The following is a 72,089-nucleotide window of genomic DNA, read 5'->3' as shown; positions in this document are numbered from 1 at the left end:
TAGCGAACAGTGCAGACCATGATCAGACTGCACGGATGTGCAGGCTGATCTTGGTCTGCACTGGTCGCAAAGGCAGAATCATCCGCCGCCAGCAGGCTAAGGGTTAATATCATACTGGTTTGCGAAGATTCGTTGGATAGTGTAACGATTGCACTCAAACTAGGACATGAACAAATCAGCCGTTTGTGCTTTAAAATAAGGGTCAATTATATTGCAGCTATGTGCTCTTTTACCTAGTGATACAAAAGCAACTGTTTTATTTCTAATACTAGTGTGTAGTTTAAACGTTTCGTAAAACCTAATGTGTGTGCCTCTTTTGATGGTGTCGTTAGCTAGATAGCAATTCTATTTAATCTTGAACATTTGAACTGATTTGCTTAAAAATATTAAGGAAAGTTTTGTTGCTAACATTTATCATTAACACTCGCATGATCATTAATAAATAGAACTGGTACAAGTTTCGCTTGATTTCGAAGACATTTGACACAAATGTTCGCCAGCATCGAGCGGTCATAGCGCATGTTTTTTTATGGCTCGGCGTTTAATCAAAATGACATAAGTCTATAGTTGTTCGGTCCGCTCTGTAACTCTTGAATGCTTCAAAATTTTTACAATTTGCACAAAATCCACTTCAGACGGGTGGTGCATAGCGCATGCTGTCGATTGCTAGCTTCAAGTCAATGTACATTGGTTTATTTGGCAGATCCCTGTTTAGTCACTTAAAAATTTGTTTGAATACTTCCTTTTGATACTATAAAATAGCTTTTTGTACTTTTATAACTGTCGTAGGATAACCGAGACACTTTTCTGTGGACAACGGATGGACCTCAATTAGGTTAATTGACATATCTGTACGATAAAGACATTTGTAGACATTGATTTTTTTTCTTTTGAAATTCTACCTTTTGTTTTTCTGTCTTGAGCTTTTGAATTTTCTCCGTCCTCCATGATAAATTAAGTGTACACTTGCGGAAAAGGATTAAACTGAAACCAATTATGTTTGTAAAAGCGCATCTGAAGACAGGAATGTTTAAAGTTATGACAGAGCACAACATGATATACAAAAATACATGCTAGACTTTTATGTTCATAAACGTATTGAGTTATTATTGTTTTCATCAGTTGTGAAAAATATCGTTGAATAGTAAGAATACATTCAGTCAAGCGGAAGATCAAGAGAGTATAAAACCAGACAAATAACACATAATATCACGAGGAGCATGAGGAATGTCTTTGGTTTACCCACTGAGTATTTCTGAAATAGTAATATATGGACTCAATTACCCTAACCATAACATTTACATAAATATTGTTATAAAATGCCAAATTCATGTTTGTTATCTTCTTTACATTTTAAACGGGTAACACAAAATGGGCATCAAAGCTAGATTATTTGGCTAGACTGACATTGTATTCATTCAGCATCAACTTGCATCAGGTATGTCTATTATTTGTGCATATACGTATTTATTCCACAGATTATTTTTTAAATATCATACACAGATATATAGATATGATAACATTGGGAAATCGAAGACCACAGGAAATTCCCCGAACTATTCACTTTTCACCGATATTAATGTGAATATAATTGAATGTCAAATAAATTTACGTTAGGAAGCCCTTGGAAAGTTTGTGTGTTTTAATTTGCAGAATAAGATAGGACTTGGATTTTGAAATGCAATATTCCGTAGTTGTTGTAACTGAATCGTATATTTCAGTACATGTTAGAAGAACCATCCAAACAAATATCAATTTAGTGCCGGTATCATGATATACATACTTATTACACAAAGAGACAGAATGCGTTACCATGTCTGCGGTCTCTGTGAATTTATACACTTAAGTCTTATTTCAGCTCTAAATGTAAAACGTAACTAGAAATTATTGACTGGAAAAAATCGTTTTGTTTTCTTGAAACAAATTTTATGCAAAACTTCACAAATGTGTCTGACACTTTTAATTCATTTTGTGGTTTCTTGGATATTATGACACTGTCTGAACATTTCTCATCTTCCGTCTAATTCCATTTTATGTGCAAGTCATACGTGGAGGTTTGTCACCTCTCATAATTTATCGTTGATACTTTGCAACAAATGACGTAGATGTAATATGCATCGAACGCGGAGTCCACATGAAGAAAGAATTTCATTTTACTGATTGAGGAACCATGAAATGAAAAAGAAATGATAACATGGCTTAAAACGTGTCTATCCAGTTTTATATTATGACCAGGAAATATAATATATTCTAGTTAAATCCTATTTTAATAATGCATATTATAGTTCTCTCATACGTTTGACTTGGTTTAAATATTTGTTTATCTGTAGTTTCTACTTAAGACATTATTTTGATTACCTCATTTTATGGATCTTGACATAATATATATATGTATACGTTCATATGTAATATTGAAAGTAATGTTCTTTTATCCATTTGATTAATCGATTTTCTAAGACAGGTACTTTATCTGTTGTTAACATAAAACTAAATATATTGTGGAAATTTAAGAAAATGTTCAGAGTTTTGCATGGGGCACGTTTTATCGGTAAGGTCAAAATAAATTGAATTGTTCAAATATAAAAAAAATAATGATCGTAGAAGTGAATAAATCAAAATCGTTGATTAATATATAATACCTTGATCTTTTTCTCATTGGTCTGGAACTATTTTCTTGCTTTAAATGCTTATGTCTCGTTATCTGGCCCGACGATGTGGTGGAATCTCAATCCAGATATTTGTGATTGATGAAACGATGTTGAGTGTCTCCCACCAATTAAAAGGCCAGTTTTGGTTCTTCTCAGAAACTAGATCTGTGCGCGTGTCCGTGCTCTAAACTGGACAATTTAAAGAACAGGATGTCTATTGATATTAAGCTAGGTTAATCGGATATGTCTATATCAAATATGAATGTATGTATGTATGTATGTGTGTACACATGCACGCACGCATGCACACACGCAAAAACGCACGCACGCATGCATATATGTACAATGCATGTAAATTAATGAATGCATTAAACATGAAATATAAATTTGGTATAGTATAAAATATTAATATACACTAATGCAAAAAAAAATGTTATCAACCGAAAAGAATCAACTTATATCTTTCCAGCTTATCGTGAACTCGACATTTTGACTAGGCCTCTTGCAAACAAAATGCCATCTGATTATAGTTTACGTTTGTTATACAAAAATATGCATGACAAAGTGCTAGTAAGTTGACATTAAAACCCGTTTACTGATGTTGCTAGAACTCGTAGTTTATAATGTTTTTTTTTCCTTTAGAATTAAAGATATTCAATGTTTATATGCATAGTTGTTAATTTTTTTTATTATGACGAAAGATCCATGAAACATGTCCAAACGAACTGAGCGACAAAAGATTCGAATGACGATAACCAGTTGTTTACTTAGAGAATATTTAGAACAAAAAGGTGCTAAAAGTTTAAAGTTGTAATTCGATATGTATTTTGTAGCACAATATTGACATTTTAAATATACTTATTATTGTTTGTTATATTGATGTCTGATTACTTTGTTACTTGGACTAGAGTGACGAACACTGTCGCCAAAGCTTACAAATGTTAAAACTTTATATCTGAACTATAGAGAATTTGATCATACTCTCATTAGAAATAAAGGCCGAGATCGAAAGGTATAATAAATTCTGCTCAATGACGAATTAAAATTTCTTTTTTGATTGTTTTTTTTTCAAAAGGGCACCATCTTGTTTTTGAAAGATATTTGCAGCAGTTTATATACAGTTTATAAACGACTTTTTTTATCAGGAATTTGAAACCGTCACATCAAAATATATTTGCAATTTACACAGTTACCTTTTTCTAACTGAACCACTCAAAGATATTAGGAAGTTAGCTCGACCAAAGCGTTTGCGTAGGAGTTTAGTTTCCTTCCATTGAATCAAAGATTATTGCAGCTTGAAAGGAATGCAGATCGGCGGGGAAACGGGTGATCCATATTCGGAATGAAGCGACAATATTGCCGGTATTTCATTTAACGAAGGCTTAAAGTTTTCTTGTAAGGATAGGTATCCGGCATGCAACTTAACTCCGGAAACAACTTCACTTGTCAGTAAATTTAATTATATTTAACAGTTCCTAGAAATCAGGTACAAAACATAAGGTTAGTTTTTATCCTTTTGTTTTATAATGGTAAGGACCTTTAAAATAAAATTGAATTTGAATTACCAAATGGACAACATACATTAACGGCGTAATAATTTATAAACTGTTGCTTATTGTCTTCGGCGCACCTAATTATTTCAAATTTGAAAGGCAAAAGCCTACTATTCTCAATTTTGTCCGGCTTCATACTATATTTGTTACGCCCCGACCTTTCGCAAATACATATTTGTTCAAAGGGTTTTAGAGATGAAGACGATGCAATCTACAAGTGTCTGCATTATGTATAGGTTAGAGAATTGTTTTCCCATAGACTTTCATTATAACATTATGGCGTGCCTTCAATAAATCGAGACATGTATATCCAAGCACATTTGTTTTTCAAGAACTATCTTAGTTCCACCAAAAGATTGCACAAAAAACACATGAATAGTGATACTTTATTTAAGACATTTTCGTGTGAATGAGATGAACCCCTGTTTGAGCGTTGTCATGGCGGTAGAAATTTATTTGATGAAACTTCTTTTCAATACGCATAAAATGTAGCAAATTTTGTCATTAAGTATAATGAAATACTGTAAATGCAGTAAAAATATTCCATTTTGAATAAAATAATCACTTCTTGGTTTTGTTAACATGACTGACCAATCAGAACGCACAGACGCTACCTTATTCCCAGGTATACACTTACCTCATTCCGAGTAAGATTCCTGTACCTTTTTGAATTGGTGGTTTCTGACCTTCATGAAACCAAGAGGAATGCAAACAATGACTGATATATGTCTTTAACTAGACCATGCAAATTTGTTGTTCCCACTTATCTATTAAGCTATGGCTTCTTCTATGGGATTCTTTGTCAATTTTCTATTCCGCATGTGGAATTTATATTTTGATATATTGTGTCATAGACATTAGATCTGAGCACTTACTCCATATTTGCAAAACACTCAAATCGCAGACAAGTTTATTGTGCATCCATTAAAATGACAATATTGAATTCAAGGCGGAGAACATGAATCAACCTGTAACTGGTGCAGACAGGAAAAACGCAAAGAATAGATTTCATACAGGCTGATTGTTCATTCATTTAAATGACAATATTGAATTCAATATCACGAATGTGAAACAATCATCTCTTGGCAAAGACAGAAATTGAATAAAATAAACACTTTATTACAAACACATTGATTGATCGCAGTGTTAAATTCATAGACATGGTATACTATGTAAATCAATACGATTCTGGTACACTGTCAGACAGTAATTAATTAAAGTATAGACTACATTCCAAATATTGTGTCAGACAATTCTTTTGATGAATGCAAATATTTCAAAGTATCAACTTAATGAAATAACTCAGAATGTCAATTAATACTGGAAACTGAATATTTATAACAAGCCTGATATTATCTGTCCTTGTAAGCATTAGTTTCTCGACTATTATGGCAAAATGTTTATCTTCGGCTTATTTTCTGGTCACTAACGGATTTTGCAAACGTAAAAACTTATGAAAGTATATAAATTATGAAAGTACATCATCATGAAAACAAGTCATTTAAAGTATCTCATTTAAAGGTATGCAATTTGATTAATAAAAACCAACGTGCATTAAAGAGTAAACAATATTATATATAATATAGAAATCAAGTTTTGAGTCAAATCGTTTAGGTACGAATTAAAGCGCACCTTTATATTCAACATCAAAGTGAAATCAGATCAACTGTGATTCACAAAATCGGGTTGCCCTGGATGCAGGGAAACTATTATGTAGTTTAATGAAACTGATATGCATCTAACAGTAATCTTTCTACCATTTAGACAGTCTTTAATGAATATATCGATTTCTGTTTAAAAGAAATTAATGGTTAGATGAATATCAATCGCATTTTTTTTCTGAATTATTTTAGTTTAAATATAGATATTAACGTGATTTCTAAAGCATTCTGGCGGCACTGTAATCATCTCTAACAAAACATACAACAAAGCAAACCTTACATATTTTCATGAGAAAATGTCTTTAAGACTTTATAAGATCTTCAAATAAGGTATTTGTTTCATGTGTGCTGATAGATGTTCGGAAAACAGACACACACTAAACAAGCAATACATACTTATTGTCCCGCTATTTCAAAATTGACATGTTAAGCGATGTAATCTTAATAAGTACACTGCTGTTGACCTCTGACACTTAAACCCAAAATTAATAGTCTTTAATGATGTTATGCAAAGATATGTGTCTTTATCGTACAACTTGAGGGAAATGATATTTAAAACGATTTCAGAATACTGATAAAATCACTCAATTTCAATACAGTGGTGATATGCGCATCCACGCATTATACCAAAATCTTATCACAATCTGATCGTGGTTTAGCAATATTTTCACAGAAAAAGTATTAAACGCGATATTAAGGTCACCAATAACGAACAGCAACACGAAACCCCATTAAACACTCGCAATAAAGTGAATACACGTAACATTCCTTTAAATAACTTTTTAGCTTGAAAAATCAAACAGATTAGTTTTGTTTTTCCTTTCAATGATTAAAAAATGCACATGAGCGGAGACTTTTTTGTTCAATATAAAAGGCATACAAAGGTCTGGTAAATCAATTTAACCAAAATCAAGTGTATAAAGATTTAAAAGAGTTCCGTGTAGATTCTTAGTTTTAGTTATCTCTGTAATCTGCCAGTAATTAGAAAGTTTTTCGTTAGTTTTCAAATAAGTCATTGATGTAGTTAATGTAAAATATTATTTGTAAAAATAAAAGTATGATTGAAAGACGGAATACAATCGGTTTACATGTTACGATTGAATTAATACAACTTGCATTTTATTATATTATCAAGTTTAGCATGAAAAACAATTAAACGGGAATTACAACAAATGTACACCACAGCTGAATGATGTCCTTACTTAAAAGTATACAGCCCAAGCGATATTTCTCGCCCAAAGTGGTAAGGAGCCAGAGATTCGAAGTTAGAGACCTTAATGACCCCGCCAAGGAGGTCCGTGTAAAAGTATCGCAGTGGTATGAGTTTGAAGTTAAATGTATTGAAAGTTGAAATTATATAATCTGAATACAAATGGAGGCTTTCAAAGAAAATAAAATAAAGCTTTATCTTAAAGTACTACTTATGGTTGCTTAATCACCTTTTTCATGTAATGCTTGACAATACAAGATGTATGCGTTGACGCCGAATAATATAATGCAGACAAAATGTCTTTATTCAGATATCTTCTACACACAACCTTTAGTTATTTAAAAATAACATTTCCTAGTAAACGTTGCTATAAACAAATGAAGATATTTTCATAAAATAAAAATTAGAAAAACAACGAAGAAAGAAATCGCACACAGATAACTAGTATATCGTTTCGAAAGGCGTGGAAACATTTGGCATGCATCTCGGAACTTTTACTTACAAAAAGTAAAACATGGCATACAAATCAATGATCAGCTGTGAATGATTTGATAAATTCTAGAGCATGTAAACAAACTAACATATAACAACAAAATATATAATTGATTTAAAAAAATACCTTACGGATAAAGACGGTTTGAATTAATATCTATGATATGAGTTGCCTGTGTCTGACGAGACGATGATGATTTGCAAAAGTAACATAAAGTTCTATGTAGCTATAAAATACAATGTGAAACATTATCACACGTATTGTTTTATTAAAATGTAACATCCAAGTTGCACTTTCCTAGAAATTTTCTCATATTAATAAGTCTTTTGTGGTGCCATGTGGCTTTCGCGAAATGTATCCCTCTTATCGTTGTTCTATTACCCTGTTCTTTGCATGCATAGAATCCATTCAGTATGTATCTTGTAACTACTGTTGCGTATTTATTATAAATCCTACCACGATCCGATTCATTTTCTTATTAAACAAAGCAGATTGAAAACAGTGAGTTATTATAAAACAATTCATTTTTTTTCTGACGTAACAATTACTACGTCATAGCGTCAAATAGCATAGCGGCGCGCTGGAAAAGAAACGTTTTGGAAATGGGCAAACATTTAAAGATTGTCGTCCAGGATGAACTTACAAATTCTGGGTAACGTGTTTGAATCGAAATAATATATCTCATTTAGTAATTTGCTCTTGAATAAAATCATTGTTTGTCGTTCAGATGCGTATTCTTATATCACTCGGGCTGCGCCCTCGTAATATAATTCCTTCGCATTTGAACTCAAAACAATGATATATTCAGCGACAAATCACTAAATCAGATATATTGTTTCTTAAATACAACATGACCAGATTTTATTTATATCATTTTCACTGATTTCATATGAAGTTAATTATATATCTCGTGATATTTCTGTGAAATATAGAGGATGAGTACTGAAAAACCTGTCTATAAAGACCACCCTTGGGAGAGCCAAAATGAGGTCTTTATTGGGAGGTAGTTTTTATTCACAGGTTAAAATACACTGTAAATGTTAAAATGGGACACGAAAGATGGTGGTCTTTAGAGCCAGGTGGTTTCTTTTCAGAGGTGGTCTTTAACACAGGTTTGACTGTACTGATAAACAATAGTTTGATTTTTTATATTGTCCAGGCAGGTAATGAAACATTTCGTGTTTCTATTTAAAATAAATGAAGTCATTGTTTGTTCAGTTTAATAATTGAAGTTGTCATGATTATTTTTCGCTAAGTAGAACAAAGCAATAAAGAGACAACTCTTTCAATGATTTATATGCTTCACAAAAGACTCTACATACAAATTTAAGTTGTGAGTTATTCAGTCCTAGGAAAATAGAAACGAAAAACATGCTCTTTTGGTATAAAGTACGTATCCTATGATCTAAGATATAAGCCAGCATATAAGAGGAAAAGTTGAAACACTTTTATAAACTATTTGATTCTGGATTACTACTTTTATATTTAATTAACTGTATAATAATTGTGTCAGAATCGAGATTACCCTGATGGCAAACTTTTATTTCAGTGGTGAACAATTATCTATTTGAAAGGAATTTAATATCATAATTAACTATATGCTTCCATAGGGGGTAATTAAGGAGATGGTTGAGTGTCACATTTATCTTCATTTACATTTAACATTATTGTACTGAAACAATCTTGATCATATCAATTCCACAGTAAAAGCATTATTTATTTGTTAGTTGTGCGACTTTCCATTGAAGATTATAGAACCAGGATAACGTCTGTAGTCGTGAAGTCTGTTGATAAGGTAATTAGGGACATGTTGATGGCATAACAATCTTGCAAATCTAATATTACATGGCGATTTTATGAGATTTGCACATGGTAAAACATTCCAACCTTTGAGAAGCAATATTTGACAAATAACTAGTTTGATGTGCCTGCCTCTGGTTCGTATCAGCGAAACTTTTTGAATGATGTACCCAAACGTGAAATCTTGTATTATTTTGTTAATGTTATTTTTTTTTTTTTGCCCTCTGTTTCAAAGATACACACAATAGTATATTTATTTGTACAAAATAACTTAAAACAAAAGGATCGGCTACGAGTTGTTTCAACATCAGCATACGCTTTTTATAATTATTACTTCCTCTGCATCCAGATCAAGAAGTCTGCAAACTTAGTGGCTTTCTTCCTATAGAAGCGAAATTTTTATTATCTTTCTTTCTTAAAAATATCTATAGAGGAACATGATGATCCTATATCGTCACAGCCCTAACAGATATATTGATAACATTTCTTCCAAACTATTTTTGAAACTGTCCTGCAGATTCAAATGAAAGTTTTCTTTAAAATGTCCCATGCAGCTATGTTAGGTTAACTAGACCCCGTGACACAATCTTTTCAAGGGCCACTCAATGAACAGAAATTTAGCAGAAGATGACATTTGAAGACTTTTCTATTTTAAGCCCTGGTGTCCATGTTTTTAGCAAACCGTAATATTACGAGCAATTTTATCAATGGTTACCCAAAATACAATTCTATAAAGTAAGTTTAAAAACCGACCATCAGCCATGGAAAAGAAGACTTTTTAAAGCCATATCGAAAATTCAGTTTCCTATTTATATCCATTCACCTTCAACGGATCATATGTTGTGTACATGATCGAACGTCGATAGAGGTTGTTTGCGTAAATAAGTCACGATCTTGCTGAAGAACTCCTCATATAATTGCAGCGGTAAGTTTTTCAGGTGACAGGTATTTCCTTAATCGGTCTGCTCAAGAGCTTTTCAAGTCAACAACCATTAACACGATCCATTTGTATTTGACAGTTTCCAAACTGTCAAAATGCTTGATTTATCAAGAACTTATCGGAAAATTCAAAAGAACAAGCAGATGTTTCATATATTTGATAAGCATTAATAAAATTCAAGAAATATCTTAAACCAGAAACATTCATTCATAAAGCATAATTTACTTATGTCCATATATGTTAGAACTGCTCTATCCGAAATCGAATAATGCGCATACTTTCATTTTGTTTTACTATCCGAAACATATGCACACTACGATTTTTGGTAGTTAAGATAATATTATTTTTGACATAAACATCAAATGGCAATGTTTGAGTGGCTATCCGAATTCAGATAAGCCCAAAACATTTAACTATCTAAAATCGTACTGAAGAAGAACTTGAGTTTTGTCGTTACTATCCAAATTCAGATAAGCTTTAACAATATCCTATCTGAAATCGAATGAAGCAAAACTAAATGTTGGCGTTGCTATCCGAATTTAGATAAGCCCTAACAATTAGCAATAAAAAGACTTATGTTTTCGAGATTAATATAATTATACAGTAGTATGGATACTCTAATACTTTTAAATAAATTGCTCTCAGCAAATATCAAGTACTCAAGTTCACATGATCATTGACTGACATGAGTAAATAAACTTCAGTTACAGAAGTACGTTATCTCAAGACTTTACTGTTCTTTAAGTCAAATTACATGGTCTGACCGGTCAATATCCCAGCTTTGAAATAAATTAATATGTGATCATCAGCGGGTTTTACCAACTAATTGTAAATATAGAACTATTAGAACGTTGAAACCCGGTTCAATGTTTTCTCTTTGTAGATTTAATTTCAAATTATTAACATAGATATATATGGCTTATTTTGATCACTTATATATCATATAATGATTATAATTAAATACAATCATACAAAAAGATAATAAACACTCAAGAGAATAAAAATGTGTGTTGCTATAGAGCATCAAAGTAAACAGTTTTTGCCTATACCCACAAGAAATAAATTGATGGGACTATAATACTTACTTTTTATACATGCACAATGCATGATTTTTGAATTGCCAATCGATTTTCTACATACGACATATTGACTTTTTCTGCGTCCATTTATGTAAGAAAACACATTTTATAAGTGTAAAGGGTATTAAACATATGCCAATGGGGATAATAAGCCAGCTACTCGCTAGGTGGCGATGGTAAAATAAGGGGTAAACAATGCTGACCCAGATTCTTATCTCAAATGGATTCTTAGTGGACATCAAAATATTTTGGATGGAAAGTTATACAATTACAGAGAGAATTAATAAAAAGAAGGGCATCAGTCAAAGGCAGAAAGGAAGATTTGTTAACAAGGTATATTTTTATGTTGTTATAATTGAATAATTCTCAGACAAATAGTATTAATCCATTTAAACCTTGAGAAACCAGTACACAGAAGCAAATTATTATATCTTATATTAAATACACGTAGGCCATGGTGTGCATTGCAAGTTTTATTGGTGCTATCTTTATTGCATCTCATTATTTGTAGATTTAGTGTTGCTTATATAAAGCAATAATACTGGAGAGTAGCCCTTTGGTTAACATTTTACAGGTTAATGATTTATGCTAGCACTATATCTTGTTTGAGGAATTTATGGTGTCTTTCTTTTTCTTACTTTCAGACTTGAAGCATATGACAGAAATCAAGATTTCCGGAATGAACCTATTCTCCTACCAGAACCTCAGGATTCAGACTGGTCCACTGAAGGGTTTCATCAACTGCAAGCAGACCATAGGATCCACTTCCCTAAATTGGGAAGCAATATGAAAAAAACAGCAATTAAGAAATTTGAAAAGCATACAGAATATAGTGTCAACAACTGCGATTTATTTACATGTAGAGAAAGTCCATATCTGGCTGCAACACCCAGACAATAGTTGAGGTGAAATGTCCATATGCTGGGAAAGAGGCAATTATCCAACCTTGAAATTTTTTTCCATACTTGGATTATACGGACGAAAAAATGGAGCTAAAGAACTTCAAACTACTATTATCAGATACAGTGACAGATGTATATATATATTGCTTCTTCGTTGTGTATACATTCAAGGATATGTTTGTACAAAAAGTTGAACTAGATCATGAGTACTGTAACACACCATTTTACCAAAGCTAGAACTGTTCTACAAAATGTATCTGTGGAAATATATAGCTGAACATTTGTGAAATAACATTGATGATGATTAATGTAGACATTTGCAGTACAATATGATATTCAGTCTATGAAATGCTATTATGCATTTGATAAATAATTGTTTGTAGTTGAATTAAATATATAACAGTCCAGCATCAATAGTTCATATTTCTTGGTATTTCTGCACAAAACAATAATAGTTATGCAAGTTTACCAAAAATACAGTTACCGAAATTAGCTATGTTGAAGTACACAAAGTAATCCTTGATTAAGTTTTGTTTTTGGCAAGTTCAAGATCTTAATATTTGAAACAATATCGTGTTTACTGGGTTGCCACAGTCTTGTCTTTTTCCCAGGATCTGCTATTTTTACCGCTACTCTCCATAAATCCTTTAAATGTTGTTCTTTTGGAAAATGAATTCCTCCATAACCCTTACATAGTGGTACACAACAATACTGAACCATAATCAAATTCTTATTAGTTTCATCTATGAACTACTCAAAAATCCTTTAAATAAATGTATTTAAGTACTTATTTGACTATTTTCTAAAATTTTATTTTGTTCTGGGTCAAATACCAAGGAAATTGCAAATTAATTAGTGTTTAGGGTCAAATACCTAGGAAATTACAAATAAATTAGTGTTTATTATGCAGAATCTCGACTACATTCTATAGTAAATCTAAGGTCAGACAAGATAATGTTTACCCTTTATTTCACCAGCGCCCTCTGTGGAGATAACCAGAGGTAACTCTGTTCTTATTATCCCCATTGAAAAACATTAAAACAACATACATTTTTACAATACGTGGTCCAGCTGTTTAATGATAATATGGCCCAAATCGTCCTGAAATACTGACCTAGTTGCCAGTATATGACACGAGTTTTCAAGTTTTCAAGTGGTCCTGTTATATACATTTTAAACTATAAACAGAATGAACACATCTATGCTTACTTTGCATGATAAGATATTGTGGATTCGATATTGCAGTTAGGATTCTAATAGCGTTAATTTGTCATTCTTCAGTAATAATAATTGCTTTTCGGAACTCAGTCATAAAAAAATGATACAGGGAAGAATCAATAAAAAGGATCAAAATGCAAACACGCATTGTAATTATTTCGAAAAAAAGTAGGTTTCGATTATCAGAGTAGAGTAGCTCTAGGACAAATGTCTTTATATCTAAATCTAGTGAATGGATCCAGTCTATGCTCTCCATGATAGACTAGCTCCTACATGATCGAATGTAGGGAACTGAGCCAGCCTATATCCTATGTCTAATATTTTTAACATCATTCCTCTGTGTAAATCTCTAAAATAGACAGGTTTTGTCTCTATGAAATTAAATTAGACAAAAAAAAGAATAATACAGAAATATATTTATTATCAGTCTAGTAGCTAGTACATCTCCATGATGATGTAATACGAAACGATACTATATGGAAAGCAGGCTATTAGAAGATTTTACTTGCTCATTATTATTACATGCATTACTGAAAATCTGAACAATATTTTTAGAATAAATCAATAATGCATTTGAGTATTTGTATATTGCCTAGATTTAAATGAGATGGTAAAGAAAGAATATTTTATTTTGAGAAAATTTACTCCGAATATTAATATTATATGCAGATCTCACCTCTTGGTTGTCAAGATCATTTATTGCGCTGAAAAGGCGCTACTTTAAGGTTTCTGCCTGACTGACCTGAACGATGAAAAGACGGTTACTATTTTGGCAACGAACATTGTATAAAGTTGACTGACTAGATTGTACAATATTATATTAAGTGAACTACAGAAAAAATGAATTCGGGTAACCCGAGGTAACTTTAAAAGAAAAGCGTGTTTATAAGGGAAACACATCAATTTTGAAATGAAAAACAGTTCAGACAAAACACTAACAAAAATGCAAATATTGTGCCAAGAGAAACAATGCTGTTTTTGTTATTTGGCGTAGCACTGGCGAAAGGAAAGGATCTGAGACTATTTATCTCAGACCTTTAATAATTTCATAATACCATACACATTTAAACACAAATGATAACATGGAAAAGGAAATGTACAAACTTCCTGATCTATTTGAATATCTTACACATGAAAACAACAGTATATATATATATTTTTTTTAAATGATATATTTTATGCTGTAGACATTCAATTCAGTGAGCTTTTTATGCAGTGGTTATGTAATTCAGTGAGATCTTTCTAGTCAGTAATTATTCCAGTCGGTGATCTATTTCTATGCAGTAAGTTCTTTCTATGCTGTAGTAATTCAATTCAGTGATATCTAGATCTTTCTATGCGGTAGTTAGTCAAATCAGTGATATCTTTCTAGGCAGTCGTTATCTAATTCAGTGAGTTCCTTCTACGCAGTGATACATCAAATTCAGTGTGATCTTAATCTTTCTATGCGGCTTTTATTACATTCAGAGACATCTTTCTATGCAGTATATAGTTATTCAATTCTGTGAGCTCTTTCTATGCAGTAGTATATCTAATTCAGTGTGATCCAAATCATTCTATGCGGTAGTTATTCCATTCAATGATATATTTCTAGACAGTAGTTACTCAATTCAAAGAGCTCATTCTATGCAGAAGTTATTTTAATACAATTTCTATATGTAAGCTATCTCATGTGTTTCTCACGCAATACAAACATTAATATATGGTATACATAATACCGGTGTACCCCATCAATAATATCATATTGTATTGATATCTCGTTTCATTTCTATATTTTGTTGCTTATTATTGTTTTATAGAGAATAACAGGCTACTGTCTTTTGATATCAATGCTATCAGGTCGAGGTTGATATGGGTTGGAAAGAGTGAGATAACTGAACCCCATCCGCACATATCAGCCGAGACCTGATCCAGACTCCTGTCAGAGATACTTTAAAGTTTTTAAAAATCACTTAATTTACACTGATCCATGAATTTTAATTAACTGAACCGAGAATTATAATTTACACAAATACTTTTGCTGATTTAAATAAAATGTGCATGTCCTAAACTTGGCATTCATAAATCAAGAATAAGTATATCATACATTGTCAAGTGTATTGTGTGTATTGTAAACCTTTCCAAGAATCGATCCATGTAAATTTTGTATTGTCATCATGAACGTTTCACAATCACGTCATTCAGTGCTCGTGTCTGTGTGATAAAAGTAGAGACAACCATATTCAAGGAAATTTGTTTAGATTATTGAATCTGTTTAGAAAAAAAAGTTGTGCAACATCGAAACTGGACTTTGTAATAAAATTCAGTCTGGAAAGAACCTAATGTAAAAATGAGTCCGTCAATATATGAGGAGCTTAATTTTGATATCAGGTCAATGACTTGTTTTATGACTGTGACCTTGACCTCTGAGTTAGGGATAAGGATGTTGCATTACACCCTATGGGAAACATTTGTACCAAGTAATATTACAAAGTTATTGAAAGAAAAACCGTTGAATTGCAAGTGTGACATTGACCATGAAATAGGTTCTGTTTAATTAAGATGACAAGTCGTCTGATTATGGTAATATTGTTATCCCTTGATGGACGGCAGAGCTCTCGACCGGGCACGAAACCGATCTTGTTCATGACATGTTAGCATTTGACTGCCAAGTGTGACCTTGGCCATTTAAAGTTAGGAGTTTGAAAGATGTACATGACACATTGTCTTATTATTGAGTAATTAGTGCCAAGTAATATTGAAATCCCATGATGAATGAAATATGGACCCAAAGACGGACCTGAAAACGAAATGACGGTCGGAAAAGCGCAATCATATAGTCCCCTAAGCTGGTTTTGATCAGTCTGCGAGTAATTTCATCTTCAGTCTGCTAACTATCTTACTGTTGAGAAAAAATAAAATATCAGTTTCATGACATTAAATTTGAGGGCATAAAAATCACCCCACACTTAAGTGGCAGTGGCCAGTTTCGTACGTTGGTTAATGTATTTTACAGGCATTATATTTAAATGGACTTTTTGTTGTTCGTAGAACATATCGGGGCCAGGGAGAGTAAATTTGAAAATTCCACAAATATGTGCTGATACCAGTGCGGAGAAAAAGTGATAATAAATCTATTTTTGACCAATTCCAGGGAAGTGTTTAGCGAATATATTGCATATTCTTAGCACTTCCTCGTGTGATATTTTAGTTTAAACAATATTTTATTATTTAAGCAACATACACATAATATGTACAACATATTTTTACATGTCAAATACATGGATTGGAAAACAAGCTAATAGATTATGTAAATTCCTTTCCAAGTGTGACATTTTAAGCCTGATAAGTCCGTTGTTTCTATGATGATGATGATGATGATGATGATGGAAACGAGTTATTTACAAATGACTGACCTAAAACATATGTATATCGTATAAGTTCTTTCTTCTGCCGGCTTAATATACAGTATATATATTTTTGAAAAATGAAGTGGTATTAAATTTCTGCGTACTTCACTTCTGTGGAGTCTGTCTTCTCACGTTGATATTTCTGAGGTTCTGTATTCACCGATTTTTTCATTAATTTCAAACAGGATTATAATGACGGCTTGTATTTTCTGCGAATTTCAAATCTACACTCTTAGTGTCTTGCGCAGAAAATGCAGCAGATTAATTTTTCAAGCGCCTTGAGAATTGTTGCACGTTATTTTATATATACGAACATGCAAAACAGACACGAAAAAAAATAGCGGGAAGAAAACAATATTTTTAACGCATGTGACCAGACGAAAAGTAATGGCGGGAAGAAAAGTGCCTTTTGTATATCTTTTGCAAATTAAACCAGATAAAAATGTTTTCAATAGCATGAAAAAAATGTCTGTATTAGAGCGTCTAAACTTGCCCACCCTCACGCGCAAAATGAGCCAAAATTTACAATTTGTCTCTACGAGATAAAAAATGTAAAGTAAATCTGTTTTTATAGATTTCTAGCGTAATTTAATTTAATATATTCCGTCATTAGGAATGATTTCAGAACAGTTTGCATCATTTTGCAAAAATGAAATGTTCCATCACCCTATATGCATATTTCATGAGTCCACACACTCTAACGTCCACTGAATGATGAAATGCATGATGGTTAATATATAAAAATGATGCTTTTACATTACTAAATTGAAGAATTAAAAACAAAATATCGTATGTATATATATTAACTTTCATACCTTGGCGTGGCCTTATCGTAACAATTTTGCTGCTGTGTCGTCGATTAGCGTTTGAAGTCCCCAGAAATTTTAAAATATCAAACAAGCGATTGTAAACTATATAAAACGCGCAAAATATTTCACTTATGATTTTTCTATTTATGAACAAAAGCAAGTGTTACTGGTTTTTAACTTTTATATATCTTTCGCAAATTAAACTAGATGCAGTTGTTTTCAATAGCACGATAAAATGTCTATATGTTACAGTCTAAAGTTGCCCACCCCTCATGCATAAAATGAGCCACAAATTAAAATTTGTCGCTGTGAGACAAAAATGTAAATGTTTTAATAATTTTCTGGCGTAATTTAACGTATAATGATATATGGGCATTTTCGCATCATTTTGAGAAAATGAAATGTCCACACCCTCTAAATAATAAAAATGATGCTTTTACGGTACTAAAACATTGTAAATGGTGGTAAAATTAAAAAGACATGTCTCAATATTTGTTTTATGATTTTTTTCGCATTGGTATCAGTGTTATTTTTGGAATATTCAATCTTACTGCCCCTTGCCCAAATAAGTGATTTCTTTTTCCGCAAAATTTAAACTTTGATGGGTGATTTTAGATATCTCAGGAAAATTGGACAGGTCTGTCTCTTGGGAAAAATCTCCAAGCATTCATTCATTTTTCACAACATTTACTCATTCGTGGGAATCCTCTTTTCAAAAAGCATCATAGATAATCAATTGAAACATCTGACTCTTGTATATTCAAGTAACAATACAAAATCGGCCATTTCTACTTACGAAACCTGATTTTTAACCGCCTCGATAGCCTAGTGGTAGAGCGTCCGCTTCGAGTGCGGGAGGTCGTGGGTTCGATCCCCGGCCACGTCATACCAAAGACGTGAAAATGGTACCAGTAGCTCCCTTGCTTGGCGCTCAGCATTAAAAGGGAAACTGGCCTCTTCTCTCATACCCTCGTGGCGATGGATTCCATCAGGAATGAGGTGTCGAGAGTGATTAATATAAGTTGTAGAACTTCCTTCACAATCGGCCTAAAATAAATTCTGTATAAACTAAACCTGATTTTTATGTACATGCTTTAGTTTTTTCATGTCAGTTCGAAAGTAACAGAATGATTAATTTTCCTCATGAAAGGAAAGCTTTTTCTCTCTTCGGTCAGAACTGTCAATACCTGATGGGTTGGAAAATATATGAAACTGTTCGCTGCATAACACTTTGAGGTAGTTTGGCTTTAAACATGTTTCACATTAACTGTGGGTAATCAAATGCCGATTATGTCTTTTCAGAGCATTTCAGACAAGACTGATAAACCTTACAATCATTTCCCTAGGGAAAATCTTTAGAATTGACTGGCTTTTGACTCCTGTGCAACTACATAATATTGTTTATAAAATTAAGTTTTTAATATCTTTGTTTATTTTCAGTCTAGTGTCTAGTTAATTGCTTAAAAAATGTACTTTGCTCTGCTCTATTTTCATTGACGATACAATGATAGATGATTTATAGCACACTTGTTGCAGTTCCACTTTAAGATAAATATCAAAGTTTGATACCATATGTTCCGGTAGTTATTATCTTGATTTGAATTGTTTCAGTAAAAGAATAAGGAACAAACATCCAATTAGGATTAGCCAAGTTTAATACACGAAACAATGAAACGAAATAAGTGCCTAAATAAGTAAGAAGAAATCATTTTTTATTAAGGATACAATTCGAAATGATGATAGATTATAATTATACATTGTACACTGTCAGTGTTTATTTAGATCGATCCATCGGAATGTTTATTTACACACAGATATAAACATTATACCATGGGAATTCGTAGCACATAATATTTAGACTGAAGTCGGAAACATTTTCCTGAAACGATTATTTTTCGTGTTAAACCTTGTGCTTCCAGAGATAATAACCAAGGTTTTATTTACAAGATTGTTATCATTACTTCAAACCAACGGACACTAGTTTATGTTCCAAAAATGTAAACAAAATAAGAAAATCAACTGAAATTTATTTTGTAAATTAGGGCGCCAATATAAATTGAGTTGATAAGAAAGTGCTAACTACAATAAACGCACTGGAAAGCTATTTCGGATAAAATACATCGGTTTAAGCGGACATTATTTATGCAAAATTACAGATATCGTTATTTGTATCTGTTCTGGTCGTTTCTGAACATGGATATTTTTCGGAAGGTTTGTATCCCTACATGTATATGTAATTAGATACTTTTTCTAGTAAACTTAAAAGGAAAGTTTGTTTTCAGTAAAATAATTTAAAATGAAGTATGTATCACTTAGGTATTTAAATGTTCATTTTTTATTTGTTCTGATATGTTGTTCAAAAAGTGGGACTAATGAATATTAGCTTTCATTTAGTAAAATTCATTGCCAGGACGCTGTATTTGTTACTTTGTGATTTGTGAAAGGTGAACTGTTAAATTTCAGAGTTCGCATGATAGTTCCCACATTACTGGATTCAGATTCATTGGTAATGGAGGCCTTGTGTACTATGCAATACAAAGGTAAGAAATTACAGCTAGTGATCGTTTGATGCAAATAAGAATTGTACTAGTATAACAATTTCAAATAAAGAAAATATGGAGAAAAAAATGAATTAAAATATTTTGTACTTTAGCTCCATTTTTTCGGATCGACAAAAAAAATCCTAGTGCCTAAATTTACAACTAGATAGATTAACAATGTATGTAAAGGTCATACCAGAGAAAACAATATTGCCTTATTAGCTATATACAACACTTACAAACCGATTTTATTACTGTTATTAGAAGTTAACATAAAGTGATAAAATCAAATATATATTGTGTTTCATCTATAGTAAAAGTTACAGTGTATGGTTTTTAATCTAATTCAAAGTACTGTTAAATCAATGTATGCATGAACTTGGCAATATTATGTTTACATAGACTATAAGAGCGATTGTTGATATCTTCAAATTTGGTTGCGTTATCTATTACGCCTTATCTGAAATGTTAACAAAATATAATGTATTATGAATGTACAAATAATTTGAGATTATAGAAAAATCTTTTAAATGAAAAACAATGAAAACAAGAATATATAACATGATAGTGTTTTTGTCAATCTGCAAATTTCATTGTAAAAATCTAAGACAAACATCCGATAAATAGTATGTCTTTATTTTGGAAAAAAGACATCATAAACTCTTGGGGTTTTCCCACATCTTACTAACTTTTCACATACTTCTAGAATAATAATTCATTGAAGAATATCTCAATTTACATTCTTTTCAAACAATAGACATCTTTAAGTAAAGAACTTGGCGTCTAATTAAAACATCAAGCATACTTCCTGAAATATGGAAGAAACAAAGATGGCGTAGTTTGATAATATTGAAATCTTGATATATGTGTTTTGTTTAGAAATTAAATTAATTAAAACATACACATGCGGAAGCTTTTTATGTATTTGGTGCAATTCAATACAGCTGCCGATAACACAAGAGTCAATAAACTTCTGGAGCATGTAAAACAAATACCAGCATGACCAGATAGACAGAGTTGTCGAAATGATTACTCAACTGAATTCATTCATTTAAGATTTAAATGTATAGTCCAGTTTTTCTACTACAATACTACAAGATCTAAACACAAATACATGGTACAAAAGTATAGATGTTGTCTTCAAAACCAATTTTTTCCAGAATTTTATACAAAGGATATTTCCTGTATTGTAATCTCGTTATTGTTATTTCGTTCGAAAATCTTCATGATGAATACGTAGCTATACATGTATTTTTAATAATATGTTGATGTGAATATTCTGTTCTAATTGTATTATAATCATTGTTGCAGAAAACTACATTCATGTGTCAACATTTGCTGTTATTAACAGGGATATACACAGATCATTGTGGATTATAAATGAAAGTAAGTAAAATGTCTTCTTCCTTTACTTTATATTACAGATTATGTTGATTAACTTTTGTCCAGTAATAACTTGACATTCACAAATTTTATTAAAGTATGTAATAAATGATTAAAAAATGATGTTTTGTCATTTTATTCAAACGTCCATACATTTGTAATAATAAAATTTTAAAGCTGATTTTAAACAATAAACTGCTACGAAAATTTCTTTCACAATTCATACAAAAAATGTTTGCATTAACAGAATGAAAGTATGATAGGTGATAGGTGATAGAAAATCATGCAGTCATATATTAAAGAAAACCGGAATTCTGAAGCGTATAAATTGTCTATAAATATATATAAGGGCTAAGGTATGTATTTTGGAAGTTAATACCCATGAATTAATCAAAATAGCTGTATTATTCTTACCAACCGCGCATGATGAAACTGTGTTAAAGTAACTATTTTTCTTAAAATTTTAAAGAAATCATATTTAATATTATGTTTTTATTACTTTCAGGTTGGATCTTTAAAAGCGACCACGTTACCTAACTGGAATAGCGTTTGAAGGAGATGTATATTCGTATTGCTTTGAATATTACAAATATATGGACATTTGTTTTCGTAATGTGAAATGATAACGTATCTCGAAAATGTCAGGACAGAAACATTCAATAATTACATTCTAACCATATCAAGTTGTGTAAGATGTGCAAACAGTGACAAAAAATCATGATGGAATATATTGAAAATCTTGTAATCTTTCACAATTTGTAATTATTTCTATGATGACTAATGGCAATACATGCAAGCAACATGTATTTTGTCTGTTTACAGAAAGTTAAATTCAAAAGGAATTGTATTCTTTTTCACACAGTATCAGTTACCTTTGACATTCAGTTTTCTGAAACTTATCAGAATTTTACTCGTTATCTTGGCTTTTCTGTATATACTTATTCTTTATTAGATGACATATACATGTATAATTACATAACACAGTGCTTAACACAGTGCTTAAATTCTGATAGCAATAGCAAAACTCATCTTTTCATCAGATTTCAGAATGTCTAGAATTTTGAGTGCAATGTTATCACTCATTTTATTTATCTGATTTAAGATAGATACACACAATATCAACATAGGTCGCTTATCAGAATTCTGAAAGCCATAACAACGGTCAGATTTTCTTCTGTCAGATTTCAATTGTTTTGTAACGGCTTATCGGAATTCGGATAGCAACATTGACATACATTATTTATTTCCTCTGTTTATAATTCAGATAGTAAAGTCAATGTTCTTGTTTTCTACTGCCTGCTCTCAAATGGTGTTTATCTGAATTCGGATAGCAAACGCAACGCGCAGTTTCTCTACTGTTCGGCTCCAGATCGTTTTACGCTGTGGCTTAGGCGAATTCGGATAACAACGATAATACATACACAAGATCTATTTCATATATTCCTGATGATATGCAAAACTTATAGTTATTTCAATTCAGATAGCAAAGTCAATGCTAGGTTTTTTGAACTGCATGATTGCTTATCTGAATTTGGATAGCAAAAACGAAACACAATTTTTATTCTGTCCAACTTTAGATAGTCAGTATTTTATAGACTTGTCTGAATTCGGATAATAATACAAACTCACATATTTGGTCTAGTGTATTTACTTGTTCGTTTAATGATCAGGTACAAGGTCTCTTCCGTAAATTATCGTATTTGGTAAAGTGTATATTTGCTTAGGACAGCGTAGCATAATGAATATTGGATTTAATCTGATAGTATTTTGTATTTGTATAATTGATATAAAATGAATTGAAGGTAATCTAAGTCTGCCTTTTATCTGATTTCGGATAGAGCAGTTTTCTTATACATATTTAGATATGCGGTTTCCTGTTCCCTGCTCGAGGTGTCTTATATTTAATATATATTCATGATTATTAAAGTTATGAAACATTTACTTGTTCTTTTTGTGATTTTCTGATAAGTTCTCGATAAATCAAGCATTTTGACAGTTTGGAAACTGTCAAATACAATTGGAACGTGTTCATTATCTATGACTAATACAGGCATCAAGCACCACGGCGCACGTCAGGTGTGATTTATGGATGCTGCATTTAATGAGTTGCTATTAGTCTTTCTCCAGATAGTAGGAAACAAACGATTATATCTTCCATATTAAAACTTGAGAAAAACATGTTTATTGTCCTTCATATAGACAAATAATATGATTAATCTAGTTGACAACAGGTAACATTGACTAAATATAACCTTTCAGTCTAAATCTCATTCATGATTGGATGAGGTGTACTCTGAAATTGTCCGACCGGAAGAAATTGGTAAGAATTTACGGCAAAATTTACAACAAACTAAATGTGTTTGCATATAAATGTATATTCTTTTGGACAATTTTATTTACCTGTCTCCGTTGTGGTGTAAAATGAAATAATGGACAAATTATCAAAGGAACGCTGCAAGACATTATTGCATAAATATGACTTCACAGACATTTTCACGTTACATGTCAGTTACCTCATAAAATCCATAGCTTTTATCATATTTTACAAAATTTCTTAAGGTAACCTTGAATACCTGGTATATTGTACTTGCTTGTGTTTATGTCCAGTCTATAGTTCAACGCTTAAATTTAGTTAAGTTAAAATCAAAACTTTAGGGAAAATGGAAATATATTTCTAGTATCATGTAATACAACACCTCGATGAATTAACCGGCAAATAATTCAATGACTGTATATGCGTACATATTTATACCTTTGGAAAAAGATCATTTAGCAAACACAATGGCTGACTCGAGAACAAGGCCTAAATCCAACACAATGGCTGACTTCAACACAACGGTTTTATCAAACACAATATCTGAGCCGAACACAGTGGCTGACTCGAACACTATGGCTGATTCGAACACAAAGGCTGACTTGAGACTTGAACAGAACGGCTGGCTCGGGAACAATGGCTGACTAGAGCAATATGTGTGGTACCGGGCAGATTCCTTATACAGCTTATGATTATATCATTTGCACATATGCATAAATATCTCCTTTTGAGCTTGAGCGATCAGCGTATTACTGAAACTATCCCCTAGGCTATGATATATATGATCATTTTTTTTTACAATTTAGTGTTGTTTTTATGACATGGAATTAATTGAGAAAAAGTAAACAAAATGTCAAAATGTGTTTAGTTTCAGTATAATGGCTAGTTTACGTATTACTGTACAACGAATGGGAATTGAATACATGTGATCGCAATTTGTTTTATTCTAAACCAATTCATTCGAAGGAGATGCCGTGACTGATATAAAAGAGATATTAAAGAAATAAAAATACACATAGCTTTCCGTATCTAAACAGCACAGCTGAATTTTCATAACAAATATTCGTATTTAATATAAACAATTAGAATATGTGTTTTTTTTTTACTTTATGCGTGGCATTATCGCCATGGTGTATTATTGCAGAAGTGTGCATTTCCTATTAAAATCAATTCGTAACTGAATCTTTGACAAGAGGTGCCGTACTGGAAATGGCATAAACACTTCCGGCTGTCACAAATTAACTCTTCAGAAAGTTCATTTTCGTCTAATATAGCAAGTATATCCAATAATAAACAGCTTGATTTTTTTCTCTAATATCCTGAAATTATTGCAAAATCGTCCGTTCTGAACCACCCTTGTTTACAGGAAATATTTTTTTTTACCTTTAATCAACAGGATTTTTTTTTGTCTCCAGTCTCCAGTACATGGTACTTAAGTTTTGTTTTGCTTTCATTTTAATCAAACGGAGATGTAATTGACCTTTATAATCTGATCTTTACTTGAATCAAAAAAGGAATTTGTTTGTGGACATGCCATGCAGTTCAAATACTTTCTGTTTATTTCATCGTTTCCATAAGGTTTTCTCTGATTACTCTTTTAATGTAAAACAATACTTTGTATATTATACTTCATACACGAAGCATTAAAGAAAAGTAATATGAATGAAATGTTTTTAAATTGCCACGAAAGCTTAGTTTGCATACCGTTATAAGCTACATGTCAACTTTTTCATGTAAAAATTTTATAAGATAATAAAATATCTAACATATTTTTTCTCGAAATTTTATTTTATTTTTTTTTTTTGTAACAAAGGGAAATTACATTATTCAACATACTTACGAAATTAAAACGAAAAAGCAACTTCATTGTACTATGAACTAACTAACAAAAAAAAAAAAAAAAAAACAATTACAATGTTGTAAAATCTATATCAGGATCTTTCAAAATAAAGCCATATTTCATGTAAAAAAACTCTGTTAGAGACTAGTTGGATCCAGTTGTATAAGTTTTCCCATCGTACGAAAACAGTCGAAGCAAGTTTTACGAATTTTCTCATCCCTCTTAAATTTCATTTGAAAAAAAAAGTTATTACTTAAAGCATAAGGGAAATTACTCTGCTTAAACAAACACAGAATTGAGTTATTTAAATTATTCTTCAAAAAATGGAGAATAATGTTGCCATTTTCTATGTTTTACAAAACGACTTCATGTTAAATTTTCTAAGTAATTTCACGACACAATTTGAAAAGAAAGAAAATTCTTTACACGTAAATTAACCTTTTTTTTTCGCCAAGGGAATGAATAACTTCATTTAGTTGCTGTGCAATTTTACTTCAAATATTCTGCTTATTTGATTACTGTAGATATCCTTTTGTAATAATATCAAATTTCCCAGCGGCTATATAGACTTAATAATTATTATTAAATATGATAAAAGTTGCAGGTGAGATTTAAATGCTTCTAGGTAATGAGGAGATAATTTCATACCTCGAAATAATAACTGAATAATAATTGATAAATTTTATGACAAATATGTCACTAATTCTGTTGCTTGAACAAGTTGATTCTACTTATACAGTGCAACCTCTGTAGAGCAACACCCTTTGGGAGATACAAATATTGACTGTTATGTAAAAGGTTGTTGTTCTGGAGTGGTAAATTTGATAGTATATTTCAGGTTACGGAATTTCGATGATGTTGTTATAGAAAGGGTTTTGCTTAAGAGGGTGTCGCACTGAAGAAATTGTATTGTTTCTTCAATACGCAGGGCGAATTGTTTTCTAAGGAACAAACTTGTTCAAACTCAACTACCTACCATTCCAGTGCACATTTGCATGATTTTTGTTCTCGTTTTTGTATTTTTGTGTATGTCGATTAATAACAAATTTTTCATTAAATCAATTAAATCATTTTATTTTGTGCATGCGAATCACGTGTGTTTTCTCGGCATTCATTTAAAGGTATCATTTCTTTTTGTATTTCGATTTTATAAATTGATTTAGATACAGTTTATTAGTTGCTAATGTATTGTGTTATACTTTGGTTTCTGTTTCAGTGAGACACGGAGTTGTTGCAAATATAACTCTCCTAAAACCCACTCACTTAGCTCCAAGGGAGACCGATGCTCTACTTATCAAGGGGTTATAAGTTTCAGCCCCTGTGGAGGCGTTTGCGAAGACAAGTTGATGAATAAAATAGTGTTTGAAGTCATTCTATCTTCTACCTCCACATGTGGGTAAGTTGGTAGCTACTTGCGCATAACATGATAGTACTTGAACAGAATCCAGGGCTTCCGGTAATGTTACATGACGACATTTTCTTAACCAAATTACGGTCGTATAACGGTGCTTAAATGAATCATTTCCTACCATTTCACATCTATTAATATTTCAATTGACAAAGCTTTTTCAATCCGCAGTCGAAACTTAAATTGAGCCATGTTCTATATTTCTATGGCTAAATAATATATTATTTGGACACAATTTTGATTTAGAGTCCATCATTAGAGACAGACCTTTATTTCTATATGACATAAACTGCGATGGAGGTCACACAAAGCAACGTAATCAAGCAATCAAGATAATTATATTTTCCTGATATCGACTTATCAAATAATAAATATTGTCCTCTAGAGTTGAAGTCCTGAACGGGTGAAGTCTTGAAGGATTTTATTTTAACATTAAATCTCCAATTACACGGCAAGTGTGATACCAATACATAAAACAAACAATAAACAATGTATGAATTAATACAGTAATGTCAATCAATTTTATATGTCAAGGATAACACAAAAAATAGTTAAAATAAACTCTTATTTCCATAGTGGTCCTTGAGATGTTGTGCTGTATCACACAGAAGATATCAATGAGTGAGAATTATTCTGAATTGCCGTGAAACAGTAAAATGACTAGAGTATGACTAGACTATCTGAACATATTGAAAACTTACTAAAATGTTTAAAAAACACATGTTGCAAACATTACACATTTAAATGCCTAGACTCTCTATCTGAAAGTTAGTCGAAACTTTTATGACACATGTTGTAAAAATTAAATAGAATTTCAGACTTAGTCGGGTTACTGATTTCAGGAACTAGAATTTGTGTGCGTGCAAAGGCCAGCTGTTCTATCCTTATGATGCTAGCAAACATCCAAAGGGTTATTTGGGAATCTTTACCGACTACAGCTGAGGCCTACAGTTATCTATTTTACGTAACTGTGACCTAAATCTTGAAATAAATTTGACTGGCAAGAAAGAGAGAAACGTAAAGACCTATGTTTCGCTCTCAATAAAAAAAATAGAAAAAAAACCACTAATAGTTATTTGTTTGTGGAAAACTTACAATTCACAGTCGCTTTCTGTCACTAAAATACTAAAAAGAAATGTTCAAATGAATCTGTAGAATTATTGCAATATAAGTCTAAAATCGCATATGTAGCATGTTACTTCCGATTTGTTTGCTTATAAAAGAATTAACTACAAGATGTATGCGAAATGTCGAAATTGGAACTCATTTACACTGATATGTGAAGTTTACGTGCCACAATACAGACTCATTCATCTTGTACATGACATTTCAGCAATATGTTTCGCATAGTGCTTTTAAGTGAAGAACCATTTATTTACCCGCTAAGAGGAAGTAAACGCATATTTGCGCCATGTTTGATTCGTGAATATTTCCGTCAATGAGCTTGTATAAAGTTATTTTCTGCAGAAAATATATTACAACATGAGACAACTCGTTATATTTTCTTAATACAATAACATGCAAAATTAATCAAAATTAAAGATGATCGCAGCATTCTAATGCTAAATACGTTTACAAAATGAAGCCTTGAGCTAGTGTAGTACACAAAATACTATTATCTATGGTGGCAACATCATTTCTCATTTTAACAGGGATATTTTCAATATAAATTTCAGTGTCTAACTGTAGCCATTTACCGGTAATAAATAATCTGTAAGATGCCCGGCTAACACCGAAACATGTGATAGACTACGCTAAATACTTATAACAAAATTGTAGGAACCACAGTAATAAATATTTTCGCCTTAATATGGACAATTACATCGAATTAGGCACAAGAGCAAAGTTGTTTTTGACAGGTTGACCACAATAAAGAAGTGTCTACGTGGAAAGTAGTTCCTCTGTTTGATGGTGAATATTGATGAAGTTCTGAGTGAAACACCTGCAATAAATGACATAATTGAATAGAGGATATATGAAATAGTACATGCACAATTTGACAGAATGAGAATGTCAGAGTATGCATTACATGACTTTTTCATAGGATCAGGTTTGCTTGTTTGTGGCCATTTAGAGAGTATTCTCTATAGGCATGTTATTCCAGGAGGAAATATCATTTCTGAAAAATACACTTATTCCACGATTAAGTCGTCTATTTTAAAAAAAAATCTTCGTAGTACATTGTATGAATCATAACAGAACACAAGCCATTAATGGTAGTAATTGCCAGAACAGTGACAGGAAGTTGGAGCTCCAGTGTCTTCTATGGAGACACCTCTAATTCATTTTTACATTGACAAAAATGGTATTTTTTGTTTCCGCATTTTGTTAAAGTGTTGAAGGATATCAAGTAAACACACCAGTACATGTTGATATTTGTCAGACTGAAACATACTAAAAAATGTGGATGCCACAGTTATAGACCGGACACGAAATGTGACGGAAGGACGGAATGGCGGAAGGACGCTGCCTCTTTCTATGTCTTTTTTTTTCTTCGGAAAAGGCGGCCCGGGAAATATAACTTGTAATTAAGTATGACTGGAAAAAAAGGTATACATATACCACTGAATTAACACAATCTATACTCTATGATATTATCAACTTAGCATACAAAACAAATAAAATACAGCTACAAACAATACCGCAATGAAACATTGATTAGAGAGAGTGGCTAACTTTAGTTTTGTGTGACACAATCATAGGCCTTGCAGTCTTCCGATGATGGGAAAAAAGACTACTTGGTTCCCCAGCGGACTCTTATACAGTCACGAGCTGGCAAATGGGAAAAGCTACCAAACTTTCATAAGTCAGCTGGACGACATCCCTATCTAAAAGAATACAATCCAAGTGATATTTCGAGCCCACAGCGGTGAGAGACAAGTGATTCGAAGTATGCAACCTGAATCACTCGACCAAGGAGCTCCTGTTTATTATTTTATTTGTAAAAGTATCCCACTGGTATGAGTTGGAACAAATCTAGATCTATTAAAAATGCTTAATTGAACTGGCAAATACATTATCTGAATGTAGGTTTCAAAAACAAATTAAAGATTTATTTAATTGTATTACTTATGCATTACTCAATCATGTCTTTTATGTAGTGATTGATTACACAAAATCTATGCATTGAGGGTGAATAATATAATGTAGACAGAATGTCAAGTATTCTCTTAAGCAAAGGGATTAATCATTTCAAGAGGCATGTGCCTAGTAAACTTGGAAGCATTTTCTGACAATTAGAAATAGAAAGAAATCGATCACCGATAATCAGGATGTCGATTCGAAGTATTTCAATGTTCAGTTATCAATGATTTGATAAAATCTAAACCGTGGAATCAAACAAAAGTAACAACAGAATCTAAAAATCTTAAAAAGTATCAGAAAAAAATGACCAAATTACATATCCATGATATGAGTTGTCTGTTGTAAGACGATGATGATTTGTAAACTAACATAAAATTCATTGTATTGTATCTATAAAGTATGTCTTGAAGTGTCTTCACATATTCAAGTCTTAACGTTGTTATATTATCCTGTCCTCTTTGCCATCATGGAGTCAGTCGGTGCTGTGTGGCATGGGGTGATGTCAATGGGTTAGTGCAATATTCAAGACAATTAATATATTTAAGTTACTGTTTATACGTATATGTATAAATTTTGTATGTATTATATATATATTACCAGAGAACCAGGACGTGTACGTTTAAGTCGTTTTTCACTGACTTCATACGAAGATAATTATGTATCTCGTTATATTACTGTGAAATATACGGTATATTTAGAGTATTGTTAAATATTTATTTGATTTTTTTAATTTTATCTAGTGCAGGTAATAAAATAGTTCATATTTTTATTTTTAAAATGAAGTCCTTTTTTGTTCTGTTTAATAATTTGTTCTTATCATTTTTCGCTTAGTAGAATATAGCAATAAAGAGAAAAGTCTTTCAAGGATGCATATGCTTTACATATAAGATTCTACATACAAATCAATTTAAGTTGTGAGTTATTCAGCCCTAGGTAAATCGAAACAAAACTGTGAAGAATGAGCCCTTATACTATGATCTTTAACATATAAGCTTTGAGCTTCGTGACAGCATATAAGTGGAAAAAGTTGAAACACTTATATCATCTATTTGATTCTGGAATTATTTATAATACTTTTGTATATAAATTAAATAATTAAATATTAAATAATTGTGTCAGAATTGAGATTATCCTGATCGCAAACTTTTATTTCAGTAGTGAACAATTAACTGTTTAAGAGCAATTTAATAACATAATAAAGATTATTCTTCCGTAGGGGATGATTAAGAAGGTGTTTGAGTGTCACATTTATCTTAATTTACTTTTGCCATTAGCAAACTGAAACATTCTTGGTCATATCAATTACACAATACTTCCTTAAAGCATTATTTATGTGTTATTTGTGTGACTTGCTATTGAAGATCGATGACCATAATAACGTTTGTAGTCAAAAAGTCTGTCGATAAGGTAATTACGACCTGTTGATAGCACAACAACCTTGCAAATCTAATATTACATGGCGATTTTATGAGATTTGCCCCTATGGCGAACATTCCAGCCTATTTGACAAATTACTGATTTGATGTGCCTGCATCTGGCTCGTATCAGCGAAATGATCTTCTCAAAAGTGAACTCGAGTATTATTATGATTAATCTTAATTGATTGATCTATGTTTCACACAGAAACTAACAATAGTATATACATTTTTACCAAATAACTAAGAACAAAAGGGCTGGTTAAGAGTTTTTTTCAACATCAGCTTACCCTTCGTATAATTATCACTCCTTCTGCATCTAGATCATGAAGTCTGCAAACTTAGTGACATTCTTCATATTCAAAGCGAAACTTTTAATACTAAGTCTTTATCTTAGGATTCTCCCTTTTATTTTCAATAATATATGTATATATTTTCAATAAAAGGAATATGAAGATTCTATAAAGCTCAACAGTGCTTCTAATCCTAGGCAGATATTACGGGAAACATTTTTTAAAAATAGTTTTAAAAACTTCCGGGCTGATTCATAGGAAAGTTTCTTTACAATTGTCCATGCAGTTATGTAAAGGGAACTAAAGAGCCCCGGACAATTTTAAACAAATTTGGTTGAGGGCCACCAAAATAACATTTCTGTGATATTGTTTCAAAATCAGACCTTTAATTTGGCAGAAAATGACATTTGAAGAATTGTCATGTTTTTTTTGGCAAACCGGAATATTACCAACAGTTTTCAGACTTAACTGATTGTTAACCACGAAACAATTTTGTAAAATAGTCTTCAAAATCGGACCTGCTGCTGTGGAACATTTTTCATTTAGTACTGGTTGCCAAATTTTGTGATAAGCAAGAAAAAGTTGAACACCATAAAATATTTTAAAGCGATACCAAAACGAAAATCCTGCAATTTTATTTGAAATTTTGACGATAATTATTATAGCTTTCCACCATGTGTACGTATTGGGAAAATTTATCAAGCCCCTAAGTTGCCATGTTTGATACAAATTAGCAAGGTAGAGGGTCACCCAAGGAATATGTTATTTACTGAACACGATTTAGAAGGGAGATGCTATTTGAATTCTATTTTATATATCTAGCTCTTAGCGATTTTGAGGTTTTCACGAATCAGAATAATTTTACCGTTGCTAGTGTAAGGACAACTATCATTTATGTACAATTATGTCAAAGCCGTCAATCTATTTCTGACAAAACAATATATGAAGTTTTTACTTTATACATACAGAGAAATGTGTGCTCACTCTCTGGAGTCCACGTTTTCCTTCATTTATTTTGACATACCCAACTAATTCGAATAATCCTGATACCTAAAAATTACTCATATAATTTTTTTTTCAAAGTAAACAGCAACGGTTTAAGAGAAAGTTTTGTTCGAAGACTTTTTTTTATTTTGCTCTGGCGACCCCTATATAAGACAAAACAGAATCTTTTGAATACCTTGGAAGAGGACTATCCACGGAATACACGAGCCAAAATTTGTTAATTTTCATCAAATTGTTTCAGAGAAGATTTCTTTTTGAAGATATTGTTGACGGATGACTGAAGAACGGCGAGTGCAATAGCTCACCTTGAACACCTTGTGCTATGGTGAGCTGAATTTCTTCACGGCATGAATGGTCGTATCAAGATCTCTTATAGTGGTAGTCGCATTTGAATCAGATAATACATCTTTGTTAAAAAACTTTGTCCTGAAAATATAAAGTCAAACCAAATGAAAACTTTTCATCGTAATTATTTTTCAGAAAACTATAAGGCGGGAAGGAAAAAGGTTATACGTACATTGTATCTGTTTTGCTTTAATTTGAGGAAAATAGGAGGGAGCAAAGAGCGAGGAAAAATGTTATTCTTAGTTTAAAATGTAAAATACACCCATTTTTACTCTAACCTTCCATTTTAAGCCCAAAAATAAATTGAAATTCTGATGACCTTTATTTCTGTGATTTTGCTTCAAAATCAAACCAGTAGTTTTGCAGAAAATGACTTCTAAAGAATTGTCATTTTTTTTGGCAAGTCGGAATATTACGAAAAATTTTCAGTCTTAATTGATTGTTAACCAAGAAACAATTTTGTAAAATACTTTTCAAAACCAGACCTGCTGCTATGGATTATTTTTCATTTTGTACACATCAAAACTGGTTGCAAAACCTTGTGATGTTAAACAAAGATCTGGTACGTTATCCCAAAATTTTGGGTACGGGATGTTTTTATATATTTCAATACGCTGATCAAATGTCAATCAACCTGAACCCGGCATTGATACACTTCACACCAGTCGTACAAAGTCCAACCAGTTGCTTAACAGTATTTTTTTTACAAGAAACTGCATTAAAAGCCACATTAAACAAGGCAAGGCAACTTGTGCATAAAACCAAAGAAACCTCTCAACCTGTTCCGCCTTTGGTTTACAACATGAGGCTCACATGAAGAAAACCTCGGATGAGAATAACTCTTTCACGGGTCTGAAGTGCTCAAGTTGACCCACTACATTGTGAATGCATATTTCTGATAAAGTAAACCATCCAAGGAAGGTGTATGAAATGCAAATCCTTTTTTTGTAAGATTATTTGGAAGAAGCAGCTGCTATTGTTTTCACTATAAAATTACTGAAAAGCTGCATTAATGAACACGTAAATAGATATATATATATATATATATATTTGACATAACTTCATTATATTATGAAATTGAATGTAGTACGCAAGTCCATTAAAATGTGGTTAGAAGCATTGAAATGACCCATTGCATTTGACAGTACTGATTATATCCTACATATGCGAGTTTAAACAAATCATTGAAACCAAAAATTACTTAAAGTGTTAGTGCTACGGACCACACGCCGCTTTTTATGGAATTGCATCCATGTATTATTGATGGCTCCATGTGCATCGTCATAAGAACACATTTGCAGCTGTCCCTAAATTGTTTTTAGCACTTGTAACTCGGCAATTGGTGAGTCCGCTCAACCCGGGGCTACAGGGCGTAAAGGGTAGCATGACTTTTCACTATCGTTCATGAACATGGCTTGAAACATTTTCATTTTCGTCGTGTTTGGCACCCTGTGGAGTTTCCTCCTTTTTCAATTTTATGAGGGGTATTATATTTTTATGACAATCAAACAATATCTGTTACAGCAGCGTCTATGTTTCGAATGTGTCGTCTTCTAGGTTTAATTACCACCACATTAGAATTGGTCTTGATGTTTCTATGTTGTAACTCTACATCTGTATAAACCCATTTCGTATGTTCAGTTGCCTATTTATGTCCACTTACCTTCAACGGGTCATATGTACTGTAGATGAGCGAACGTTGATAGAGCTTGTTTGCGCAAATATGTCACGGTCCAGCTGTAGAACTCCTCAAATAATTACAGCGGTAAGTTTTTCAGGTGACAGGTGTTTCCTTAATCGGTCTGCACAAGAGCTTTTCAAGTCAACAACCATTATCTATGACTAAAACAGGCATCAAGCACCACGGCGCACGTCAGGTGTGATTTATGGAAGCTGCATTTAATGAGTTGTTACCAGTTTTTCTACAGATAACAGGAAACAAACGGTTATATCTTCCATTATTCTAGTTAATTTTCCTTTATATAGGCAAATAATATGGCAAATCTAGATGACAACAGGTCGATGGGTCAGTGCAACATGGTCGTAACTTGATTTTTTTACCAAATACACTTTTTTACATAATTTGCCTTATTTAACAGAAATACATCACTTGTTAAAATATCTAAATCACATTCTTAAAATAAAAGTGAAAAAAGTAAAATTGTCAAAAGGTTGTATCTCAGGAAGACACTTTCAGTCAGTGCAACATGGTCGTAACTCAACATACGTCTTTGTTGCACACAGTAAATATGCTATTTCACTTTGAAATTTCTGTGCAACATGGTTGTAACTCACAAAGTGTAACATATTACAATAGTTAAATGATAAATAAGGATGATTTTTGTTTTTAAACAACTTAGAAAAGGTATTTATACTACAAAATTAATATTATTACCATATTTCATATTTTTATCAATGCAAAGTGATGTTAAGAATTTATTGACCAACATGTTTAGAATTTTACCAAAACATTAAAAAGGTTACTCTGTTAAAAAAATACTCTGTTAACTATTTCTCAGCAAAACCTCTTCCAAATTCAGCAGTTTTTAGCATCAGAAGCCCTTTTCATAATGTCTTGACTTAATTTTAAGAGGAAAAAATGCACCTTTTTCAAACCTGTCAAGACACACGCATTTTGGCCCTAGATCACGCTCACACGCCTTCTATTCAAGGTCACACGCATTTTAAAGAAATAAAGAAATCAATTGTTGTTTTTTTCGTAGAAAATTTATAATAATACTGAATCAAACATGCGAGGCAACATTGACACGGTGTTTCCATACCGTATAATACAGCTTTTACATTCACCGGTGCAATGTCGCGGGCTTAGCGCAAAACGGTTGTAACTCCTTCTTTATTTCATATCAGTTACAACCGTTTTGCGCTAAGCCCGCGATGTGTTATTTCTACCGCATGAATAAACGTCACAAAAAGTAAACACGGAGGGAGACTATTCAAAACCAGATATATTTTGTGTTAAAAATCTATATTTTCCATGTGAGGGCGTTTCCGGCTTTTAGGGATCATCGCCCTCTAGACCCCCACCAGGGAAAACCTTCCCTTTGAACCCCGATCACACTCGTGGCCTTTGTGGAGCCTTGACAGCTATGCTTTTTATACTTGTAATTATTAAATAAACTTTCCTTTATGCAAGTTTCATGTAAAACTGTGAAAGGATAACAATGAACATTTTTACTTCTGTATGCATATTTCCATGAACTGTGTAAAATACAAAATGGTATTAAAGGTGGAAATTTTTCTGTGCTATAAGTGAAGCAGGACTTCTGCTTGTAAAGCTCGTTTTCCGATAAGTTTTATTTGGATATACAGAAGATTTTGTTAAGTATATCGAATATTTGTATGAGTCGTTAAACCACTAAAACATAAATGATCAGCATTAATAATTTTACATTTAAATTTAATGAATGATTTACTTGATTTTTATGTTGCAAAACACCAACATAAAGGCCTGGCTGATCAAGGGCCATGGCCAAGAGAGCCCATGTTCCCCCTATATCCCCCACCCCACAGTGACTTAAACTCATCGAAGTTGCATGCAAACAAAATAATATTTTCTCAATATATAGACCCAAAACTGCACCAGAGGCCACCATTTCATGCCTGCATTTCAAAATTTTCGGGAGGGGAGATGCTCCCGAGCCCATAACAGGAGGGAAGTATCCCCTCTATACCTCAACATATAGACCGATGCAAATGCACTAGAGGCCATTATTATGTCTCCCACACCACTGTGTGGTGGGAGACATATTGATTAACTCCTGTCTGTCCATCCATCTGTCTATCACAAATCTTGTCCACACTCTTAAGTCGAACAGTTCTCATCCAATTTTCCCCAAACTTGAAAAAATGTGTTTGCCAATAAGTCCTCATCCAAGTTTGATAACTAGCCAAATCAACCCAGGCACTTTGGAAGTATGGCCCTTGAAACATTGGTTTTTGATAAACAAAGCACTGAAAGTCTGATTGGATTGTATTTGATAATCAAAGTTCTGGAAGTCTGATTAGGTTGTATCAAAGCTCTGAAAGTCTGATTGGGTTGTTTTTGATAATCAAAGAACTGGAAGTCTGATTGGGAATTAAGAATATATAGGGAGAAGGGTTTACGCTTGAACATTTCTCATCCGATCTCATACTACTATTCTGATGACTTGGCAGTTGTTGGAGACATGTGCTGTTCTCAAAAGCAGCTCTAGTTTCATACCTAATTTTCAAAAACTTCCAGAGGAGACACATTCCCCCTCCCAAAATAGGAAGGAGGTATTATACCAAACAGGAAGGCGTTTTCCCCTCCTGTACTTCAAAATTTAGGCCCAGAAATGCACAAGAGGCAACCATTTCATACCTAAATTACAGAAATTTCCAGGGGAGAGCCCTTCCCCTCTCTCCTCACTTGAGTCTTACTAACAGTAGGGAGGGCTAACCTCTTGTACCTCAAAATTCAGACCCAAAAATGCACAAGAAACCAGTATTTCATAACTATGTTTAAAATATTTCTAGGGGGAAAACCCTCTGAACCCCTTCTATACCTTTACATTTAAACCCAATCGCACCTGAGGCCACCATTTCATACCTATATTAAAAAAGAAAATCCAGGGAGAGAACCACCTGACCCCCTTAACAGGAGGGTGGTATCCCATCATGTACCTCAAAGTTGTGACCCAAAAAGGCACTAGAGGCTTCCATTTTATACCTATATTCCAGAGGGAGACCTCCCTGACCAACCTAATAGGAAGTGGGGACCCTCTAAATACCTGAAAATTTAGACAAAAAATATGCATCAGAGGCTGCCACTTCATACATATAATACAAAATTTTCCAGGAACAGACCATACTGACTTTCAAATTTTACATCAGGTGTATGGCATTTTTTTTATGTTAGTTTCATGTGACTGTGTTGTTGTGTTTATCATGTTCTTTAATTATAACATTTTCAGTTTTACTCAAGCTAAAGAACAAATTTATACCATTGATAATTGTTTAAGTGTAGATTTTTATGTAATAAAAAGACATTTAGACTTGTATCAAGAAGCATGCACATGTTTTGTTTTTTTTGCAGAATAGTATTTTGCTCCTGGGGCATGCGTTATTCATGCTGCAGAACCGGTGCATATTTCTTGATGAAAATCTAATAACTAAACACAGACATATTCAAATACCTTAGACCTTAAAGGCTCATAATGCCTATATTCTATAAAATATGCAAATATCTTGTACTTTAAAGACACTCAGTGTCTACATACTGTAAAATATTCAAGTACCTTGGACCAGTCAAGCACTTATTGTCCATTTACTGTAAAATACTGAAATAACTTTGACCATAAAAGCTCTCAGAGCCTATATTCAGTAAAATATGTAAATATTTTGGACCAGTCAAGCTTCTATTATCCATTTACTGTAAAATAATGAAATAAGTTTGACCATAAAGGCTCCCAGTGCCTATATTCAGTAAAATATTCAAGTACCTTTGATCAGTCAAGCTCTTATATTATGTCCATTTACTGTAAAATACTGAAATAACTTTGAATATTAAAACTCTCAGTGCCTACATTCAGTAAAATACGGTATGCAAATATCTTGGACCAAGTCAAGCTTTTATTGTCTTTTTACTGTAAAATACTTTTAATAATTTAAAATGTGTTTTTGTAGTAGTACATTTTTATTTCTACATATTATATGATTTTTTTTGGACATTTTTGCGAGTAAAACAAGTCAATGAAAGTACAGAAAAAGATAAATGGATATGCTTAAAAATATTGAATTAATAGTCTTTTGAATAAACATCTCTGTTATGAATTATCTCCAATAAATTATTTGTTATCATTTAGTTACGACCTTGTTGCACTAAGTTTTTGACAAAATTTCCACACATTTCAGCGCAACATAGTCGTAACTGGAAAACTTTCAAATAACTCCTCAGTGAACATTTTTTTGACATTTTTTCCCATAGTATTGTAGTTATTATTGTTATTTGATAAAAATAATATAGATTGTATTGTTTTTCATTACATCATTTGAATACAAAAATGTTTTTTGCTTCTCCTGTAAAGTTTTCAAAAAATGAGTTACGACCGTGTTGCACTGACCCATCGAGGTAACATTGACCAAATATAACCTTTCAATTTAAATCTTATAACTGGATAGGATGAGGTGTACTCTAAAATTGTCCAATCGGAAGAAATTGGTAAGAAATAACGGTAAAATTTACAACAAACTAAATATGTTTGTATATACATCCTTTTGGTCAATTTTATTTACCTGTCTCTATTGTGTTGTAAAATGATATAACGGACAAATTACCACTGGAACGCTGCAAGACATTATTGCATAAATATGCCTTCATAAACATTTTGACGTTACGTATCATTAACCGCACAAAATCTATAGCATTTATCATAAAAGTACGGAAACAAAACACCTAGGTGAATTAATCAAATGAGTGTATATACGTACATATTCATACCTATGGAAAAATATCATTTAGCGAACACAATAACTGGCTCGAGCATCAAAGCTGGTCCCAACACCACGGCTGACATTCACCTGGAGGGGATTACTTTTATTTACACTGTCCCGTGTCTTTGGAACATGGTGGGGGTAAGAGTGAGGTTGGATGCGCACCATAAACCGGTTTAAGCTCCCCAGTGGTGTTTTTGCCACTGACCGTTCCAAGGCGGTGTCCCACTGTTCCTTTGTTTGTTCGTTTTGTCCTCATGTGTTGGCTTTGTGTGTGTGTGCGTGTGTGTGTGTGCGTGCGTGCGTGCGTGCGTGCGTGCGTGCGTGCGTGTGTGTGTGTATGTGTGTGTGTGTGTGTGTGTGGTGTGCACGTCTTCGTTTTGGGGAGGCTGCGTTTTTGGTACGTGGCATTCCCTGTTTGATATGTGTCTTTGTTTTTTGTTTTTTTTCAACATAATGGCTGAGTCGAACTCAATGGCTGTCTCGAACACAACGGCTGACACGGATACAAGGCTGAGAACAATGGCTCACTCGATATGTTTGGTCCCGGGCAGTTTCCTTAAATACAGTTTATGATTATGTCTGTTGCACATCTTGATAAATGTCTCATCTCCTTGAGACCTTGAGTGACGGGCGTATTACTTAAACTAGTCCCTAGGCTATGATATATATGATTTGTTTTTCATTTTTCATTTTAATGGTACATTGTAGTGAACTGAACTGGTCTTTATCCAAAACAATATTATTCCTTTAAGAAAATATCTAGAATAGACTGACCTTTGTTTTTATGACATGGAATTAGTCGAAAAAAGAAAACAAAGTGTCAAAATTGTTTTTGTTATCAGTTTAGTGGCTAGTTTACATATTACTGTACAACGTCTGAGAACTAGATACATGCGATTTATTTTATTCTAAAATTATTCATTCGAAGGAATAAAGTATAATAATATATGTCATGTGTTTACGAATCGGATAAAAATATCCGTCATGAGGCTTGCCGAATTACCGCCCATGCGCAGGAGGCCGAGGGACGGATATTTCTATCCGATTCGTAAACACATGACTGATATGTTTTCTTGCATATCGTATAGTTACATGTTAGCATTTTATTCTGGCAGATCATTTTTCTTGCATACCGTATTTTACAAATAACAGGTAAAAATACTAACGTAGCACTTTTTCTTATAGTACAGAATGAACACAAAGCGCGGGAAATTAACGTCCGTAAGCAGAAATGACGTCATGATGTTTTGCCTTATGCACAATAACAAAGTTCGACTTTAGTTTTATCGTTTGTAGCGTAACGTTATGTTCTTAAGGTACCTGCATGTTTCATATATTACATGAACAATATATTATTAGTGCTTGAACCATGTTGTCATTAACAGCACGAGAGTCATCTGGCGTGGGGGAGCCAGATGGGTTGTGCCGGCATGGGTAAAATCACCGGAAACACCAGTCCAGTGTGCAAGAAATAAAAATACATCCTACTTTCAGTATCAAAACAGCATAGATGAATTTTCATAACAAATATTTGTAGGACAAACAATTAGAATAGGTGTGATTTTTATTTATGCGTGGCATTGTAATATCGTCATAAACACAAAGTGATTGGTGTATTATTGCAGAATGTGTGCATTTCCTATTGAAAATTTATTCGTAACTAAATCTTTGACAAGAGCTACCGTACTGGAAAGGACATAAACATTCCGGCTGTCACAAATTAACTCTTCAGAAAGTTCCTTTTTATCTTATACAGCAAGTATGTCCGATATCAACAGCTGTTTTTTTCTCCAATATCCCGAAATTGCGAAATCGTCTCTTCTCTATCAACCTTGTTTTTACTGGAAGTATTTTTTCCCATTGTTATCAACAGCAGGTTGTTTTCTTCAGTCTCTAGTTTGTTTTGCTGTCATTTTATCAAATAAAGATGTAATTGACCTTTGTAATCTGATCTTTACTTGAAATAAAAAGGAATTTAACTTTGTTTTAACTGTTTTAATTTGTATACCTACAATGATTGGAGGTTTATGTGGACATGCTATGCAGTTCAAAGACTTTCTGTTTGTTCCATTTTTTTTTTCGTAACAAGGTTAGTCAATGTAAAAATATACTTTAGATATCATACTCCGTGGTAAAGAACTCCAATGGCTAGCTGTAATAGGGTTATCTTGATGAGTTTTGAAATTATTGTCATAAAACTAATTTCCAAAAGTAAATTTCAGCCCATCGGACACCAGGCATTAAAGAAAAGTAATTTTGTCTTTGAATGAAATGTTTTAAACTGCCATGATATCTCATTAGCTAGCATATAAGCAACATTTCCATGCAAGCATATTTCAAAATATCTATTTTTCTCGAAAATTTAATATTTTGATTTTCAACAATGACAAAATACATTATTAATCATATTATTATTAGAAATCAGAAAAGCTATCCTTCTGCTATGCCAAGAGACTTTAAGAATGCTATTAGTAATTCATATCAGTATCTTTGAAAACAAAGCTGCAATTAACAAAACAAATCTGTTACGGACTAGATGGATCAAACAGTAGAAGTTTTCCAAGAAATAATTCATCGTACGAAACACAGATGAAGTAAAATTTACGGATTTTCTCATCGTTTTTAAATTTCTAATTCGGAAAAATGTTATTATTCAAAGCTCATGGGAAATTACAATTCTACAAAGTAAGTGGAAATGTTTAAAATAAGATAACTTTAAATAGCAAATAATGATGTGATTTTCTATGTCCTACATAACAACTCATATTATTGTTGCATTTGAAATTTTCTTAGTAATTTCTGAATACCATTTAAAAAGAAAAAGAAATAAAAATCTACAAGTAAATTTGCCCTTTTTCATCGAGGGAATGAGTAGCTGCATTTTGTTGCTGTGCAACAAATACTTCATACTTCGGTTACTTCATAATATCATGCTATTTGATTATTTTTCAAAATACAATGTATTATCTGGAATTTTTTCATGGCTATAGGCACACCAGACCTATATGGTTATCATCAAATACCATGAAAGTTGTAGGTGAGATGTAAATGCTTTGGGGTAATGAGGACATAATTTTATACCTCGGAATCCTGCTTTAAATAAAAATTATTTAACTATTCAACTATTTATGACTTATGTTTCACTAATTGCACTGCGCGAACAAGTTGATTAAACTAAAATATTCTATATGTTTGGCGATTTGGTTTCTACAGCATAAACTTGTTCAAAATAATCAACTTTCAGTTCCAGCGCATCGTAGAATATTATAATACTGGAACAAAATCTGCCCGCCCGCCCGCTTAGCTCAATAGGGAGAGCGCAGATCTACGGATCGCAGGGTCGCGAGTTCGAGCCCTGGTCGAAGTGTATGTTCTCCGTGACGATTTGATAAAATACATTGTCTCAAATCATTCGTCTTCCACCACTGATTTATGTGGAGAAGTCGGCAGTTACTTGTGGAGAACAGGTTTGTCTCCAGGAACACTGGAATTAGGTTAACTGCCCGCCGTTACATAACTGAAATACTGTTGAAAAACGGCGTTAAACCCAAAACAAACGAGCAAACAAAGGCACAGAATCCAGGAACACTGGGTAGGTTATATGCCGGCAGTCAAATAACTGAAATTCGAAGCTTAACTCAAAACAAACAAACATACAACAAACGATCTCAGCTTACCATTAAACATCAATATTTCAGCAATAGACAAATTCTTTTCCAATCCACAGGCGAAACTTAAATGAAACCATGAACCTATATTTATACGGCTAAATTATATAATTATTTCGACAACTATATTTATTTAGAGTCCATCATCAGAAAAAAGACAGGAATTTATTTCTATATGACATAAACTATGACAAAGGAGGCTGTCACGCAAAGCAGCGTTATCAAGCAATCGAGAAAATCATGTTGTCCTGATATCAACTTATCAAAGGATAAATATTGTCCCCTGTCCATAAAAGACGTTCGTTATGACAAAGACAGATCGTAAAATGTATACGCTTGACGTACGGGACAGTTCCATGCACGATGCATATTCTTAAGCAATAATAGACGTACTAATATCGTGAAGAAATGACTAAGCTGCTGAAACTGCTACTGAATAATCGTCCTGTACATATTATTATCTACACTGCAGTAGTCCTCTTAAAATACACGATACATCGACTTAGAATTTCTTGCCACTCGTCACACTTGGAACTTAAATCTTGATGGGTTTTAGTTTTAGCCATCTTTTCTACGTAACTGTGATTAAAATAAACTTGCCTGACAAGAAAGACACATATATCGCTACAAATGCAGACAATGAAAAGAAGCACAACAAACTTTTGTTTGTTGTAAACTTACAAATTACAGTCGCCGTCAGTCACAAAATTACTAAAAGCAAATGTTCAAGTTAGGGTGTAGCAACATCGCAATATATAAAGCCTTAAACTAAGTCTGATTTAATCGCATATGTGGCATGTTACTTAAGATTTGTTTACTGATAAAACATTTTAACTACAAGATATATGCGAAATGTCGAAACTGGATCTAATTTACACTGAAAATGTACAGTTGTACTGACGTCATTCATCTGATACATGACATTTCTGCAATATGTTCCGCAGAGTGCTTTTAAGTAAAGAGCCATTTATTTACCCGCTAAGAGGAAGTAAACACATACTAACGCCATGTTTGATTCGTGAATATTTCCGTCAATAGGCTTGTATTAAATTATCTTCTGCAGAAAATATATTACAAAATGAGAAAACTCGTTATATTTTCTAAATACAATAACATGCAAAATTGATCAAAATTAAAGATGTTTGCGGCATTCTAAACGCTGAATACGATTGCAAAATGAAGCCTTGAGCTGGTGTAGTACAATTTAAAAATACTATTATAAGTGATATGGCAACATCAGTTCTCGCACAATTTAACAGGGAAATCTTACGAAAGACCCGTGGTGACATTTCAACTTCATTATTTCACGATTTCTGCTTCCTGATTTCACGATTTCCACTTCATGAATTCACGATTTCACGATTTCACGAATTCACGATTTCACGAAAAAAACTTCACGATTTCTTGATTTCACGATTTCATGATTTCACGATTTCTTGATTTCACGATTTTCCACTTCATGAATTCACGATTTCACGATTTCTGCTTCCTGAATTCACGATTTCCACTTCTTGAATTCACGATTTCACGATTTCAACTTCATGAATTCACGATTTCCACTTCACGATTTCACGAATTCACGATTTCCACTTCACGAATTCACGATTTCAACTTCATGAATTCACGATTTCTACTTCACGAATTCACGATTTCCACTTCACGAATTTACGATTTCACGATTTCAACTTCATGAATTCACGATTTCCACTTCAAGAATTCACGATTTCCACTTCACGAATTCACGATTTCACGATTTCAACTTCATGAATTCACGATTTTCACTTCACGAATTCACGATTTCCACTTCATGAATTCACGATTTCAACTTCATGAATTCACGATTTCCACTTCACGAATTCACGATTTCCACTTCATGAATTCACGATTTCACGATTTCAACTTCATGAATTCACGATTTCCACTTCACGAATTCACGATTTCACGATTTCAACTTCATGAATTCACGATTTCCACTTCACGAATTCACGATTTCCACTTCATGAATTCACGATTTCACGATTTCAACTTCATGAATTCACGATTTCCACTTCACGAATTCACGATTTCCACTTCATGAATTCACGATTTCTCGATTTCAACTTCACGAATTCACGATTTCCACTTCACGAATTCACGATTTCCACTTCACGAATTCACTTCATGAATTCACGATTTCACGATTTCCACTTCACGAATTCACGATTTCCACTTCACGAATTCACGATTTCAACTTCATGAATTCACGATTTCCACTTCACGAATTCACTTCATGAATTCACGATTTCACGATTTCCACTTCATGAATTCACGATTTCAACTTCATGAATTCACGATTTCCACTTCACGAATTCACTTCATGAATTCACGATTTCACGATTTCCACTTCATGAATTCACGATTTCACGATTTCAACTTCATGAATTCACGATTTCCACTTCACGATTTCACGATTTCAACTTCACGAATTCACGATTTTTACTTCACGAATTCACGATTTCACGATTTCCACTTCATGAATTCACGATTTCACGATTTCAACTTCATGAATTCACGATTTCCACTTCACGAATTCACGATTTCCACTTCATGAATTCACGAATTCACGATTTCCACTTCACGAATTCACGATTTCACGATTTCCACTTCACGAATTTACGATTTCCACTTCATGAATTCACGAATTCACGATTTCCACTTCACGAATTCACGATTTCACGATTTCCACTTCACGAATTCACGATTTCAACTTCATGAATTCACGATTTCACGATGGTGAAATCGTGAATTCATGAAGTTGAAATCGTGAAATCGTGAATTCGTGAAGTGGAAATCGTGAAATCGTGAAGTGGAAATCGTGAATTCATGAAGTGGAAATCGTGAAATCGTGAATTCATGAAGTGGAAATCGTGAAATCATGAAGCAGAAATCGTGAAATAATGAAGTTGAAATGTCACCACGGGTCTTTCGTAAAATCTTCAGAATTATTTCAATGTATTACAGTAGCCATTTACTGGTAATAATTTATCCGTAAAATGCCCGGTTAACACATAACCGAAAATATGCTAGAATACGCCTACCGACTTTTACTGAAATTTTAGGAACCACAGTAATAACCATTTTTGCCTTAACACGGTCAATTACATCGAAATAGGCACAAGAGCACAGTTATTTGTCCATGCTTGACCAGAATAAGGACGTGTTTACGCGGAAGATGGTTGCTCTGTTTGGTGAAGTTTTAAGTGAAAGACTCGTAATAAATGAAACAATTGAATATGAAATGGTTCATGTACAATTTGACAGAATGAGAATGTCAGAATATGGAAAACATGACTTTTTGATAGGTCGGATTTGCCTGTTTGCGCCAATGTAGAGAGTATTTGTATACGCGTTTTATTTGGTTGAATCTGGCGGAAAAAAAGAGCCGGTCAACCCCATGTTTATTGTGGTTAGACATTTTTTTTCTCGAATAGTTCTGTTGAGTGCAGGACTGGTATTTTTAGGAGGTTTAGAATGCAGGCCGAATTGCAATAGTGTCCATTGTCTATATAGAACATATAATAAATATAACTGTGGTCTTAGACCGATTCGCAGGAGTCAGCTTCCTGAATAGTTAACCTTGTTTGTGTTTCATTAAAGAGACAGTAAAAAGCACAAGTTATTAAACAAACGTAATGGAAAATTATTTAATAAAACAACAGGTTTTGTAAGATATGAATACCATGTCATCTGCGATGTCATAGTGTCCTTACTAATTGAACAAAATTAATATGGATTATCAACCTTGAGTTCAACAATCCACACTACTTTTGTCTCTAATGTAATCGTTTTAAATGTATTTACGACATCGAATATATTTCCATTCTATCCTGTTGATTCACTTATGTTAAGCACCTTTACCATCATCAGGAAACTTTCGATATTGTAGCACAATGCTATGGCCGCAACAGTGTTGTCATCTTGTCTTGATAGGCAATAAAAGACTCTTTTCTATCAAGTGTATGTTTCTGTTTCGTATGTTATATAAAATGACTAGAAAACAAAGTGTTTACATTCCAGGAGAAAATATCTTTTCTGAAAAATACTCCTAGTCCAAAGTTAAATCTTCTCTTTCTTTCAATATTCGTGGTACATTGTATAAATCCAAACAGAACCAAAGTCCTCAATGGTAAACATGTGATCAGTCTAGAAGATGCGAATGAGCAAATGCTTTTGGTTCGAAAATCATCATTTAACATCATATTAATAATCATTTTGCCTGCTAAGCTTATATATCTTAGTTGCCTTTCCGTAAGCTAATTACCCAACAAGAATCTGTCAAATAAATAAAATAGATAAAATGAAATTCGCAAGGCAACTAGCACCGTTTTAAGAGGAATTCTATTATAATGGTATACTGGTGCATACTCTCAACTCAAAGGAGTAGAAAGTTGAAACCCATATTTGATATATGATAAATTGTTATAGATAAATTGACTTTGATTGACCATTGTGAAATGGAAAAAATACAGTATCACAGAGACAGGGACCTAATCAAATGCGTATTAAATAAACCAGTCTTCTATCATTATTTCAATAATGGTCTTGGGTCTTTCCACCAAAATCAGCTTTAAAATTCAAATAAAAAAATCACCTATTGCTCTCTTTTGGGGTGATTTTTCTCGTGAGTCTGATTAGTTGTTAAGGCGCGTATTGTTCAACTGAAAATCATAAAAGATAAGTATGACGCACTGATGTTTACGCCAAAACACCATAAGTGATATGAATGATTGTCTTTTACCGTGATTTAGATCATTTAAAAACGTAAAAAATAAATAAATAAAATAGGCCATAAAAAGATAAACTTAGTTTTGTAAAGATGTTAAGTTTTACACTGAATTATTACTCAGAATGCAATTGAATACAGATATTATTTAGACCAACAGTTTCCAAATACTTGCGAACTACAAGTCTGCTATTTTCACGATTACCTGATTCCCGTAAATGTTCACGTGCAGTGTACATGCCATTGTGTTTGGGAGACACACATTGTAGCACGAGTGTAGATATTTTTTTTAAATGGTTATAACGTTACTTGAAATTTTATTCAATAAAATCCTCAATAAATATTTTTTGTTTGTTTTTTATTATGCTAGTATTTGAAAAGTATATGTACAGTTTTTGTCTGTTGCAGTGTCATCACCTGCTGAAAGCGCCAGTAAGCTTTCCGTATGAAAATTTCGGATTCTATATTTTAACGACAATCACCGGATACATAGGCAGTCGATTATCTTTACTTAACAAGCTATCAACTCACCGAGTGTTCTCTCTTTTGTGACAAAACCCGCCTCTTAATGGACTCAAATCTTCAATTCCCGGATTGTTGGGCAGTGGCCTTATCCATTAGGCTATAAATACGTCTTAGAAATGTATTTTTGAAATTTCTAAAACGGGAAGACTTATCCTCTTTGTAAATATAATAAATCGATACAAACTGTTGAAAAAGATCAGGGAATAAATGACCACAATGCACCGCTTTAAATAGCTTTGTTAGTTTCGATGTGGCTGTAAGGTTTATTAAAGATAATGAATGCTTTCATATTTACTAGATTATAGTTTTTCCAGACAAATGTCTGTCTCATTCAGTCATATCGGTAGAAATACCAAAATATATGTCTGCAATATAAGTGCTGTTTCACGAACACAAAGGCAAGTAAGTAAAATGTTATTGGGAGTTTATTAATGGTTCTCAATTTGTAAGCTAAGAAAATACGATATAATATAGTCAAGATAATCACAAGTCATTTGTTAGTCAAAAATTAGTCTTTTCTTCAGGGAATGTCTCTTGATTATTATGATATAAGTTTTGGAACAAAATATTAAACAAATAAGGATATGATGTTAAACAAGTAAGCTGGTGATTTTACAATAAATGGTTCCCTTTAAATAATATTCTTCATGATTATCAAAAACTTTCCTTTATTCCTAATCTCGGTTAATAACATTAAAAAATTCATAATAGATAGATTTAATTCTACTGGCAAACCTGGTCGAATTCCACCTTAACGACCCAGAGATACTAATCCATGACATATAATAATTTCCTTTATAGAAAAATATCCAACAGGTTGAAATAAAGATGATGTTTGTTTAACTTTGTAATCAGGAGTTTCGACATCAGTATATAACTTTAAGAAGTCTTAAGATGCACTTAAACACAGGTTCTAAAGATTCCAACAGTATTTTTTTTGTTTTATATGAACTTGCAGCATAATAACAAGATTAAAGCCATTTGTTCGGATTTGTTCAGTCAATCCAAATTCCTTTATTGGTTATGTTTTCACGCAAGGGAAATCAATGTGATTAAATAGCAGGTAAAATGTGCAAAATAAGGATTATATCTAGTATTGTATGACTGCGAATAGTTCAATGCCTTATTGCCTGATACATTTGTGCACTAAATTGCATGTGATACTCGGTCATAGTGCAATGCAAAATTAAAAAAAAACATTTGATTAACACTTGAGACGAAATTTTGGTCTCTTAGCTATCTGACAATATTTCGAATACAAGTTCATAAAAGAATTAATGCTTTTTTTTAAAACATTTTTACAATTTCCGTTAAAGTTTGTTTAGCTAATTTACACCATTTTCTATGAACTTGGTTACCCGAAACGCGGAATAGTCCAAAGTGTCAAAGTCATCGGCTGGTTAAAATTGTTTACATACGTCAAGTCTCCATATGAAAAACGTGATATTATGCATTATTTATCAATGGCGTTACACAATAGAAAGGTTATACGCCAGCCGAATCTTGAAGGCGAGTCCAGATGTGTTATTACGGAGTGTTTCGGTAAGACATGGTACAGATTTATTCTTTATTCTATTTCATCACATGTTTGACGTCGCGGGAGTCAATTTTTTATCTATCATTACATAAAATGATAATACACTAGACTAGTGTTATAAAGCTTTAAACTTTATCAGTGTTCCTTGATTCTGTACCAGTACAAACCTGTTCACCGCAAGTAACTGCCAACTTCCCCACATGAATTATCAGAGGTAGAGGACGAATGATTTCAGATACAATGTCTTTTGTCAAATCGTCACGGAGAACATACGCCCCGCCCGGGAATCGAACTCCCGACCCAGCGATCGGTAGACCAACGCTCTTCCTTCTAAGCTAAGCGGGTGGACTACTTACTACTTGGAGTGTTTAATAATACTGAAACTGAAAAGGTTATTTTCCATGTCTAATTTCATGAAAGCCAGTTTGTGTCTTCGTGCAAAAAATATTAGATTAGATGTCAGTGTTATGCATTAGATATTGAGACGCCTGTAAGGCTATAATTACGAGGGATAAACAATGATACAGTGTGCAATTTTCCGAAATGAAAGTTGAATGTTTTATATGTAATTGAATCAAATAAGGCTCACCAGAGGCATTTGTAAAATCCTCTCTCTCTAGTATTTGTAAAAACAAACACTGAGCGCTGTTGTCAATTGCAGCATGCAATAAGATCAAACATAAAGTAAAAGTTATGATAAAAGGATACAATTTGATTCTGACAAAAATGTATTTTTAACGTTTGTAGTGAGACTTTTACAATTTTAAATGTGTTTAAACGAATGGGATTTTTAAAGTATATCCATGTATTAAGAAGGTATTGCATCTCGCTAGAAATTATCTAGTAATCATCAATATATATTATGGTCTTACTCAGAAATCATTTCGGTGGCTTGAATGATTAAGGAGCATGGGTCTTTGCTTTTTGCCAGTTTTTTCTTACATTGAAAATTTCAGACACTATATATATATGTCTATTATGACGCACATAAAATTTTTGTTGTGATTTCAATCTATATCGAGCTACCAAAGGAATAACTAAACGAAATGTATAAATGTCTCTTTTATTTTATTACATGACTTCTCATATTTATCGCCGGCCCATACTTTGTGCTGCATTACTGGTCTATATTTAACACATATTCACTGAGAAAATAGGCACAACATTAACAACAATCTAAAATCTGTGTTGACATATTAAGTCTAGATAGACTGGTTCAGTTTATGGGGTTTGTTTTAATACCTCAAAACTATAAACTATTTAAGGTGATCTTGAACCAATAGTAGTAGAGATGAACACCACAGCATTTCAGTTACGTTACAACGGCAAATTAACAAAACTAAATCCCTGGATTCTGTACCAGGATTGGCCTGTTCTCCGTATGTAACCATGACTCAGAGAATGAAAGGCAGGGAATGAATGTTTTCAAGCTGTCACACTGTCACGGAACACGAGATCTAATATATGACTTTTCGTTTCATTGTCTTCCGATTTTCGGGCAGGTCACCTTTTTACTTAGCTTGAAAATCCGAGGCCATTTTTATGAATAATAAACGATCTAAATATAATGTGTAACTTCTAGTTATTATACTTAATGAGTTATAGAGTCTTAATCGGTTAATGGTTTCCTTGATCAAGCCCAGCTAACCATTATGGTCTGTCGGATGTATATGTATTAGATGTGACCAATATTCATGAAATTTTCAATCATCTATGTTTGAATGTGAACTCTGTTGCGGTTTGTTTCTTCCACTTTCTTTCCCGACAGTGATAAAAGTAAATCCCGAACAGGTAAACCTCGTTCAATAATATCAGATATTATCGGAATAATTTCATAGCGGGCGAGGCGTTACAGTGTATTTGGATGGCCTGTAGCTGAGTAACAACCGCAATAACATCAAAGATCTTAGAGTATGTATAGACTAGTAGTTGAAATTCGACATGCACCTAGCATTCATAAGTAAAAATAAATATTCCTTACACAAGAACTTGCTGTATTTCCGTAGAAAACAATTATTAGACTCGGCAAAAGTTCCAATAATGCGGGTTTTTCGTTCCACTATTTCTTTCGAATTACGTCGTCGGAACCCGAAAACTAATTAGTTATTTATAAATAACAGACACATCACAATCATTTGTTACGTTTAAATTTATACAATGTCATGTCTTTCCTCAACCAGCAGGTTTATTGTATCTTCTGTTGAATCTTCATAAAATAAAGGGACTTGCATGGCAGAGTGTTTTAGGTCCTTTACTTGTATATTATCTCCAGGGCTCGAGATCTAAGCTAGTTGCCATGTCGGGATACTAATCAATTAGCTCGTGGAATATCAATGGTTCTACCCAAATTGGTTCTACCCAAATGCACGCCCGTGCCCGAACTAATGTCCGGAGTGGCGCCTGTGGTTTTGTTCAAACATTAGAACTTAAGGTATTAGATGCCTTATAGCAATGTTTACAAAATGGCATTTGCTTGGTATATTCTTAAATGTGACCGTGTTTCGCACTGTTTTGCAATTTTTAAACAACTTTTACCGTGCCTTTTTTTATAAACTTTATATAACTTATGGTATCTCCTCAAGCTCAAGTAGAGACAAATTTCAAAGCGATGGCCACTATCCAAAACGTTTACAGAGAACTCATTTTAACATTAATTTTAATAAAAGAAACATCAAACTATTGGTAAACAATTATAAAACACAAAATAAAAATATCAATATCATTTTTTTTCTAGTGTGCTTCAAGTAAACGGATTTAATGAGATAGAATTTACTTCTTCAACATTGAAAATATAAGGTCGAATCCTGTGTTTCTGTTTTGAATTTTGCTTACTTCATTCAAAAATAACTTTGGGGCAGACGTAAAACCTACCTAAATTTCTTCCACGATATGTAATCTAAAGAGTGAAAGCAAAATAGAGAACTTTTACCGCATGAAACTCAATATATTTAAAGATGTGTAACTCTATCCATTCTGTTTAAGTAGTAAATTCACTTTGAACAGAAGAAATCACTTTTGTACAATAAATCAATTATAAGTCTTGAAAGAAGTAAAAACTTACTAGAAAAAAGGAAAATAAGGAAAAAAAATTGGTCCCAGTAGGGCTTGAACCTACGCCCCTCCCCACTGAGAATTGCAGTAAAAGTAGGTTTATGGTTGGAATTGAATACTCTTCAAAAAGGAGTTACTCTATTACGCTTCTAATACCTTAAAAGTCGCCACATGACCTAAATTGTGTCAGTGTGACATAAAGCCAAAATGATATGAACACTTTAATGCTTTATGACATTTATTGCAAAAAAAGCTGAAACATTTACACTTTCTGGAAAGGCATCTAATAATAGATATTAAAAGTCCAAACGTACTGCAATGATAATATGTATGTTTGACGCTGTTTCCTTTGATAAGACTTTATTTTCTCCCTTACTGAAATCCGCTTTATTCATTGGTCATAAGTAATATTTTAAAGGATTTCAGAAAAAAATGGCCGCCGGTGCGCGTTCCAAGCATTGACGTGTTAAAGCACTTGAATGTAGACGAAATGTGTAAACTGACAACCACCGCAAAAACGTATGAAGATATCGAGAAATTATCTTATGGTATGTCAGTTAGTTATTGTGCGAGCTACTAACACATTTAATTTACATAATTGTCATGAAGCATTAATATGTTTCATATTTTGTAAAGTCAGTTTAGGAACAAAACAGAACAGGACAGCAAATAGAATTTATTTTTACTTGTACAATGTACATCATCCAACACACAAGAATTTCAGTTTTTTAACAATACATAGGTCAAATGCAATCTTTAATGTACATTGCAGTAGCATTTCAATTTATCTGATAATGGAAAATATAATGAAGAAATAAAGATAAACGTACAACATGACAATGTGATATTACAATACATTATTTAAAATCGAAGTTCTGATATTCGTGGCATTTTTACAATACAGTGCTAACTTGATAGTATATTTCTATTGTTACTTTGTATCAGTTCTTAAAACTTAAACGTGCTTGGTCTGGTATAGTAATACGTTTTAATATATTGTTTTCTTACAGCTGTGTTACAAGGTCATATACAGATCAGCTCACGCGGAAAACCCATTCTACTCAATCCTCGGAGGATGGCCATAACGAGTGCCAATGCTCCGACTCGAAGAAAGAAACTATTTCAATATCAAAATTCACAAGTTTTAAACAGTAAAAAGAACAAGCTAATTATATAAAAAAAATCCATCAAGGTAAGGGAATACAGCATTGGAGTCGTGCGGAATAGCCATAAAATACCGGAAATCATCAAAGTGTTACCAGTATAATTTTGACTCGGAGATCCGTCAAGTAATTTTTCCTTCGAGGAAAAACGGAAAATGGGTTTTCCACGTGAGCTGATCTCTAATGATAAACTGAAATTAATCTTCTATATCTCTTTCATTACATTTCATTCATTTAAGCATTGTAAATTCATGCGTCCTTGGACATAGACGAAATGTTTCTACTGTTCCTCATTATTGGTCCATCTTTCTCATGTTTCACTGTACGTGTCCCCTATCAAAGCGGTTATGCAAAGATATAGCTCTAGTTCGATAATTTTAGAAATTTATTTCAGTTTTAATTTTCACTTATACATTGCTCAAGATGGAGAGCTAAAGTAGCAGCTGTAGGGTTGCGTTTCGATATTTAATAAAGAATTCAGCATAATCCCGACTAAATGCATGCTTTACAATTTTTGATAGTTCTGTATTTTTCCCCTCCCAAACCTCAAAAATGCCCACTGACGTCCATTCAAACTGTGATTTCAAGTCTGACAGACTGTTTTGAAGTTCGTAAATCATTCAATTCTATCAACACGTATCAAGTTGCATACTTCTAATTGACATGATGATATTTTCGTATAAAACGTTCTTTCAAGTGGTTTAACAATTTGGGAGATAACTTTAATGTATAAGGCATATTTAGCTAAACAATTCATACTTAGGTCTTGTTTTAATAAATAAGTATTGTTATTCTATAAACTGAATAAAGACAATGACGCAGGTTAACTCTTGCCATTAATTGCTTTCCGACAGAAGAAAATTGCTGAGAGTGATAACATTAAAATTGGGATAACGATTTCCAACAAAAATAACACCTATAATATTTAAATTTATTATATACCTATATAAATTCTGTAGGAAATCGGCTTGTATTTCACAATCAAATATGAACAGACAGACAAAAGTTCCGTATTGTACCTTTAAAATTCCGTATTGTACCTGCCGTATTGTATGCCGTCGGACTATTTATATTAATATGCATGACACGACACATTTCTATAAATAGCGCACATAAAAACTTCACTAAGTTCCAGTTAATATCGATAAACATGGAAGATTTCGTTCAAGAACGAAACAAGAATCAAAATGGTAAAGGTATATAATAAAAGGGTCATTATAACAGTAGCTAGAGCTGGGACTTTGTATTCGGCTCTCGTGGATTTTGCAAAGTCGGATCACACTCGGCGCTTGCGCGCCTCGTGAGATCCGATCTGGCAAAATCCACTCGAGCCGAATACTGCATCCCAGATCAAGCTACTGTTATAATAACCCTAATATATTAATGCGTTTACAGTATTATATCTTAATGAGCTGTCGTTTAAACAAAAATGAAGCCAATCATAGCCAGGTTAATACAGAACGATATGGTAGTACAATTGTCATATATCTGTAATCATCTTAAACAGTAAATGCGATATAAAAAGAAATTGCATTATTATAATAACCAAAATTTGGTTTATAACCATGACAACTGACTAATGTTGAATACAAATAAAGTAGATTCAATTGATTATTTGAAAGATGATAGTAAACATGTATTTACTAGATGGTAATTTATCTAATTGTAATGTTATATGTTCTGCAGAATTATAAAATTGTTCAGCTGAATCTATGTAAATTGTAAGTTAAGTTTTCCATATTCTAAATATTTTATAGGAATTGTTAATCAATATTTAACTTAACGTGCTTAAGGTACGAAAATACAAACACGTCACAGATATGTTAACGGATCAATGTGCCTGCAAACGAGTTCCAGAAGTATCTATTTTGGTACAAAGCACTACTCGCGTAGATGTAAGCGCATTTTATCCATACTATCTCTGATTGCTTAAGTACAGCGACGGTGTCCACACTTTGACAATTGTAATATGCATCGCGCAATGCAGTAACAGCATAATCAGTGTTATTTACGACTATGGATACATCAACACTTCTCCCAGCCACTTGGCAAACGTGAACGCTGAACATGTATGTCCCTTCAACTGGCGCGGTGAATACTCCAGTGTTGTTATTGTAGCCCATTCCAGCATTAAGGATGACGTTTGTGAATTTGAGCACTTCTCCGGCAATTGGATTGGTGTTTAACAGGTTATTTGCATTAAATGCTATATTTAGGACTGAAAATTATGAAAAAAAGGAATACATATAAGGAATGGTATACATGCATAAATAAATGACGGTTAGGTACGGGTAAGAATGAGAACAGTATTATGTGAGCTAGTCAACTTTCTGGATTAGTTATGGTATAACCACTTTCTATGAGTACAACAAGCGATACTTCTGTAATAATCAGTCTATTTATGCCTAGGTACACAAATTGATCTGGTTTTGTGTGTTTAATTTATTCTACCTGCTATGTTTCCATCAACAGTATTTACATTTTAGACTATGTACTGCTTACCACATCGGTTTTTATTACAGTCTTCAACTTGCGATGATTGTCCAACACAAAATTTCCCTTGAGGTGACGGTACTGGATTGCTGCAGTCTCTGAATCGGGAGCGTAAGCCACCATCACATGAAGCACTACAATTGCTCCATTTACCCCAGAATGACCATCCGCCATCTGAAAGTTTTATGAAATTACTTTACGTCATAGCTGATTTAACTCCTTGTGACCGAAGCTGATATGAAAAGCTCTTTTGGCAAGGCGACGTCGTGCCAGCGCAAGAGACACAATACTCTAAACAACAAAAAGTTGCAAGAATGCCTACGTTATTTACAATCTTCATGACTGCATAACACAGCTGAGTTGTGCATATTTGTGACAACACCGACAATAAGTGTTGACATTACGTTAGTATTACTGCTCAGTTACATTTTTACCATTTGATGCCGATCATTTTTATAATCTATCTTTCCCTGTCAAAACGCAAATACAGAGCAATTTTATGCAGCGTTACTCGTGAATTAATAAATTACTAAAAGATAGTTGGCTAGAAAGAAATCATGTAAAAACCTTATCCTTTGGACTATCATAAGGTTTGTGCGTTTCTGTCAGCTGGTACTTATGTGTAAGATGTCTTCCGCCAACATATTCCGAATATATTTGCTGAAGAAAAATCAGAATAAAACAGAAATAATACTTACTTGCACATGGGCCAGGCTTACAAAGTCTGTCGTCCATAGAGTCACCAAAGCAATGGTCTCCAAATTTTGACGGCAACGGATTGGAACAGTTACGATACCTTTTTGAATTCCGACCTCGCATGTGACAGAGCAGCTTCCCCAGTCAGACCAGATTGACCATCCTCCGTGAACTGAAATTTGTTTACACACATATGTAAATATATGCTTGCGCTTAGATGCTGCATCTACTATGTACACGAAAATCGTATACCATTATCAACATTTCTTCATATTATGTTACCGTCCTTGTTGCCGATATACTTAACGCAAAAGCGGCTAGAACAAATATGTCTGAATTTTCTTGTGGATGTCTTATTAACGTGAATATAAGTGAATATTAAAATTTGTAACAAATGACTAAATGTATTCTAGGTCTAAATAGCAGTTCCATTGTTTACCGGGTATGAGTACGTACTGGTGACCTTTAGTTTTAGAAATCGCAGTTTGATTTTTACTTTCAGTAGTTCCCATTTTGGAAAAAAGTAAAATGATCGTGTTGTTGGTATAATGAGGTCGAAGTCCTATGCGCGTACTTTAAAAACAGTCGTGTATTGCATGCCAGATGTTACTTTCTCAAATCTCAAATCTTAATTCATATATTATATTTACGGTTTGGTGACTGTTCCTGTGTTGCGAAGTTTATCTTTGAAACGAAGAAATCCAATTATATCGACGCGTCTCATCACAACGCACACTTTAAATCGACAACGTACGTTTATATGCTCATATCTCAAACTGTAAACAATTGTGGCCAAACGAACAATTGTGAAATCTGAATGGTCCACAAAAGATTTCATAGGACTTTTGAAATTCTTTTGTTGTTTATAAGTTCATCGAAGGAAATGCAGTTTTGACTTTGGAATATTGGTGTGTTTGAAGTATGTGGAAGCCATGCATATCACAAAAGTTTAGTTCATCCACTAACACACTTTCCTTGTCAACGTTCGGCATACATATGAAAAACAAGTGCACACGCGCAGTTAATTGAGCATTTTACCTGGGAATGCTCCAAATTATTTTCATAGAAACTGGAATATACCCGCTGCACTGTATATAGTTGCAACGAAGGAAAAGCTTTTGCATTGTGGACAGATGCAAATAGTCGTAGCATTTTTCAGATTTTAATATTTTTTAAACGCATGTAATAAACGGCTGACAGCCAACGACAATTATCTTTTTTCAAGACTTTTATACACAAAATTGTGTACCAGGGCATGGCTGTTTGATGCATGGTTTTGTTTCAGTATTATTTCCTACACAATCCAATCCTTTGTTTGCTGGAGCAGGATCTGTGCAAGTCCTTGTTCTTGTTTGTTTACCCGCTTCACATGTTACGTCGCAAGAAGACCATTGCGTCCACTGAGCCCAGTTACCGTCAACTTATGTTAATTGTAATAAAATGACATTTATTGATCCCGAGAAAAGAACAATTATGACAAAGCTGAATGAAAGCACTTTGCTCATTTTTTTTAATAATATCTACAGTACATCAGACTTACAAAAAAAATGTACCTTTTTCAATTTAGATTTTTTAAAGTATCGTACATTGTAAACATCTTAGGGTTAATAACTCAATACAAAGGCCACTTTAAAGATAAATAACGTGTAATTACTATTTTAAATTGCGCTTTAATCTTTTTTAGACGGAAATTCTAAGAAAAAATTTGGGGTAAGCATGAACGTTTTTTCTTATCCAAGAATTTCATTCTAAGTATGTCTTAGTTCCAGCAGACAAGGCGGCCAACAATATTATCATCATTTGACGCCTGCATTATATTAATGTTTTACAAAACGAACTAAATAGCACTAAAACTTATACATTGAGTCCTTCTGTTGAAAACAAATTGGTTACTGATCACATCACTGAAGTTTCTAATTTAAAAGTTCGTATAGACGATCAACAAATTAAACTACCGACCATGTACTGGATTCCTAAATTGCATAAACAACCATATAAAGATCGCTTTATCGCTAATTCAAGCTCTTGTACAACTACAAATATTTCAAAACTATTAACATCATGTCTAACTGCTGTGAAAGCCCACGTAGAAAGATACTGCGATAAAGTATACGAAAACTCTGGTAAACACTTATTTTGGTCGATCAAAAATTCTGGCGAAATCCTGCATAAGTTGAAAATTAATAATTACAAGGTATCTACAGTCAGTACATACGATTTTTCTATTTTGTATACCACTTTACCACATAACTTAATGAATGACAAATTAACTGCCCTAATTCAAAAGACTTTTGCCAGAGAGAATGCTACATTTATCGCTTGCAATTTTGATAAATATTTTTTTACTAGCAATATTATTAAACATTATACTATGTGGACCTGTGACGAAGTTTGTAAAGCCCTTTCCTTTTTATTGAACAACATTTACATCAGGTTTGGGAATGCAGTTTTTAGACAAGTTGTTGGTATTCCCATGGGAACAGATTGTGCACCCCTTGTCGCAGATTTGTTTTCATATTCTAATGAAAGAGACTTTATGTTAAGCCTTTCTCCAGATACGCAAGCAGATATTATAACTGCATTTAATAATACATCACGCTATCTGGATGATATTCTTAATATGGATAATCCGTTTTTTGGTCATTTGGTAGGTACTATTTATCCTAGGGAGCTTCAGTTAATTAAAACTAACAATTCGGATACTGATGCTTCATTTTTAGATTTACATCTCTCTATTTTTGACAATATTATACATACCAAAATTTATGACAAGAGGGATGATTTTGATTTTAGTATTGTAAATTTTCCCCATTTGGATGGGGATGTACCTCAGGCTACATCTTATGGGGTATATATTTCTCAATTAATTCGGTTTGCCAGAGCGTGTAGTCATGTCAAGCATTTCAATGAACATAATCAATATAATACAAGTAAACTTCTTCAGCAAGGCTACAGTTATTACAAATTGCGTAAATAGTTTACTAAATTTTATTATCGTAATTCTGATTTAGTTTTAAAATTCAACAGTAATTTAAAGACACTTCTGCGAGAAGGTATTTCTAAACCCGTTTTTTATGGGGATGTGGTTTACAAACTTCGTAAGATCTTGGGTCATGGTAATTTTCCAAATGTATTTGGAAAGATTATCAAACGTTTTATTAAAAGAGGTTACGACCCAACTGTTTTGAGACATACCGAATGTTTAGGGTTCAACCCGTTTACAGTTGGACACTACGCTTCCCTCTTTGATTGCGTCTGACGGAAGAGGGGGAGGACTCTATGATGAGCAGTTTTTAAATTCTACCAGGACTGAACTGTTTAGATATTTGTCTTCTGGCTTGTTTCGTCGGGCCCTTAAGTGTGTTTCTCTTGTTGCTCTGTCTTCTGAAAAGGCATTGAGTACATACGTTTTTGGTTCTTAAGGTTTGCTTTTTATATATTTATACACGAGCATTTTTGTGTTTTACATGCCATGCCTTTTTGTTTCCATTACGTGTGTTAGAGATTTACCTGGAGGGGATTACTTTTATTTACACTGTCCCATGTCTTTGGAACATGGTGGGGGTAAGAGTGAGGTTGGGTGCGCATCATAAACCGGTTTAACCTCCCCAGTGGTGTTTTTGCCACTGACCGTTCCAAAGCGGTGCCCCACTGTGTTCCTTTGTTTGTTCGTTTTGTCCTTGTATGTTGACTTTGTGTGCGCGCGTGTGTGTATGCTTATTGTTCGTCTTGTCTTTATGTGTTGGCTTTGAGTGTGTGTGTGTGTGTGTGTGTTGTTCGTTTTGTCCTGATGTGTAAGCTTTGAGTGTGTGTCTCTCTGTGTGTGTGTGGTGCACGCGTTTGCGTGCTGGAGGGTTCGTTTTGAGGAGGCTGCGCTTTTGGTGCGTGGCATTCCCTGTTTGATATTTGTCTTTGTTTTTACAATATCGTACGCGATTTAAATACCTTATATTTTAGAGGCGTAGAGTCCTATGCGTAAGATTTGACATAATGACAATATACAATTAATCAGTTTACTTACCTAGTTGACAAAGACCACAAAAATTTGGACAGACTGTTTTCGAATGTTGAATATCTTTACATATATTGAACATCGCATTCATGTAAGCGCAGTCAACTTTTGCGTCATCAATGCAAGTTGTTGCTGAAAATTATCGATTCAATGCATGAAAACATTAAACAAAACTAATTTCATGTACATAATTTATTAGGCCTTTCAATTACACGAATGAGCATATATGCCAGAAGAGAAATTTGCATTTACTCGGAATCTGGAGAATGATACTGACTTGAAATTTAAACTTACGTAACTCGAAATTTCGAGAAAAGTAACTTTAAGATTCAAATATACGTAACTCGAAATTTCTAACTCTCATATATGGACGTAAATGTGTAGGTCCTGGCCAAGGTAAATCGGGTAACCTTTGGGTTGCCCTAGAGGGTCATGAAAGATGGTCGGGTAGAACATTTTACTATTTTGGTCACGTCTGTAAGATTACCACCTAGTTCAGTTCAAGCCCCTACGACAAAAACATATACCCGAAATGTTCATATAGGTGTACATCCTAGCTTCAGTTTTGAATTTGGAGTAGCCCAAGGGAAGGTCTTATGGCTTCCAAGCTGAGATGTTTAGGTGAAGTACGTAGTCATTAATATCTTTGACCTTTGACAGACTGACGGACGTTCAAAGTTTGCGAATGCGAAGGTAATATACTAGAGTGAGTTAAAATTTCGAGTAAGTAAGTCGATCTAGCGGGAACTTTTATAAAAAGGTCGACATTTTGAGTTACCTCAGCCGAAAACTTGAGATTCTAAATAATAAACAATACGATCATATCACTGATGTTTTACCGCACAAGTACGATATTACTCCGTCATGAAACATGAACACTCGGGCATCATTATGTGTCACTTGATTACCTTAAGGGCATCAATTTGTTTTGCTTGTATTTACACCGAAACAGTTATAGATAAGTTATAGATAGTGATCACTATCTTGATAGTGAAGGAAGACCCAAGGTGCCCCTCCGTGTATTAATTCCTCACGGCGGACACCTGAATAGAACCACAAACCTTCCGTAAGACAGCTGGATTTCATCCTCAAATGAAGAATTTAAGGTCCCAAGCTAGGGTCAAAGGCGTTAGACAAATTATAAAGTATTATAAACATCGATAAAACATCACTTGTTCAATTTCCTTTAGATTCAATCGAGGACGAGTTAGTAAGTTATATTTTGCAGCAATTCGACCACTGCTGAATTAGATAAAGATAAAAACTTCCGAAAAGTTATGTGAAACAAGCAAATAGCTTACGTTTGAAATGGATACACAGCTGATTGTTACATCTTTCGGAACTGCAGCACTCGTGGCAAGACGTTTCCCGGCTGCTTATCTCACGACCAACTAATTCTGGCTGACTGTTTGATTGGACTCCGCATAGCTGAAATATACATTGCATTTGCGTTACACCATTGAATATTGTTGTAATTGAAACGTTTGTATGCATATGTCAAATGCGGTGGCACAAAATCACAAAAGATGAAAACCTGATGCTTCTTACCAGCTAGAAATTCCACAAGGAATTAGATATAAGGCAGTTTCGACCGATAACATGGTTGTTCATCTTCATTTCTTATATCGGCTTTATAATGTTTTAGGATCTTATTTATGTACATATTACGCTGTGTAAAACCGCAAGTAAGGTTCATAAAACACAAAAAAGTAACCACAGTTTGCAAACTGATATAACGATAACTTATTTGTTATTGATCAATTAATTTGCAATTCGACTAAAAAGAATAAAAACATGAACAGATATCCAAAAGAAAAAAAACTCGTTTAAATTATGTAAGTATGATGTATGTATGAGGCTTTTTTAATTCTTTGCGCAGAGAGGCGGTACGTAAATTAATTGTCTTAAAATGATCTTTTAATTAGGGGAGTATAATAACTTTACAACAGCTGATATTTTCAGTATGATCCACAATGAAGAATTTTTTCTATAGGCGACTATGTGTTTAAAAAAGTTATAGAAAGTACATGTGTTGCCAGCTCAGACACTGTTTGCGGTAAATATGTGCATTTACATAAGCTTCGTTATCCACTGAATTCATACAACAGACAATGGACTTCTGATCGATTGTTACTTCCTGGATTTCAAAGCAGTACAGAGATTTTATAAATAAATGTTTGTTTGTTCGTTTGTTCCGTTTTAAGTCACTTTGACACAACTTCGGTGACGTTTTTAAGAAGAAGGATAATTACGAGCATAATTTCAGGAACTGGTTGGCATCTGGATAGAACCACCGGCCAGTCGAACGCCAGCTGAATGATGATCCGTTTGAGTATCAAACTGATAGAGGTGGGTAGCAAATGTTCAAAGTCAGCGATCTTAACAGCTGTTCCACATGTTGATGTACATGTAAATTCTTGTTTTATATAATGACGATCTAAAACATGTAAAATATGACACTTTCTATATATACCTGGTAATCTGTACATCCAAGCGAATACCTCGTGTCTTGCCCGGATACAAGCTTGCTGGTAAAACAAGACTGAAAGATATTATAATAAGAAAATTATGCAGATCTAGCATTTATTTTACACACTCCGTATTAGGGATTTTAAACAACTTGCTGATTATCTGATTTAATGCATAATTTTATTACACTGCAACTTATTCCTTTAAGCGGATCCCTTCATTGTGATAGTATAATAAATGTTTATATCTGTTACGGAAGGCTGTATAATTTTCAAGTTGCATTAGAAGCTTGCCACCTTGAATAAATTAAATACAGTAGAAACTCGATATCTCGAAGTTCCGGCTATCTCGAAGACATTTTCAAGTCCAGCCCCCAAAACGCGGTATCTCGAACTCCAGGCTATCTATTATAAAATCCGCTCACCTGTCTACTTTGGCACTGTGAAGTTACTAGACATTCATTTATATTTGCTATATCTGCACATGCGTAACATTCCAAAGAATCTGAAAAAGGTTATAATATCTTATGTAACGGATTATATGTCTGCCCTGATGATTATGATATGAAACCGGTAGGTAGACAGAAATACAGATAGAGGAAACCCATTGGATGTTTTTCTTTTTTATTTATTATATACTTATTATATACTTATCCAGGAGTAACTTTTAATATTTTCTATCATATATATATAAGTAATAACGTATCGTATCACTTAATTGTATCATAGCTCGATGTCTTGTCTTAACAAATTTGGTGCAGGTAAATCATATACACTGAGTGCAGGGTGCGGTAACTAAAAGTGTGCAGGTATTAAATACCCGCACGCTAGTTACCGCACTGTTGGATAGGAAAGTATGCCAGCGTGTCTGGAACAGCAGACAGCGAAGTGTATTTTATTGATTTTCTGCTCTCTCATTGGTTTATTTTACCTGGGCTTTACACATTTGTAAAGCAAGGATTTTAAGTACTCACTGAACTGCTGTATATGGCAATGTGGAACGCCTACTGAACTACCATATATGGATGGCTATGATACAAAGCAGAAAAAAAAAACATTAAAACTCTCGGGTAAACGCTCCCTCGTACAAATCGTTTACCCTCGAATTTCAATGCTCTTTCTATTACATAGAAAGCATTTCTGGAAATCGTTACAAATTGTGCATTTTTAAACAGAAATGTTAATCATGTGTTGTCTCTTCTTCATTTGTAACTTTGCATTTTGAGTTTGCACTTGAACATACGGAAACTTTAACTACCAAATGTTACATTTCTAATGTCCTTACAACAAACGCAAATAAATCAAAGTTAAACAAATGAAAGAAGGTAGGGGACCGCTGCATTCGAGGCGTTCAAGACGTAGTCCTTTTTTGCGTTCCTATAAAAATACCACTACTTATGAAATAAATCCAGATAATTATAGAAACATGTTATAAGCCACAATCGAACTTAAGTAAGAAGAACAAAAAGCAACCAAATTTAATAGAGCAACGTTATAACCTATTATTATACTACAAAGGAACAAATGTTCGTCAATAGAGCAATGATTGTCAGTAATAGGAACCTTTGGAAGATAAAGCTATATGTAATTTAGCACACATTGTCATTTCTCTCCATAAGGTGGAAAAAAAAAACAACATACAAACCTATGCATCTTGGGGCAACCAGAAGCAAGAGAACTGTTACACCTGAAATGGAAAAGTACACAAGACGTTAACAGAATGCCCAGGTTGTGATGTTTTACATATTCTTTGTTATTTTGTTTCTATTTTGTTTTGTTCCTGTTTTGTTTCTGTTAAAATTGAATTTATAAATATCATGATACAACCTAAATAATTTAAGAAATAGATTCAGTCATCATTAGTCTAAATCATCTGAGGTAATTTAATGAAATAAAGGTACAAAGAAAATGAATTCTGCTTGTAATTCTGTTCCTTTCCTACTAACAGTGCATTTAACATAGTAGAGTTTAGACCAATAAAATATATAAAGATATACGTTTTCTACACAATTCAAATTAATTTTGTCGCAGATTTAAGACATAAACTCTAAAGAGTACAAAGTATCAAATGATTCTTAATTGAAGACATTACACACATGTATAAATGTACATAAAAAGTGATTTTCTTACGTGCACTCATCTTACAGCGTTGCCCAGTCGAAACAAATCTCTGTGAATATAGCGAGTCAGAGATGACTATTTATACGTACTAAACATAGATAAGACAGACACCAAATCGACATTACATCTGAATATTTCAAAATACTTGAACGCATTAACGTAATGTAGAACAAATATTAACTAAATTCAAATCATTTAAGAAGAATTGAATTTGACCCGAATTGTACTATAATCTAGGTTTTGTTGAGGCCGATATTCATCAGATTATGATGTAAAGAACATGTTGATACTGACTTACCGATGTTTAATACTGTCAACGGAAAGAATAGTAGGTATTTCGATTCCATTGTGCGACATACACAAAATGGCTGATTTTAAAATAAACGTTCAAATTACGTTTTATAAATGATTAATACATTTGTGTAAGGAAGTACGAAATCAATTTGCAATTATATATTTGCAAAAACAACAAATAACAGAAAATAAAGAAAAGGACGAGGAGTCGCCCCCATAGTCCGTCATCTTCTAAAATGTTAATTCCTAATACAGCAATGTCCTTTTCAATAGTTCGTCTTTTGAAAGTTCAGTGTTATAAAAAGAGTCAGACTCTTCAGTTTTACCTATGTGAGTTGAATATTGAAATTTATGCGAAGATCATTGATAAGGTTGCATGTAAACCTCTGGAGAGACGTACAGTCGAAGTTTGATACGGAAATACATCTGTCATTTGAACTTCCTGATTGCGACAATTTCATCGCACTTCACGCTTTTTCGGAAATATATGTTTCCTCACTTAAAACAATTTCGAATTATACGGTAAGGTACATGTACCGTGACAAGAAATATATATATCAACTTGTTACAAAAATGTCAACAGTAGTAAATTGAAAAGCCTAGAAGTTTTATCACAGTCTCAAAATTAATCAAGAACAGCAAAATTGTTCTCTAATCGTGAGGCACTTTGCTGCTTCTGTACGAGGCGGCATAAGTGTATCCTTCAGTTGGAAAACATAAAAATAAAGTAATAAGCATTAACTTTGTTTGAATTTCTCACCTTTATATGAATATTACAAGTGCGAACGTTCAAGCTTCTTCTATTAATGTAATATATAGTCTCATTAAAGGCTTTATTTAGATTGACACTTCTATTAATTTATAATACATGGGTCTACATTTTACGGTGGTATGTTTAGGACATATGCTATTTTTTTAAGATTAAATTATCTCGTGCGCACGACATCTTATCTTGAGCGATCAACATCTTATCTTGTGCGCACGACATCTTATCTCGAGCGATCAACATCTTATCTCGTGCGCACAACATCTTATCTCGAGCGATCAACCTCTTATCTCGTGCGCACAACATCTTATCTCGAGCGATCAACATCATATCTCGAGCGATCAACATATTATGTTGAGCGATCAACATCTTATCTCGAGCGATCAACATCTTATCATTAGCGATCAACATATTATCTTGAGCGATCAACATCTTATCTCGTGCGCACGTCATCTTATCTCGAGCGATCAACATATTATCTTGAGCGATCAACATATTATCTTGAGCGATCAACATCTTATCTCGAGCGATCAACATATTATCTTGAGCGATCAACATTTTATCTTGAGCGATCAACATCTTATCTCGAGCGATCAATATATATTCTTGAGCGATCAACATCTTATCTCGAGCGATCAACATCTTATCTCGAGCGATCAACATCATATCTCGAGCGATCAACATATTATCTCGAGCGATCAACATTTTATATCGAGCGATCAACATCTTATTTCGTGCGCACGACATCTTATCTTGAGCGATCAAGATCTTATCTCGAGCGATCAACATATTATCTTGAGCGATCAACATATTATCTTGAGCGATCATCATCTTATCTCGAGCGATCAACATATTATCTTGAGCGATCAACATATTATCTTGAGCGATCAACATCTTATCTCAAGCGATCAACATCTTATCTCGAGCGATCAACATATTATCTTGAGCGATCAACATCTTATCTTGTGCGATCAACATCTTATCTCGAGCGCACGACATCTTATTTATATATATTAAGGCCCTAGTTGTGTGCATTTAGGTCATCTGTAAAACATACGGACAAGTTGTTAATTAGGGTCCCGCCTATTCCGCTTTTATTTGAACTTCCCACAAGTACATGTACAAGTTTATCGCATCATTTGGGAGAGCAATGCATATAATTGGTCATCCTATCTTCAAAATCAAATGAACATAACCAATGATGCATACTGCATGTTAGAATAGCAACAAATTTCAGTTCGACTGATAAATTCGCGCAGAAAAGTTGCATGCACGAATTAAGGGAAAACAAGGAACTTCTTTAATATATGGGCGAAGCCTACATACAAATTTTTTTTTTTGTTAAGGACTTAAATTTATTCTTTGCATCATCACTGATTTTTGCTGCCTTTTTTTTATCCGTTTGCGTATTTAAATTTCTTACCCTGCAAACATGTAAAACGGTTATAAGTATAATCGAAACAAAAACAAAAACGGTGGCAGCCGTATGTTTTCACTAATGATCTGAATTCACACAGAGGTCCTTAATATATATTGATAAGATGACCGAGAAAAGATGTTGATCGCTCGAGATAATATGTTGATCGCTCAAGATAATATGTTGATCGCTCAAGATAAGATGTCGTGCGCACGAAATAAAATGTTGATCGCTCGAGATAAGATGTTGATCGCTCAAGATAATATGTTGATCGCTCTCAAGATAATACGTCGATCGCTCAAGATAGTATGTTGATCGCTCAAGATAATATGTTGCTCGCTCGAGATAAGATATTTGATCGCTCAAGATAATATGTTGTTCGCTCAAGATAATATGTTGATCGCTCAAGATGATATGTTGACCGCTCGAGATAAGATGTCGTGCGCACGAGATGAGATGTTGATCGCTCGAGATAAGATGCTGATTGCTCAAGATAATATGTTGATCGCTCAAGATAAGATGCTGATCGCACGAGATAAGATGTTGATCGCTCAAGATAATATGTTGATCGCTCAAGATAATATATTGATCGCTCGAGATAAGATGTTGATCGCTCGAGATAATATGTTGATCGCTCGAGATAAGATGTTGATCGCTCAATATAAGATGTCGTGCGCACGAAATAAGATGTTGATCGCTCTAGATAAGATATTGATCGCTCAAGATGATATGTTGATCGCTCGAGATAAGATGTTGATCGCTCAAGATAATATTTTGATCGCTCGAGATAAGATGTTGATCGCTCAAGATTATATGTTGATCGCTCAAGATAAGATGTTGATCGCTCAAGATAAGATGTCGTGCGCACGAGATAAGATGTTGATCGCTCAAGATAATTTAATCCTAAAAAAAATAAATGCATGTCCTAAACATACCACCGTAACTTTTAAAGTTTATGCATTTAAAAAACAAAACAACAACAACAAGGCATTGTACAAAGGAAATCGTATAATTTTCCCCCTGCTTTCCGACTTTTTGTTTTCACAGAGTAAGAGTAACTTTTTAATTATAGAGTAGTAATCTGTAGCTGAATTTTAATGTTTTAGTTTTGGTTTTATTTTAATCCCTTTTATATGAATAGTTTGTTTACGTAGACATAATATGTAGAAAGACGGGCACATAAAAATCAAGATAACAAGAGCTCCACAAAGCAGGGCAATATACGCCTAAAGTAAAACCATAGGAGAAGGAATAAAAACTTAAAGATTCGTTTTGTTGTGTTTATTGGAGGGAGGAGGCTGAGAGAGGGGTAGAGGTGATGTGGAGACGTTTTTGGAAAAGGGTCTTTTGTGTGGCAGCGGTGACGGGAAACTAAGGCGCAAGAGCATTGTCTCATCATCACCTACTTACATTTCAAGTTTGGATTGAAGATCTTTATGTTTTTTATGTTGGGCTTCAGAAACAACACACGAAGGACGTATTTGACGTTTGATATCTGTTAGTGACCTTCATCTGTGACGGACCGACCCTTTTCATGCTGAATACTTTGTCTCATCGCCACCTATCAATATATCAAATTTGATGCCAATAACAAATGGCGAGAACGCTTTGCTCTTGACACAAAATAATTATGACGGGCAGATTTGACGTTGCTGTGACACTGGCCTTTGACGTACTAATACGGTTCATGTACTCTACTCATAGTCTTATTGTTACCTACTTATATGTCAATTCGTAGCCAAAACCGTAAATGCTTATGCTTTGGACACCAAATTAGTTTGACTAATTTAACCTTTGAGCTCAATAGTTGACCTTAGCCCTACGCACTCGGCGTATGCGCTCTACACATTGTCGAATTGTCATCTAACTATATTCCAAGACTAAAGACAATACCTCGAATGGTTATTAAGTTATGCTTCGAACCCCAGCTATGCTATAACTTACAAATTTGGCCTCTGGCCCCGTGTTCACAAAACATTTTTCGGTCTCAGCTAAGTTTGAGTTTTTAAATTTTAATATTAATTTTACTAAAACTTCAAGGTTAAATTCCAACTGAGACTGACCATCAATACTGAATAGTCACTTTAAAATAGTTATTTACTTAAAATTTAGTTTTAAACATGCTATTTAGATATAAATGACAAATAAAGTTTCATTATCAATCTTAGCTGAGACTGAAAATGTTTTGTGAACACCGGGCCAGAGCGCCATTTCTGATCTTGAACTTTCATAAACCAACCAGGCTTATGCGCTCGTCTCATCTTCACCTACCTATATGCCTAGTTTAAAGGCAATGCCTTAAACGCTCCGAACAAGTATTGTGACGGACGGACTGACAGCGAATGTCTAACTTTTCATATTTATATATCTTGCATTGCCTTTGTTTAATTTTATTTATATTTAATACTGGAGAAATTCAAATAAACAGATGATTTTCATAACATATAAAGATGAAACATTGGCTTCATGACTTAAATTTAGTCACTTACAAAGTTTATTGAGAAAGGCAATGAAAAACGACATTCGCCTTTAAAATGTTAAAATCCGTAAGGTATAAAAGTTGAACTCTGTGTGATCAAATAATGATAACGGCATGCTCATACAATTACATTTGTGTATATGTCTTAAATGTAAGGCTACAACATATATGAGCCGTGCCATGAGAAAACCAACATAGTGGGTTTGCGACCAGCATAGATCCAGACCAGCCTGCGCATCCGCGCAGTCTGGTCAGGATCCATGCTGTTCGCTTTTAAAGCCTACTGCAATTAGAGAAACCGTTAGCGAACAGCATGGATCCTGACCAGACTGCGCGGATGCGCAGGCTGGTCTGGATCCATGCTGGTCGCAAACCCACTATGTTGGTTTTCTCATGGCACGGCTCATATATTAATCTAAATAGAGGACACTGTATCAGTCTATTCATTTTGCTGCAATAATATAACGTTCCTGTCTATTGTAGTTAAAACAATCATAATTATTAGTTGAAAGTCAAACTTTAGCGTGCATAGACTTAAAAATCTTTACACGTGAAGTGTCTTGACGGTCTGGCATTATATTATATCAAGGTCAAAAGCAATTAGTTGTAATGAGTTAATCAAATAACAAAGATTCAAGATACCGACAGAAAAAAAACAGTAATATAATACGACATGTTTTTCCTTTGCCTAGAATAACGTTTTCAATAGAAGCTAATTCATTCATCATAACACGAAATACACTTTGTTTGCAACTAAAAAACATTAAATGCTAGAAAACTACATTGTTCAATGCATAAATCAAACATATTTGATATTTATTGCAAATTGAA

General features: G+C 33.3%; 1 protein-coding gene and 1 long non-coding RNA gene across 2 annotated transcripts; one reads left to right on the top strand and one right to left on the bottom strand.

The window, feature by feature from the left end:
- Positions 1 to 19,070: 19,070 nt before the first annotated feature.
- LOC128558421 (uncharacterized) lies at positions 19,071 to 23,562 on the top strand. Its single transcript, XR_008371592.1, has 4 exons — positions 19,071 to 19,913; positions 20,166 to 20,242; positions 21,554 to 21,628; positions 22,131 to 23,562. It is a non-coding gene; the product is annotated as an uncharacterized LOC128558421 (long non-coding RNA).
- A 33,458-nt stretch (positions 23,563 to 57,020) lies between these two features.
- Positions 57,021 to 66,367, bottom strand: LOC123555644 (coadhesin-like). The gene is made up of 8 exons (XM_053548976.1): positions 66,312 to 66,367; positions 65,827 to 65,868; positions 64,607 to 64,686; positions 64,187 to 64,255; positions 63,015 to 63,141; positions 61,723 to 61,845; positions 57,704 to 59,121; positions 57,021 to 57,179 (listed from the first exon to the last, which is right to left on the bottom strand). Exons 1-7 carry the CDS (start codon positions 66,319 to 66,321, stop codon positions 58,931 to 58,933), a joined length of 642 nt encoding a protein of 213 aa, XP_053404951.1. The 5' UTR covers positions 66,322 to 66,367; the 3' UTR covers positions 57,021 to 57,179; positions 57,704 to 58,930.
- Positions 66,368 to 72,089: the final 5,722 nt, after the last annotated feature.

Source organism: Mercenaria mercenaria, chromosome 7 (genome assembly GCF_021730395.1).
Source record: "Mercenaria mercenaria strain notata chromosome 7, MADL_Memer_1, whole genome shotgun sequence".
NCBI lineage: Eukaryota > Metazoa > Mollusca > Bivalvia > Venerida > Veneridae > Mercenaria > Mercenaria mercenaria.
The sequence above is the reverse complement of the archived record's forward strand: the minus strand, read 5'-3'. Positions and strand labels throughout refer to the sequence as shown.

What these genes read in the sequence shown, in the direction of transcription:
- LOC123555644 (XM_053548976.1), bottom strand. An exon ending in GGTTGCCCCAAGATGCATAG is followed by an intron (nt 64,687 to 65,826) that starts GTTTGTATGTTG and finishes AACCTTTTTCAG; the next exon opens with ATTCTTTGGAATGTTACGCA. An exon ending in TTGGATGTACAGATTACCAG is followed by an intron (nt 63,142 to 64,186) that starts GTATATATAGAA and finishes TGTATATTTCAG; the next exon opens with CTATGCGGAGTCCAATCAAA.